General features: G+C 40.0%; 2 protein-coding genes across 5 annotated transcripts; both read left to right on the top strand.

Moving 5' to 3' along the window:
* The first annotated feature begins 1,860 nt into the window (after nucleotides 1-1,860).
* SKIL (SKI like proto-oncogene) lies at nucleotides 1,861-35,630 on the top strand. 4 transcript variants are annotated; one of them, XM_079921293.1, is made up of 7 exons: nucleotides 1,861-2,279; nucleotides 3,873-5,635; nucleotides 17,358-17,451; nucleotides 26,286-26,518; nucleotides 29,567-29,808; nucleotides 30,103-30,327; nucleotides 30,990-35,630. In XM_079921293.1, exons 2-7 carry the CDS (start codon nucleotides 4,534-4,536, stop codon nucleotides 31,146-31,148), a joined length of 2,055 nt encoding a protein of 684 aa, XP_079777419.1. In that variant the 5' UTR covers nucleotides 1,861-2,279; nucleotides 3,873-4,533; the 3' UTR covers nucleotides 31,149-35,630. The 4 variants fall into 4 exon arrangements, with proteins under 4 accessions (XP_079777419.1, XP_079777420.1, XP_079777418.1 ...); XM_079921294.1 differs by lacking the exon at nucleotides 1,861-2,279 and adding an exon at nucleotides 2,990-3,468; XM_079921292.1 differs by lacking the exon at nucleotides 1,861-2,279 and adding an exon at nucleotides 2,990-3,464.
* Nucleotides 35,631-50,072: 14,442 nt separating this feature from the next.
* Nucleotides 50,073-64,003, top strand: CLDN11 (claudin 11). Its single transcript, XM_079923149.1, has 3 exons — nucleotides 50,073-50,488; nucleotides 54,041-54,205; nucleotides 63,421-64,003. Exons 1-3 carry the CDS (start codon nucleotides 50,263-50,265, stop codon nucleotides 63,651-63,653), a joined length of 624 nt encoding a protein of 207 aa, XP_079779275.1. The 5' UTR covers nucleotides 50,073-50,262; the 3' UTR covers nucleotides 63,654-64,003.
* The last annotated feature ends 4,240 nt before the right edge of the window (nucleotides 64,004-68,243 follow it).

The raw sequence follows: 68,243 nt of genomic DNA on the forward strand, positions 1-68,243 counted from the left end.
CTTCGATGAATAGTGAAAAAAAAAATCCTCAAAGCTTGATTGGTTCTAGTCACATTTGCCTGTCACTATTTCTCAAACCATTGTACATAAAGTCACCAGCACAAAAGATCCTTCACTAAAAAAACATATACCAGGGGAAAGCAAATCAAAAGAACAGGGGAGAGGATAATGTGTTTGATTTCTCAAAAGTCTATTTACTGTCCAATTGATTTTGGCCCTTAGGCCTTTGGATGTGCTAGCAAGTAATTATTTTTATGGTTGATAAAATGAGTACTGAATATTTATCATTAATTGCAATTTGAAATCACTTAAAAAAAATCTGTCATTTTGGTTTCTAAAAATTGTTTCTTCTGGCTAGACACGAGCCAAGTGCCGAGAGCTGACCAGATGCCAAGTCTCAGGACTGTCCAGTCTTCCACATCAGACCTTCAGCCGGGCCTTCTGACTCTTCTTGAGGTTAGAAAATCTATCCCCCAGTCTCGCAGATGCTGTTCTCCCCCAACTGGCTCTACAGAGAACATCATTATCTTTGCTGAGCTTCTGTCTCTATGGCAATAACAGATGGGAAGTGCTGCGGAATTATTCATGTTCTGGAAAGGAGGCAGTCAAGGAGGGGAAGATGGGGGGTGGGAGAAGGGGGTACGACCCGGGAGCACGGCGATCGTGGTGTAAAGAACGGAACGTGTGTGTGGAGCGAAAGAGAGGCTCGTGAGCCTTTAGTAGGCCCGTTGGGAGGAAAAAAATCTATGAGCACAGGGGTATTCCCAGTCGTCTGGCTCCAAATGTGGACCCCATACGAGTGACCTCGAAGCAGTAAAACCAGGAGAAATGGGGCGAAAACTGGCAAAAAGAAAAAAAAAAGGAGGGGGACGAAGCTCGAGTCTTCTGAATTTGGTGCACTGAGACCTGGGGGTCAGTCTCCTGATTTTGCGGTGGGGCGGGAAAAAGGGTTTTTTCTTGATGTTTCGAAATATGACGGAGCAGCTCGGCAGAGTTCAATATGCTAACTAGCCACCCCGGAACACAGACCAGGGAGACCACTGTCCAGCCCCGAGGGTCACAGCCGAAAGCTCTTCAGTCGTCTCTTTCCTCGTCTCATCTCCTGATCGCTTCCAAAACAAAACCCCAAAGCCCTCAGGAAACACTGCAGAAACATGTAATTTCTAGCTCCCTTTTGGAACCGAGAGAGCAGTCTGGTGAGGGGGTGGGAGGAGGGAGTCCGAGAAGCAGAGACAAAAATGTTTTCTCTCTGTTTTGCCGGAACTTCGGCCAGCCCTCCGGCCCGGCCGGATGGCGGAGAAGGTCAGCCCCGGCAAGACGCCTGGGCGGAGGCCGCCCGGGCAAGGCGGGGGCCGCCGGTGTGGGGCGGAGCGCAGCGCCAGCAGCTGGCGGGGCGGCCCTCGGGCGGGGGGGCCCCGCAGGGGCGGGGGGCAGCCCCAGCGCGCAGGGCCCACACTGTGGGGGGTGCGAAACTGGGAGGCCGCTCCTCGGCTGCCTCCGGGGCGGGGCGGCCCAGCTGCGCCCCGCGGGGGGAGGGTCGCCCGTGCCTGACCTCGGGCGGCGGCGCTCGGCCGGGTGGGCCCTGCCTCCGCCCTGCCGGCTGCTGGGGTCGCGCACAGTGCACCGCGCGGCCGCCCTGCCCCCTCTCTCCGTGTCGTGCGGCGGCCGAGCGACCAGGGCGCCCCCGGGTCTGGCCCGTCTCCACCGAGCAGCGGGTGGGGCGGGGGCGGGGCGGTGGCGGCCCCAGACAGCCGGCTGGGCGACTCGAGGAAGGAAGGAGGGAGGGCGGCGGTGGGGGTGGGGCGGGGAGGGAACATCCTGTCTGCGCCGGGTGCACCGCAGACAGCGCCGCGCGCCAGCCGCCCAGACGGCGCGCTGGGCTGGGAACGCCGGGCGCGCGCCTGGGGGGAGGGGCGCGCGCGCCAGGCGACGGGCCGGGGTAGCCCTCGGGAGCCACAATAGTCCAGACGGCGCGCGCGTCCCCGAGGGGCTAGGAGCCGCGAGGCGGCGGCCGGCCCGCGGGCACGGTGCCGCTGCTGGCTCCGTTCCCCTCCCCCCCGTCCCTCCGCCCCTCCGCCCTCCCTCTGCCCCGGGCGGCCGGAGACGGCGGCGGCGTCTGCGGGAAGCCGTGTGTCTCCGCAGTGACGTGGGCGGGCCGAGGACTCGGTGACGTCAGAGGGCTGTGTGTAGCGATGTGTGTGGGGTTCGGAGCGGCGCCGGCACAGCCGAGGGGAGCGGGCGAGCGGCGGCGGCGGCGGCGGCGGCGGCGGCTGGCACAGGTGCGGCCTCGGCTCGCTCGGGGGACGCGGCGGGAGGCAAGGGGCGCGCGGCCCCCGGGGCGCCCGACGGCAGCGCCGGGGGTAGTGGGGAGTTAACAAAGCTCATCGGGCTTCCTGGGGCGCGGAGGCCGGAGTCGGGGGTGCGGATGCGCGGGTCACGGGTGGGGTCGGAGCCCCGGGGCGTGGGGGCGCGGGGCGGGTGTCTCACGGCGTATCTTGTCTCGCTGATGCCGGGCGGTGGGCAGGGGCAGGGCGCTGCACTTGACCGGAGCCGTCGGGACCCCGGAGACCTGGGCGCCAGTCCCCGCCCCCCCGCCGCCTGTCTGTGCTGCGCGGGGATGCCCCGGGCTCGACCCGGTTGGTCGGCGCCCAGCGGCTGGGGGATCCCGGCTGTGCTCCCCACCCGCCCCTCTCTCTTCTGGTCCCGGGCGGGCGAGGGAGGTGCAGCCTTAGGGGTGCTGAGGTAACACCCGAGAACTTCCCGGGGAGAGGGTGCACGGGGGATTTCCAGTCTTCTCAGCGGCCCACTCAGCGGGGTGGTGTGGGGAGGGCCCTGGGGGTGTTCCGAGACCGCGGTGGGGTGCTCCTTTTCCTCCACTTCCCACGACCCCCTGGCACGCCCCGAGGCGTCCCGGGTCCCTTCCTCCCCACCGCCCCGCCGCCTCCTCGGGTTTGAGATGGGTGGGTGGCTTTGCGTGGGCCGAGGATTTCAGGGTTGGGGGCTCCCCCATTCTAGGTCTCGCCTCCTCCCCTCTTCCTTGGCCAGCGTTGGCTGAGGTGTTCCTGTGGTGGGCGAAATCAGTACGTTGGCTAGTGGCCTTGGTCCTTAACCCTTTGGGTCTGTTTTAAGGTAAATTCCTCGCAGTTTGGGAGGCAAAAATTTCTATTTATTGGGATTCCTTTTGGAATTTCTCTCAAGAAGGAAGTGGAAGAAGAATCTTTTCTTTTTTTCCCTCTTCCTCCATTTGCATTCTTTGTGAGGTCTGTCTGCCTTGTGCTTTTTGTCCCGGATTAGTCTTGTTCAAGGATGGAGATTCCCAGGAGTGGAGTCTGTAGCTTTTGGCTTCCATTAAGCAAATTCTCTAACCCTTTAAAGGGAAAGTTAATTTTTGCTTACAGTCATTCCAGAAAAATAGCCTACGCTGACTAGATGGATTATGCACTTAAGATTGTAACTTACATATGGTAGGTATGTTAACTAGTATCTGATTTTTTTGGATGAAACTGGTGGGTTTTTTTTTTTTAATTGAGAGATGAAGTAATAGGTGATTTTAGCTAAAATGGCATAACTGAGAAAACCTTTAGTATTGAGTTTTGGGTGAGATGATCTCTTTAAGGTTCTTCCTGTTCTGAGTAGGAGTAACCCTCTCCCTTTTGAGGGATATTATTGCAACCTTTACCCATTCTCCGAATTGCTTTCCTATTTAAATGAAGGTACTTCTAGTTAACTGGTATTAGATTTAAAGGAATCACTCAAGTGTCACCTTTGGTAAAGTGAACTCAGTTTAAGATTAAGAAACTATTTTCAAACTGACCCTTCGGGCTCTGGAGCAAATTCAAATGTAACTCTCCCCTAACCCCCTTCTCTTCCAGATTAATTAAAAGAAGAATGAACAGTAATCCTGAAGATAACTGGGCAGTTTTTCTTTAGGTTTCATTTTTAATTGTAGAAGTTCAAGTGGAGTCAGAGACTCTTCTTAACTGGTGTGAGGATTTATACAAGCCTTCATTTTGTCCACACAGACCAACAGATCATCATTTTTAGAGAAGATACTTTTTTCCCTCCTTTTTTGGTGTCCTTGGTGCCAAATACTAAATTTGGGTGCATAATTTTGACTCAAGTAATTGCATAAACTTTTTGCGTGTTGTGCTTAAAACCAAACCAAACTATTGCGTTGAACTTGGACATCTTGAATTGAGAGAACTGGTAACTTTATTTTAATACGTATATCTGAAGAACTTAAGAAAACAAAGGCTTCCTTGGAAGTGTGCCTCTTAAAATTATTTTCTGTGTTATTAGACAATAAGAAATTTTATAGCACTTGAAGTGAAATTATACTTGGAGTATAAGCAGAACCAAAACAAAGTTGCAAAATCTATTGAGTAGTTTAGGGAGATCTCTTTGGAAATTTAAATTTTCTGTTTGAATAAGTTACCATAAGTATTGGTATACATTGTGTTTCTCTCTTCAAATAAGCAACTAGTTAACAATGCAAATCTCAGACTTACTTATTTAACACAATAGTTTTTAGCAATGGAAAACCTACAGACAAATTTTTCCTTGGTTCAGGGCTCAAATAAAAAACTGAACGGGATGGGAGATGATGGCAGCCCTCCAGTGAAAAAAATGATGACAGACATTCATGCAAATGGAAAAATGATGGTAAACAAGATGCCAACTGTAAAGAAGGAACACTTGGACGACTATGAAGCGCCAATGGAAACTGATGAAGAGCATGTCAAGAGAACCTGTGCCTCTGTGCCTGAACCTTTACATTTAAATCCCAGTTTGAAACACACTTTGGCACAATTCCATTTAAGTAGCCAGAGCTCTCTGGGTGGACCAGCAGCATTTTCCGCTCGGTATTCCCAAGAAAGCATGTCACCTACTGTGTTTCTGCCTCTTCCATCTCCTCAAGTTCTTCCTGGTCCACTGCTCATCCCTTCTGATAGCTCGACAGAACTCACCCAGACTGTGTTGGAAGGGGAGTCTATTTCTTGTTTTCAGGTTGGAGGAGAAAAGAGACTCTGTTTGCCCCAAGTCCTAAATTCTGTTCTCAGAGAATTTTCACTCCAACAGATAAATACAGTATGTGATGAATTGTACATCTATTGTTCAAGGTGTACATCAGACCAGCTTCATATCTTAAAGGTCCTGGGAATACTTCCATTCAATGCCCCGTCCTGTGGGCTGATCACATTAACTGATGCACAAAGACTGTGTAATGCTTTATTGCGGCCACGCACTTTTCCTCAAAATGGTAGTATACTTCCTGCTAAGAACTCATTGGCCCAGTTGAAGGAAACTGGCAGTGCCTTTGAAGTGGAACATGAATGCTTAGGCAAATGTCAGGGTTTATTTGCACCCCAATTTTATGTTCAGCCAGATGCCCCGTGTATTCAGTGTCTGGAGTGCTGTGGAATGTTTGCGCCTCAGACATTTGTGATGCATTCTCACAGATCACCCGACAAAAGGACTTGCCACTGGGGCTTTGAATCAGCCAAATGGCATTGCTATCTTCACGTGAACCAAAAATACTTAGGGACACCTGAAGAAAAGAAACTGAAGGTAATTTTAGAAGAAATGAAGGAGAAATTTAGCATGAGAAATGGGAAGAGGACTCAATCCAAGGCAAGTTTTTTTTTTTTAATAGCAATTTTGAATAACGGTAATGGTTTACTTTGAAATTAAAAGTCTATTTAGAATATAACTGTTAAACTATTACTGCTCATGCAACAACAGGAAAAACTCATCTAAATAATATGTTATGTTTGTATTACACGTTTTAGGCTATAAAGTGCTTTCCTGTATGTGTTCTCATTTGATCTTCCAAACAACCTACTGAGAGAAGTGGGATTATTCCCATTTTACAGATAAAGAGAATGAGGCTCAGAGAGATCAAGTGGCTTTCCCAAGATTATATAGCCAGGGAGTGGAGGATCTGGGGCTTCTTTTTCAAGCCATGTCCTTGTTTTCACACATCTTGCTTTTTGATGACTAAATCAGTTGTTTTCCTAGGACTCAAGATAATTTACACTTTGGTGTTATCTCTATTTGCAAATGATATAATAGGTAGCCCATACAACTCTGGTGGTGGGCTCCAAACAGCGTTTTTTCAAAGGTGTATTTAGGATTTCTGACATTGTTTCTGTAATTGAATATTCAGACTTGATCAGTACTGGAGACAAATGCAAATGACAGATTTATCTGAAAATTTCGTGATTCTAGTCACCAAGAATTTTTTTTAAAGAGAGGAATAATTAAAAAAATTATGGCAGCTAGAATAAAGATGATTTTATTTTTTCAATTAAAAAAAATTATTTTATTTATTTATTTTTGGCTGCATTGGGTCTTCATTGCTGCACTCAGGCTTTCTCTAGTTGCAGCGAGCGGAGGCTACTCTTCCTTGCGGTGCACAGGCTTATCATTGCAGTTGATTCTCTTGTTGCAGAGTGCGGGCTCTAGGTGCCCGGACTTCAGTAGTTGTGGTGCGCGGGCTCAGTAGTTGCGGTTCATGGGCTCTAGAGCGCAGGCTCAGTAGTTGTGGCGCACGGGCTTAGCTGCTCGGCGGCATGTAGGATCTTTCCGGACCAGGGCTCGAATCTGTATCCCTGCATTGGCAGGCGGATTCTTAACCACTGCACCACCAGGGAAGCCCAACATTATTTTAGATTAAATAAACATTAATATAAAAACGTCTCAGCAAAGAGATTTTAAACTTATTTTCCCACTGCATTATCTGGTAGGCTACACTAGTTCATTCTAAGAGTTTGAATGGCTGGCTAATAGATAAGATTTAGGCTATTAAATATTCAGTTTGTTGATCTGGTTTTTAAATATTTGCCTACTCGATTAAAATCAGTATAATAGCTAACACTAAGTGTTTAAAATGTGACAAGCATTGCTTTTGAACAGTTTTACACGTACAATTTTATTTGATTGGTACCACAAAAGATTGGCCGTGTTTCATCTTAAGAATCTAATATTTCCACTATTAATTAGTTTTTATTCCTTGAAATATCTCTGCCCTTTCTGCTTCACAGAAGTATTAAATGACTGAAGTTTATTTACAGCAAGATTAGAGCTTGGGCAAGAAACTTAAGGTTTCATGGCCTGTGCTTTAAACCTTTCAGGTTTTGAGGGAAATTTAGTTACAGTGTAGTTTTAAGACAGTGATTTGCTTCAGAAGCCCAATGAAGATAATTTCAGACTTGAATTCAGGGTAGTTTGCTACTTGCTGATTCCAAACCGGTCAGTACTTCTTGGAAATTCCTTGCCTGTGGCTACTAGGTAAGTTTATATTGTTTAACTGATTTTAAAGCAGAATTGACTTCAAGCCAGTTCTCACATTGTTGGACACGCTTACAGCTGGCTTGGTCCCACGCTGAAAATAGTGTTTAGAATTGTCTGTATTCTCAAAATGTGGAATGCCCCTTTTGACATTTATGATATCTTGCCCTAACGTAACTAGGACTCTCACATGTCCATAGGTGGCCACATTATTTGCCAGATATTCTTGGTCCAATCTTGGTTGCTCTGACGTAAGCATTTTGGGGATAAATTACTTTGCCTAATATTCCTGCTCTGTGTTTGTGAGAAAAAATATCTGAGAACCATGATAAAGGTTAAAAAAAAAAAAGGTGATGAATTTACTTAACTGAAACTGAATGTGCTAGGGTTTGGTTAAAATTGAAACTGTCCTTCATCAGGATGTAGTCATTTATTGTCTCAGAATTTATTAATTTGAATTCAGTTTTTATTTGGGGAAGCCGTGAGATTTTTTCCCCATATTTTTACTATGTTATGTTTTGCAGTATTTGCCAGTGTTTCTGGTGTGTTCTGTTATTTTTTCCAATTTTATGTGAATTTTAAGCAATTTAAGGGAATTTGAAAATTTCCAGTAATCAAACCTTTAAGAAAGAAGTGTTTGGGGAGTTCATGTGTAGTAATACATGCTTGCCACTTCACATTTTGAAAATTTACTCCTCAAAACTTGGCGAAGTAGTTCTCTTTTGAAGTTGAGATGAGAAACCGGTGGGTTCAGATGGGTCACATGCTTCTGGTTGTATAACTGGTAAGTGGTAGAATCAGGAGTTGAATGCAGTTCTTCTGACTTCAAGTCTAGTAATTTTCACTACTTTTCCCAGAAGCAAACTCAGTAGCAGAAACTGAATTTTGAGAAACATTAACTTTTCTTATCAACTTACCTTAGTATAATGGTTCCTAAGCTCTCTGTTAACTTGTATGTAGACTAAGGTATTTTACTGGGAAGGGGGCACGGAGACAGTCCTTGGCTGGGGAACATTTTTCATTATCTTCTGTGAGTCACTGAATTGGTTGCCCAACAAACCAAATACATCCAGAGGAAGCTCATTTAAAAAAGTCAAAACAGGATTTTTTAAAAAAAATTAAAGCATATGCTAAATATATTAACCTCTTATCTAAAGGTCCTTATGTTTAGTGTGAACACTGATGTAATTGGGTATGTTTAGTTAATGTAGTCAGAGTAGGTTTTTGAATTTTAAAAATCCCCTCAAACTCAGTAGGCAATTGTTTGAAATGTAGCAACTGTTGAATTATTTCTAAGGATGGAAATTATATTAGTGATGGTCACCAAACTATTTGCATAACTAAAAAGTATATTTACTTTGCATAGTTAGGAGCTATATTTAGATGGGAGAAATAAGTGGTAGAAGGTCAGTGTTCTAAGTGAAGAGCTGACTATTCTTTGCAGACACCAGAGGTATAGTATTTTGAACTCTTTCTCACTCAGGTCACCACAAGAAATAATACTCGATTTTTAGATTTGCCTAGGTTGCTTTGCAAAATGGTGTTATCAAAACTGTCTCTTCATATCATTTGAGTTTTTTATGTTTTTATTAGAAAAATGATTATTGTATTTTATAGTGCACAAACATATGGAAGAATATCATATTCTTGATTCTTTTCCGTATCTCCAGTGGGTATTGTTTATTTGATCTAATTCTGATTTTGTTGAATCTTAGTTTCTATCTGTGGAAAAAAGGTTTGCCAAGCAAACTGATCATTTGTAAGTAAAATTTGAAGGGTGATGTTTCCTTGAGATTATTTTCAAGCACATTAGAAAAACCTATTTGTAGTCAACTGATAAGATCATTATAGGTGATTCTTTGCTGTTACAGCATGTGGCTGACATTCTCCAGTTCACTAAGTAAAGATGGTTTATGCCTTTATAAATTTTTAGGGGTTAAAATTTAGATTTCTAACATTTAGACTTGAGTACTGTTAGGTAAGTAAAATAATACAGTTCTTACTTTGCTTAGGGAAAAAATCCTATGGATTATCTGTGATGCAAATAGATTACCTAAAGATATCAACTTAAAAGTTTTCCTCTTAAAGCCTATTAATTAAACATTTCACTTTTTTTAGTTTTGCATTTTTCTTACAGTTCATTTCTGCGAGGTCATTGGCAATAATGATAATCCTCCAAAAAATTTCTCCCCTCTTGTAAGCTATTATACTTCTGTTTAGGAAGTGTGTTTCTTAGTACCAACCTAAGTGAGGTAAAGAAATACACTAGAGAGGATGGGTAACTTGCAGAGTAGTGTTGGGACAAAATGTGTACCAGTAATAATTGTGATAGATTTGATGGTAATTTGTTACATCAGAGGCAGAGTTTGCATTTTATGATTAGCATAAATTTTTATTAAGTGGCTATAAGGTCAGAATCAAATGAAGTATTGGTGCTCATATAAGGGACGAGTATGAATATTTTTTTCTAACTTTATAAAATTAACAACTGTCTTAATGAGTTTTGAGACGATCTTTTTCCTGGTTTCCCAGAATTTAGTTTACTGCTTGGCAGGTCAAAGTTACTCAGTGAAAAAGAAAAAATTTTTTAAACTGAATAAATTTTGGGGAGACAATGCTCCATTGTATTTTAGAATATTGGGGATTTTTGGGGAAAAATTATGATTTAACCCTTAATAAACTTATATAATTTGCAAATAAACTGTTGAATAAGACAACTGGTCAAATGAGAGAATGGATTTAAAAGTACTTTGGAAGTTGAGTCTAGAAATATCAGATGGTACTTCAAACTATTATTGAAATATTTACTAATATGTATTTCGGGATTTTTCCTTTCCCCAAACATTTTCTTGATTTATCTAGAATTATCTGAAGATATTTCAAAGTAAGATAACTGAGTGTTGGGCTCAGCTGTATCTCACTTTTAGTTGTTTGTACACAGTAATTATACTAGTTGGATATTTGTTTATTTATCAGAATGAAGTATGCAAGAAGAAAGTACAAAACACGTTTGTTATAAAATATAAGAAGGAAATTTCAGTGAAAACACATTTGTTATAAAAAAATAAGGAAATTTCAGTGAAATCTTTAGAATGGCTTTGGGAATAGTGCCCCCTTATGGTTTAGGAAATATAGAGTCTATATTCATTTTATCATTAAAAAATTTTAATTTTTTAAACATTTTAAAATGTTAATATTTTAAAAAAGGCTTCTGATAAAACGCTTTATCCTTTTGGTCTGAGAAATGGGAAAAAATTAAGAAACTTCAAGGAAGAAAAGAAAAAGGATAGGCCTGAATCGGTACATAGTTAGCCAGTAGTGTTCTCATACCTATGCATATGTTATAATTTATACCACTTGGAGAACAAGGAAGAAAGCAAGAATTGGATTAATTTCAATGCCTTTAGAATTCTGGTAGTAGAGAGTGTGGAGCCAGAACTCAATTTGTTCAAGTAAAGAGGTAGAACTAGTTTGGGAATAGTTTTAGTAATGGCTTGAACCTTTATTTTGTCAATGCATAAAATTTGGTCTGTTGAGGTTTCATATACGTTACATGTACCTTAAAATAATGTAAGGATTTTATTTGACTAAAAAGGCATGAAGAATATATAATTTAAGGTGTGGTTTGGTTCCATCACTAAATAAAGTATTACAGCACCATGCTAGGCAGAAAGAGAAATGAATAGGAAAGATTTAAAGTTAGTTTAAAACTCATTTTGATTCCTAGACTTAGAAATGGGTCACAGAAATATGTATGTAAAGACTAGTTGGAGGCTCCCTAGGGCAGGAATTCATCTCGTAGTTTCTAAACCTAGAATGTGATGTATGCTTAACAAAAGTTTGGATGCAACTGAATGAAAAGTCTTAGTAGCCCTAGAAAGCTACCAGTGATTTTCAAGGAGGAAAAGAGTTTCGTTTTAAAGCGAAACAGCATTTTGTTTTTATTTGTGGTATTGAATTTATTTTGAGATTTCTAATAGCCTTAAAAGTGCCTATTTTGTTTATCTTATGGGGACAAGGAATACAAAAGTTAAAATTACTAAAGACCATTTTGGTACATAATACTACGGCTTTCCATTTTGAAAAAAAAAAATTTTTTTTTTTGAAAGCAATATAGGCCCATTAGAGTAAATCCTAAAAAAAGTACAAAGAAGAAAACAGAATTTCCTCATAATTTCACCATGGAGTGATAACCACCATTGGAATTTATTCCTTTACCGACATAATGCTTTGTAAATCTGTGCAAAAGCATCTGTAGAGTGCACAGGTTATTAACTTAAGACCTAATTGTTGAAATAATACATTTGGACAAACTTTAGGACATGTACTTAGAGCAGTGTTTATCAAAGTGCAATTTGTCACCCATGCAGCCTTTCTCATCTGGGGTTCTATGAGGGGAGAATTAAGCCATAGAAAGGATGGTGTATAGTACCTTTCTAAGTCCTTTGGAGAGAAGTTAATTTAATGCATACAGTGGAAGCTTTGCAGAGTTTGGGCTTAATTTTCTTGAGAACCTCAGTTGAGAAGGGTGAGGGGGATATCAAAAAAGTCAATTTACTGGGTCACCAGCATTTTAAAAATACATGAAATAGAGTAAAATTTTAAAAAATGCAATATATTGCACATAGTAAAATTAACTAATTTACATTTTGATATTGTCAATTGACATTATTTGAAGGCCAGAATCTGAGATAATTTTTAAAAAGCATCTATGCTGAAATGGGATAGAAAAGCAAAGCCTAACATGTATATAGATTAAAACTTTTTAAAAAAATTAATTTATTTTTGGCTGCGTTGGATCTTTGTTGCTGGGCACAGGCATTCTCTAGTTGCGGTGAGCGTGGGCTACTCTTCGTTGCAGTGCGCGGGCTTCTCATTGTGGTGGCTTCTCTTGTTGCAGAGGACGGGCTCTAGGCGTGCAGGCTTCAGTAGCTGTGGCTCGTGGGCTCTAGAGCACAGGCTCAGTAGTTGTGGCGCACGGGCTTAGTTGCTCCACGGCACATGGGATCCTCCTGGACCAGGGCTTGAACCCGTGTGTCCTGCGTTGGCAGGCGGATCCTTAACCACTGCACCACCAGGGAAGCCCTAGATTAAAACTTTTTATAACATATTTTAGTGAAAAGATGTATATGACATGGAAATTTTCAAATAATTGCAATATTAAGTGGATTGGACACCATAGAATTCCAGTGTAAAGAAATTATTTTTCAAGTTCCAGAAATTAACAGGATTTTTATCAGTTTGTTTCCTTTAAGTTTTTTTTAAAATAAATTTATTTATTTTTGGCTTCATTGGGTCTTCGTTGCTGCACACGGGCTTTCTCTAGTTGCGGCGAGTTCACAGTGTGCGGGCTTCTCATTGCAGTGCCTTGTCCTTGCGGAGCACGGGCTCTAGGCATGCGGGCTTCAGTAGTTGTGGCACACGGGCTCAGTAGTTGTGGCTTGCGGGCTCTAGAGTGCAGACTCAGTAGTTGTGGCTCATGGGCTTAGTTGCTCTACAGCATATGGGATCTTCCCGGACCAGGGCTCCAACCCTTGTCCCCTACATTGGCAGACGGATTCCTAACCACTGTGCCACCAGGGAAGCCCTGTTTCCTTTAAGTTTAAGGGAGGAATATCGTACTACTGACTTTTACATGGCTTTGTTTCCATGAAGGATTTAAGAAGAGAGTTGCACATTATAAGAATGTGACCTTGCTTTTCCTTTGAGAGTTTTTAAGCACTTTAAACCTAAAATTGGCTTTATGAGGTAGATATGATTCTGTAGTGTGGAGGAGCAACAGACATTGTGATTTCTGCAGATCCATCTTTGATAAGTTAGTGGAAGTGCTTAGACCTTATTGTTCCGGTTTTGCATTAGGTTGATTAATTCTAATAATTACAATGAAATGAGGCACAAAACTAAGCCTTAAAATCTCTTAAGTAGCTATTTGCTACCTTGTAACACTATTCCTGTTTCAGTTGTTGAAACACTCATTCACAGCCTGTTGGAAGTATTGAGAAAACCTGATCCTATTCTGAGAGATTCAGTTTCTTTCAGTAGGAGTTGTTGGCAGCTGTCTGGTAGGGTGTCTTTTGTGTCCTTCTGAAATCATTTATGGACCACTTGAATGTCTTAGTATTATACACAGTAAAAGGAACCTGGCAGGTATATTGGCTTTATAGCTAAGGAGTTGTTGCTTAACTATGTGTTTGGTCATGTGTTTACTAAGGTTGCTAACGATTTATGTTTGGCTTGTACAAAGTAATGTGTATTTAACATGCATTATACTTTACTTTTTATGTAAGCACACCATTATAGGAGGATAGACTATGAAATTTATCAGTCTCCTAGTCCTTCATGTGCTTACTGGCTTATAAATACCAAAATGTAAACATTAATCTTTGTCTTTCTAAATTCTATTTTAAAAAATATTTTCCACATATTTTAAAAAGATTTAATTCTGATTTTTTGAGGGGAATTTTTGAAATCCCATCAATACTTTGAGATACTGTCTTGATTTCTTTAGTTCATCAATGTTTGTCATTAGGACTTAAAGATCATAATATTAATCTGACACTGTAATTAGAAACTAAAGTGCCACCTCAAATCAAAGTTTATTATTGAAGATAAATCTGGGAATTTTAAAGCATTTTGATTTTTGTTTTTTGGGGTTTTTTTTTAGTGCAAATTGGAATGTTAGTATACAAAGGGTGCTGAGTGGGTGGAATTGCTTTTGTAACTAGAAAGTGGTGACAAATGCTTATTGGTCTTTTTGTAAATGAAATCAAGTTCTCTAAACTATTTGTCATTGTGAGGCTAATAAGCATGGTACCAAAATACAATGATTCTTTATTAGGAAACCTGATTATTAAAGGGTCATGTGTACATAACACAGTAAGTTGAAATTTAGAGAAACTTGCATAAAGCATTTCCTAATTTTTACTTATTTAAAGTTAACTTCTGTACATTTTGGGCTTATTTAAATTTTGCTTTCATAGACGTTATTTGTTGTTTTACGACTTAGAGAAAGAACTTTTGGAATGAAATCATATGTCTGAAATTTTTCTTATATGTTTCAGATGAGGATGCCATCTGTTCATTTTGTGGTAGATAATTATGGGGAAGTTGGGCAATAGAAGTATTTTAAAATCTTAAGGCTCTAACTTAAGCTACTAAGTGATCTACTTCTCTTCTTTGCCAAGTAATGTAATGTATTCTATTTTAATGTTTAAGTACACGAAGGGAATGAAATTATTCTCATATTGAAAGGTAAAAGGAAAGGCAATAGATGTGCGTATCTTGGTGTCTCATTTTTATTCCTGATCAGTAGTAGCATTATTGCTGTGCCATTTAATTATATTGTTATTTTTTTTGAAGACCTAATTTGTATGTTGCCACAAATGCATAATAGATGAGAAAATCTGGCATGCCCGTGAATGTTCTGTTGTGTAATATGTGCTTTTCATAATTGTTTTTAACATGCAGTTAGGATAATTTGTTATAAATGTGTTTATGGCTTACCACAGCATATTAGGTAAAATTAACTCCCAATATTTTATCATGGTTAGTGTTGTGCATTTCCCCATCATTTATATTATTTAATTTGTAGATCTGATCTCTCAAAATACAACCCAGAGACTTAGGATTGTTGGTACTTCATTGAACAGAAGGGTATTAAATGTGAAAGAGACTATCTTGTGAGTTTCCTGGTAGCAGATTAACCTTAAAAAAGGCTACCCTGGGAATTAATGAGCTACACTGTCATTCAGAATTCATTCAACAAATATTTATTGAGTCCCTACTACATGCCATGCATGGTGCTAGGTACTGAAAATACAAAAGTGATTAAGACAGTACTTGACCTCAAGCTGCTGTTTAAGCAGAGGCGGAATAGCCACTCGTCAGGGATTTTGTATAGGGAGTTCAGACATTACCTAGAGGACTGCACTAGGTGATCTTTAAGGAAGGTTTTTTTTTAATAACCCCTCCTCTGTGAATCTCTTCATGTGTTGGTGCAAGAATAGGAAACAAAATAAAGGTCAGAAACTAGAGAGGGATGGATGTTTAAATAGAAAGAATGTGCTAGCAGTTATTTAAGGTGGCATTTGAAGTTTAGAGACATCATGGAAACAAAGCTATCCTGAGTTTGGATCATGAATAAAGGTAAAACTTATACAAATCAAGCTGTAGAGTTTAAAAATGAACTTGATCAAAATTGAATCAGATTTGAAGTCAAGATCTCTGGCTGAAGAAGTTTAGAATTTGTTATTCTGAAGATTTGACATTCCAGTTATCTGTAATAGGGAAAACTTTAAAATATATAAATCAATTTTAGTAATTTTAATTTAAAACATCTGGAAACAGTTGATTTCTTGGGCAGTACATCCAGAATTGTCTCAGATATAAAACTGATTTAAAGTGGAGCTTTCCATATTTTCTAAATAATGAGTTTAACAGATAACTTCTAAAAATGAAATTCTCATTTAATTTGAGCCAATCTTGTACGTCACTGATTTGTTAGAGTGAGCTTACCCCGGCTCATTAACACCTTTTTTTATCACAGTGTTGGGGTGAAAAATGTTCTGCCTAAGTGAGTTTTCTAGATGATGAAACTACTCTTCTCAGCACTGTGTCTTTTTAAAAACTTTAACCTTTTTTTAAATGAATTCTAAAATGTCTTAAATAGTTTTCAGTCTTTCTAAATGGTATGTGTATGGTATATATATATGTATATGGTATACTATAAATATAAGTATAAATATCGACTATAAGTATGTCATGTTGACTCAAGACTTCTTAAACATCAGTTACTCTGTTGTGATAAGGGTAGGGAACAATTGAGATATATTAAATTATTTGCCCTGGCCTATGTGTGATAAAGCCCTCAGATTGTGTTGCTTTTTGAATCAGTTTTTGTGTTTGTGTCTTGTAATTCTCCTCTCTCCCTAGGCTGTCAGCTGGCACCTGGTATCTATCATTTAGTATTTCTGTTGCCAGCAGTCAGTTCCCTTTCTAATTTATGGTAGAACTAAGCTATAGGCTGAGAAACTGTGTAAACAAATGCTTGATTTATCTTATAAATAAGCAGTTGCTTTTGCCCCAGATTCTGAACTTTAGAATACTTGATCAGGATTGTGAGGTTTAGAAACAAATTCTACTCTTACAGAGTCTAGAGGCCCTCACTGAATACTCACCTCTTAAATCCTTTCAAAATGCTCTTCTTTTCGCTATAACCTTGTGCTCTTGTTAGTCTTTCAAATTCCTTGCCCAGTAATTCTTAACAAAACATTGATCTCCTACCAATATGTGTGTGTGTCGGGGGAGGGGAGACAAACTATAAAACAAACCAAATGAGGAAGTTAGTAACCACAGGTTATTTATTCTTTTCTATCTCAGTTTCTGAATCTCAGTTTTCTTAGCTGTAAAATGGAGATAATTATACCTACTTAATCAGGTATTCGTTAGAAATAAGCAGGATATAAAGTTCTTATCGTGAACTTTGAGGTGGCCAGTTACCTTCTCCTCTTACTTTATTTACAGGTAGAGTTCATCCTTCAGGGCTAAAAAGAACTTTTCATATTTATGAGAAAATGTGGTTTACTGATAAGTGTTAGCAGACACAGTGGTTTTAAAGTTTGGCAAAATATTGCTGTAGAATGTTATCTAATATAATATGCTAAGAAATACTATAGGAATGGGGGGGTATATTCTAGGTAATTGTAACAATGAGAAGAATCAGAACTTAGCAATGCTGCACATTTGCAGAGTACTATTATTTAAATGGATTTTTAAAATAGATTCCATAAGTATGACATTTGATGAAATCATTCTGGTAGTCCATGTTAACATACATGCTAAAACTGTTCTTGTGATGGGACAGTTCATGTCTCTTTCGGTTTTAAGTGACTACACATGGTACTTTAAGGAAAGACTGCCTTATTAGAAGATGATTCTTAAATAACATAATTCCTTACTAGTCAGTGTTCTCCGGAGGCAGCCTATGGCTCTGTCAAGTAGATACATAAAATTACCCATCACATCCTCTTTCAATAAACTTTTCCCCTTCCACATTTTTCTACAGATAGATACACCACCAGGAATGGAATTACAGTCATGGTATCCAGTTATAAAGCAGGAAGGTGACCATGTTTCTCAGACACATTCATTTCTACACCCCAGGTGAGTGGGTATTGGCTCATTCATTCATTCATTCAACATCTATACATCAGGTACTATTCTAGGCCCTGGGAATTCATTTTATAGTTTCAGGGTTTTTTGCTAATCAATGAAATGAATTATAAATAGTGTTGAATATTTGAATTAACCTTTCCTGTGTGTTTCTATGTTTTTTTTTTCCCCTAGAAATAGGTCATTTCTTTTTTGCCGTAAAGTGAAAAAAATGGAAGTTTTCTTTTTATTTCCTTACTTCCCTTCAACAAGTAAACAAACTCTTCAAGAGTGTGGTGTGCAACTTTGATATTTTATTTTTATTTATTATTATTATTTTTTTACATCTTTATTGGAGTGTAATTGCTTTACAATGGTGTGTTAGTTTCTGCTTTATAACAAAGTGAATCAGTTATACATATACATATGTTCCCATATCTCTTCCCTCTTGCGTCTCCCTCCCTCCCACCCTCCCTATCCCACCCCTCCAGGCGGTCACAAAGCACCAAGCTGATCTCCCTGTGCTATGTGGCTGCTTCCCACTAGCTATCTACCTTACATTTGGTAGTGTATATATGTCCATGCCTCTCTCTCGCTTTGTCACAGCTCACCCTTCCTCCTCCCCATATCCTCAAGTCCGTTCTCTAGTATGTCTGTGTCTTTATTCCTGTCTTACCCCTAGGTTCTTCATGACATTTTTAAATTTTTCTTAAATTCCATATATATGTGTTAGCATATGGTATTTGTCTTTCTCTTTCTGACTTCTTCACTCTGTATGACAGACTTTAGGTCTATCCACCTCATTACAAGTAGCTCAATTTCGTTTCTTTTTATGGCTGAGTAATATCCCATTGTATATATGTGCCACATCTTCTTTATCCATTCATCCAATGATGGACACTTAGGTTGTTTCCACCTCTGGGCTATTGTAAATAGAGCTGCAATGAACATTTTGGTACATGACTCTTTTTGAATTAGGGTTTTCTCAGGGTATATGCCCAGTAGTGGGATTGCTGGGTCATATGGTAGTTCTGTTTGTAGTTTTTTAAGGAACCTCCATACTGTTCTCCATAGTGGCTGTACCAATTCACATTCCCACCAGCAGTGCAAGAGTGTTCCCTTTTCTCCACACCCTCTCCAGCATTTACTGTTTCTAGATTTTTTGATGATGGCCATTCTGACTGGTGTGAGATGATATCTCATTGTAGTTTTGATTTGCATTTCTCTAATGATTAATGATGTTGAGCATTCTTTCATGTGTTTGTTGGCAGTCTGTATATCTTCTTTGGAGAAATGTCTATGTAGGTCTTCTGCCCATTTTTTGTTTGGGTTGTTTCTTTTTTTGTTATTGAGCTCCATGAGCTGCTTGTAAATTTTGGAAATTAATCCTTTGTCAGTTGCTTCATTTGCAAATATTTTCTCCCATTCTGAGGGTTGTCTTTGGTCTTGTTTATGGTTTCCTTTGCTGTGCAAAAGCTTTTAAGTTTCATTAGGTCCCATTTGTTTATTTTTATTTCCATTTCTCTAGGAGGTGGGTCAAAAAGGATCTTGCTGTGATTTATGTCATAGAGTGTTCTGCCTATGTTTTCCTCTAAGAGTTTTATAGTTTCTGGCCTTAGATTTAGGTCTTTAATCCATTTTGAGCTTATTTTTGTATATGGTGTTAGGGAGTGATCTACTTTTACATGTAGCTGTCCAGTTTCCCCAGCACCACTTATTGAAGAGGCTGTCCTTTCTCCACTGTACATTCCTGCCTCCTTTATCAAAGATAAGGTGACCATATGTGCGTGGGTTTATCTCTGGGCTTTCTATCCTGTTCCATTGACCTATATTTCTGTTTTGGTGCCAGTACCATACTGTCTTGATTACTGTAGCTTTGTAGTATAGTCTGAAGTCAGGGAGCCTGATTCCTCCAGCTCTGTTTTTTGTTCTCAAGATTGCTTTGGCTATTCAGAGTCTTTTGTGTTTCCATACAAATTGTGAAATTTTTTGTTCTAGTTCTGTGAAAAATGCCAGTGGTAGTTGGATAGGGATTGCATTGAATCTGTAGATTGCTTTGGGCAGTAGAGTCATTTTCACAATGTTGATTCTTCCAATCCAAGAACATGGTATATCTGTCCATCTATCTGTATCATCCTTAATTTCTTTCATCAGTGTCTTATAATTTTCTGCATACAGGTCTTTTGTCTCCTTAGGTAGGTTTATTCCTAGGTATTTTATTCTTTTTGTTGCAATGGTAAATGGGAGTGTTTTCTTCATTTCACTTTCAGATTTTTCATCATTAGTGTATAGGAATGCCAGAGATTTCTGTGCATTAATTTTGTATCCTGCTACTTTACCAAATTCATTGATTAGCTCTAGTAGTTTTCTGGTAGCATCTTTAGGATTCTCTATGTATAGTATCATGTCATCTGCAAACAGTGACAGCTTTACTTGTTCTTTTCCGATTTGGATTTCTTTTATTTTCCTTTTCTTCTCTGATTGCTGTGGCTAAAACTTCCAAAACTATGTTGAATAAGAGTGGTGAGAGTGGGCAACCTTGTCTTGTTCCTGATCTTAGTGGAAATGCTTTCAGTTTTTCACCATTGAGGATGATGTTGGCTGTGTCATATATGGCCTTTATTATGTTGAGGAAAGTTCCCTCTATGCCTACTTTTTGGAGGGTTTTTATCATAAATGGGTGTTGAATTTGTTTTTGTTTTTGCGGTACACGGGCCTCTCACTGTTGTGGCCTCTCCCGTTGTGGAGCACAGGCTCCGGATGCACAGGCTCAGTGGCCATGGCTCATGGGCCCAGCCTCTACGCGGCACGTGGGATCCTCCCGGATCGGGGCACAAACCCATGTCCCCTGTGTCGGCAGGTGGACTCTCAACCACTGTGCCACCAGGGAAGCCCATGGGTGTTGTATTTTGTCGAAAGCTTTCTCTGCTTCTATTGAGATGACCATATGGTTTTTTCCTTCAGTTTGTTAATAAGGTGTATCACACTGATTGATTTGTGTGTATTGAAGAATCCTTGCATTCCTGGAATAAACCCCACTTGGTCATGGTGAATGATCCTTTTAATGTGCTGTTGGATTCTGTTTGCTAGTATTTTGTTAAGGATTTTTGCATCTATGTTCATCAGTGATACTGGCCTGTAGTTTTCTTTCTTTGTGACATCCTTGTCTGGTTTTGGTATCAGGGTGATGGTGGCCTTGTAGAATGAGTTTGGGAGTGTTCCTCCCTCTGCTATATTTTGGAAGAGTTTGAGAAGGATAGGTGTTAGCTCTCTCTAAATGTTTGATAGAATTCGCCTGTGAAGCCAACTGGTCCTGGGCTTTTGTTTGTTGGAAGATTTTTAATCAGTTTCAATTTCAGTGCTTGTGATTGGTCTGTTCATATTTTCTATTTCTTCCTGATTCAGTCTTGGCAGGTTGTGCATTTCTAAGAATTTGTCCATTTCTTCCATGTTGTCCATTTTATTGGCATAGAGTTGCTTGTAGTAATCTCTCATGATCTGTGTATTTCTGCAGTGTCAGTTGTTACTTCTCCTTTTTCATTTCTAATTCCATTCATTTGAGTCTTCTCGCTTTTTTTCTTGATGAGTCTGGCTAGTGGTTTATCAATTTTGTTTATCTTCTCAAAGAACCAGTTTTTAGTTTTATTGATCTTTGCTCTCATTTCTTTCACTTCTTTTTCATTTATTTATGATTTCTTTCCTTCTGCTAACTTTGGGGTGTTTTTGTTCTTCTTTCTCTAATTGCTTTAGGTGCAAGTTTAGGTTGTTTATTCGAAATGTTTCCTGTTTTTTAAGGTAGGATTGTATTGCTATAAACGTCCATCTTAGAACTGCTTTTGCTGCATCCCATAGGTATTGGGTTGTCGTGTCTCCATTGTCATTAGTTTCTAGGTATTTTTTGATTTCCTCTTTGATTTCTTCAGTGATCGCTTTGTTATTAAGTACTGTATTGTTTAGCCTCCATGTGTTTGTATTTTTTACAGATCTTTTCCTGTAATTGATATCTAGTCTCATAGTGTTGTGGTTGGAAAAGATACTTGATACAATTTCAATTTTCTTAAATTTACCAAGGCTTGATTTGTGACCCAAGATATGATCTATCCTGGAGAATGTCCCATGAGCACTTGAGAAAAATGTGTATTCTGTTGTTTCTGGATGGAATGTCCTATAAATATCAATTAAGTCCATCTTGTTTAATGTATCATTTAAAGCTTGTGTTTCCTTATTTATTTACATTTTGGATGATCTGTCCATTGATGAAAGTGGGGTGTTAAAGTCCCCTACTATGAATGTGTTACTGTCAATTTCCCCTTTTACGGCTGTTAGTATTTGCCTTATGTATTGAGGTGCTCCTATGTTGGGTGCATAAATATTTACAATTGTTATATCTTCTTGGATCGATCCCTTGATCATTATGTAATGTCCTTCTTTGTCTCTTCTAATAGTCTTTATTTTAAAGTCTATTTTGTCTGATATGAGAATTGCTACTCCAGCTTTCTTTTGGTTTCCATTTGCATGGAATATCTTTTTCCATCCCCTCACTTTCAGTCTGTATGTGTCTCTCGGTCTGAAGTGGGTCTCTTGTAGACAGCATATATATGGGTCTTGTTTTGGTATCCATTCAGCCAGTCTGTGTCTTTTGTTGGGAGCATTTAATCTATTTACATTTAAGGTAGTTATCGATATGTATGTTCCTATTCCCATTTTCTTAATTGTCTTTGGTTTGTTATTATAGGTCTTTTCCTTCTCTTGTGTTTCTTGCCTAGAGAAGATCCTTTAGCATTTGTTGTAAAGCTGGTTTGGTGGTGCTGAACTCTCTCACCTTTTGCTTGTCTGTAAAGGTTTTAATTTCTCCATCGAATCTGAATGAGATCCTTGCTGGGTAGAGTAATCTTGGTTGTAGGTTTTTCTCCTTCATCACTTTAAATATGTCCTGCCAGTCCCTTCTGGCTTGCAGAGTTTCTGCTGAAAGATCAGCTGTTAACCTTATGGGGATTTCCTTGTGTGTTATTTTTCCCTTGCTGCTTTTAATATGTTTTCTTTGTATTTAATTTTTGGCAGTTTGATTAATTTGTGTCTTGGCGTGTTTCTTCTTGGATTTATCCTGTATGGGACTCTCTGTGCTTCCTGGACTTGCTTAACTATTTCCTTTCCCATATTAGGGAAGTTTTCAACTATAATCTCTTCAAATATTTTCTCAGTCCCTTTTTTTTCTTCTCTTCTTCTGGAACCCCTATAATTCGAACGTTGGTGCGTTTAATGTTGTCCGACAGGTCTCTGAGACTTTCCTCAGTTCTTCTCATTCTTTTTTCTTTATTCCGCTCTGCAGTAGTTATTTCCACCATTTTATCTTCCAGGTCACTTATCTGTTCTTCTGCCTCAGTTATTCTGCTATTGATCCCTTCTAGAGTATTTTTCATTTCATTTATTGTGTTGTTCATCATTGCTTGTTTCATCTTTAGTTCTTCTAGGTCCTTGTTAAATGTTTCTTGCATTTTCTCTATTCTATTTCCAAGATTTTGGATCATGTTTACTATCATTATTCTGAATTCTTTTTCAGGTAGACTGCCTATTTCCTCTTCATTCGTTAGGTCTGTTGGGTTTTTATGTTGCTCCTTCATCTGCTGTGTGTTTTTCTGTCTTCTCATTTTGCTTATCTAACTGTGTTTGGGGTCTCCTTTTTGCACGCTGCAGGTTTGTAGTTCCTGTTGTTTTTGGTGTCTGTCCCCAGTGACTAAGGTTGGTTTAGTGGGTTGTGTAGGCTTCCTGGTGGAGGGGACTAATGCCTGTGTTCTGGTGTATGAGGCTGGATCTTGTCTTTCTGGTGGGCAGGTCCGCCTGGTGGTGTGTTTTGGGGTGTCTGTGGACTTGTTATGATTTTAGGCAGCCTCTCTGCTAATGGGTGGGGTTGTGTTCCTGTCTTGCTAGTTGTTTGGCATAGGGTGTCCAGCACTGTAGCTTGCTGGTCGTTGAGTGAAGCTGGGTGTTGGTTTTGAGATGGAGATCTCTGGGAGATTTTCTCCGTTTGATATTATGTGGAGCTGGGAGGTCTCTTGTGGACCAGTGTCCTGAAGTTGGCTCTCCCACCTCAGAGGCACAGCAATGACTGCTGGCCGCAGCACCAAGAGCCTTTCATCCACACGGCTCAGAATAAAAAGGAGAAAAAGTAAAAAGAAAGAGGATAAGAGAAAATAAAATAAAGTAAGGTAAAATAAAATAAAAGTATTAAAATAAAAAAATAATTATTAAGAAAAGAAAAAGATTTTAAAGTAAAAAGCAAAAGCAACAACAAAAAAAAACGGACGGATAGAACCCTAGGGCAGATGGTGAAAGCAAAGCTTTACAGACAAAATTCACACAGAACCATACACACTCACAAAAAGGAAAAGCGGAAAAAATCATAAATCTTGCTCGCAAAGTCCACCTCCTCAATTTAGGATCATTCTCTGTCTATTCAGGTATTCCACAGACGCAGGGTACATCAAGTTGATTGTGGAGCTTTAATCCGCTGCTTCTGAGGCTGCTAGGAGAGATTTCCCTTTCTCTTCTTTGCTCTCATCCGTCCCAGGGGTTCAGCTTTGGATTTGGCCCCGCCTCTGCGTGTAGGTCACCGGAGGGCGTCTGTTCTTCGCTCAGACAGGACGGGGTTAAAGGAGCCGCTGATTCGGGGGCACTGGCTCCCTCAGGCCGGGGGGAGGGAGGGGCACTGTGTGCGAGGCGGGCCTGCGGCGGCAGAGGCCGGCGTGACGTTGCACCAGCCTGAGGCGCGCCATGCGTTCTCCCGGGGAAGTTGTCCCTGGATCCTGGGACCCTGGCAGTGGCGGGCTGCACAGGCTCCCCGGAAGGGAGGTGTGGATAGTGACCTGTGTTCACACACAGGCTTCTTGGTGGCGGCAGCAGCAGCCTTAGTGTCTCATGCCCATCTCTGTGGTCCGCGCTTTTAGCCACGGCTCGTGCCCGTCTCTGGAGCTCCTTTAAGCAGCGCTCTTAATCCCCTCTCCTAGCGCATCAGGAAACAAAGAGGGAAGAAAAAGTCTCTTGCCTCTTCGGCAGGTGCAGACTTTTCCCCGGACTCCCTCCCGGCTACCCGTGGCGCACTGGCCCCCTTTAGGCTGTGTTCACACCGCCAGTCCTCTCCCTGCGATCCCACAGAAGCCCGAGCCTCCGCTCCCAGCCCCTGCCCGCCCCGGCGGGTGAGCAGACAAGCCTCTCGGGCTGGTGAGTGCCGGTCGGCACCAATCCTCTGTGGGGGAACCTCTCCACTTTGCCCTCCTCACCCCTGTTTGCTGTGCTCTCCTCCGTGTCTCCGAAGCTCCCCGCCTCGCCACCCGCGGTCTCTGCCCGCGAAGGAAGGGGCTTCTAGTGTGTAGAAACCTTTCCTCAACACGGCTCCCTCCCACTGGTGCAGGTCCCGTCCCTATTCTTTTGTCTCTGTTTCTTCTTTTTTCTTTTGCCCTACCCAGGTACATGGGGAGTTTCTTGTCTTTTGGGAGGTCTGAGGTCTTCTGCCAGCGTTCAGTGGCTGTTCTGTAGGAGTTGTTCCACGTGTAGATGTATTTCTGACGTATCTGTGGGGAGGAAGGTGATCTCTGCGTCTTACTCTTCCTCCATCTTCCCCTCTCTGTCAACTTTGATATTTTAAAACGAAACTTTTTTGAAAGTTAGAGGATTTCATAGTAGCCACACCCTCAAAATCAATTTTCATATTTTCAATAAAAATGCACCTTAGATTACAGTTTATATTTATAAAACCTAGATTTTTATCTGCTACTGTACATATTTATCTCCCCAAGCACAGTGATAAAGAATCTCAATCTTACTTACATTTATATAATTCCTTCTATTCCTATTACATTTGAAGTAAGTTTTTGGGCAGTAATAAACCTGTCAGTTTTCTTAGCAGAATACTGAGTTTTCATTCTCAGAATTCATGTGATTGGTAAAGAGGGACTATATAGATGTCCTGTACAAGGAAAATGATATGAGACGAGATTATTTCGAGTTCAGAAGATGAAGTGTTTGGTCAGTTAAATGGTTGCATCTTTTGGCTAGAGGTTAAGCAGATTATAGTTAATCATGTGGCACTTAAATATGTAGCTCAAATTTTGTTCCATGAGTCTCTCAGATAATCTCCTGAACAATTTTATATGAGCTTTGAGTAAAATTGGTAGTTATCCCTTTGATCTTAGTTTTGCACAATTTATTATTGCTGTTTTATCAAATAAGTAAGAAATGCTAAAGTATTTTCAGAAGATTGCTCTGGGGGGTTTGATCCAAGGAGGACTGCCCAGTAGCTGGGCAGCATTCAGAATGCTGGTTCTCTCCCTGAGAAGGGAGAAGGGCCCTGGGAGCTCTTTGTTGGGGCTGTGATGAGTCAGGCCATAGCCTTGCAGTGTGGGACTGAATCAGTCTCACCACAATAAAGGGCAAGGATTCCTTGCTTTGGAGGGGTGGCAGGAACGGAAATAGTCCTCCAGAGTAGTGTATAGTCTGTTTTCTTTCGGCATAAACCTTACCTACTCAGGGCTGTTGAACTGCTCTGTAAAGTACTTCATGGTTTTAGTTCTCGTGGTTTTGAGGGAAGGAGAAGAGACTGATTTTCCATTATCTTTTTAAGTGCTTAGAAACTACTTTTTGTAAAATAACAAAAATAACCTGATAATTTTACTCTTTCTGCCACAACTACTTATTTTTCAAGAATTCCTTTCTATGACCCTTATTTTCTGAGTTGTTCTGTTATCTGTTTTGATTTAAAGAAAATTGTTTAACCATAGAAATTGATGTAATATATTTTGCTTTTTACCTAAATGTAATATGTATCTTCTTTGGCCATTCTTTGTTTTCAGCTACTACTTATACATGTGTGATAAAGTGGTTGCCCCAAATGTGTCGCTTACTTCGGCTGTATCCCAGCCTAAAGAGGTCACAAAGACAGAGGCAAGTAGATCTATACCAAGACACTCAGAGAAGCCTCACAGTAGTGGGAAACTTCAAAAAATAGTGTCTTATCCAGATGTTTCACTGGAGGAACAGGAGAAAATGGATCTAAAAACAAGTCGAGAATTATATAGCCGCTTAGGTAAGTATTCAGAAATTATCTTTTTAAAATCAAATATCTAATAAACATATTCAGCATTTTCAAAGAGGACTTCTGTTTAAGAGAATTTTCCAGATAATGGAAGCTTTTATCTTAAAAAAAAATACCACCTTTCAAAACTCTTGAGTGACTACATAGACCCTCAGTTGTTCTGCTTATCTAGAATGGTGATATATATAGAGAGGCTAATGAGCTAGAAAATAGACTATATGGCTGCATATTGCAAGTGACTTTTGTCTAATTATTTTTCCTTCTTCCTGCCTTTTCTTTACTGTCAGATTTCTTAAAAGGTCCTTATTTTTCTTTCTAATTTGCTGTGAACTGAGAAACCTTTTAACTAATAATGTGAAAAGTATATGATAATCTATAAAAATATTGAATCAACTTTGTTATACTCCTGAAATTAATATAATATGGTAAATCAACTATAATTTTTAAAAAAAGTGTATGTAAGAGTAGTTAGGTATAGGACTCAGAGACACTTAGTCATGGAATAAGCAAGGTTTGAAAACTCATAGCTGTGGGCGCCAGGCAGATGGCATAAATGCAGAATGCCGGCTGGACATTAAAAAAATACTGCATAGTTACGGTGCCTTTCAAAATACTGTGGACCAGACAAGACATGTCTGCTCACATGCTTCCTGTGTTACCCTCTTCATAGATGCAGAGCTTTGCTAACAGCTTAGGCAAGTGCAACAGTTCTTTTCAGCTTTCTCAGAGCAGTCTAAGAGTCCTCTAGTTACCTGTTTTCATAGATAATTGAGATTCTTCAGGAGTTTTTGTACTTTAATTTTGAGATTTTTAAAACTCAGTTTTCCTTGGATTTAAAGATGGCAAACAATAATTAGTAATGTATTAATACCATTATACCATGTTTGCATTATATTTCCTAAATTATTTAATTCTAGAGACTTTAAAAAAATTGTTGAGATGTAATTCACATTGCTTAAAATTTACCCTTTTAGAGTATACGATTCAGTGGCTTTTAGTAAATTCACAAAGTTGTGCAATGATTACAACTATTCAATTTCAGAACATTTCATCACCCTAAAAAGGAACCCTGTCATCCAGTAGAAGTTACTCTTCCTTCTTCCCTTTCACCAGGCTCTGTCAGCCATAAATCTGTTTTCTGTTTTTATGGATTTGCCTATTCTGGACATTTCATATAAAAGGGATCCTACAGCATATGGCCTTTTGTTGTCTAGTTTCTTCCACCAAGGATATTTTCTCAGTCCATATTATAGCATGTATTAGGACTTCTTCCTTTTTTATGGCTTAATAACATTCTATCATATGGATGAATAATACCCCATTTTATTCATTCATCTGTTGATGGACATTTGGATGTGTCCACTTTTTGGCTATTATGACTAACGCTGTTATGAACGCTTATGCACAAGTTTTAATGTGAACGTACGTTTTCATTTCTCTTGGCTATATATTTTGGAGTGGAATTGCTGGGTCAAATGGTAACTCTATGTTTAATATCTTGAGGGACTGCCGAACTTTTCAAAGCAGCTGCACCATTTTCATTTCCTGCAGCGGCTTCTGAGGACTCCGATTTCTGCACATCTTTGCCAACACTTGTTATTGTTTGTGTTTGTCTTTTGATTATAGCCATCCTAGTGGTTGTGAAATGATATCTCATAGTTTTGATTTGTAATTCTCCAATGACTAATGATACTGAGTATCTTTTCATGTTTTTATTGGACATTGCAAATCTTTGGAGAAGTGCCTGTTGAGATCCTTTGCCTATTTTTAAATTGGGTTGTCTCTTTACAACTGAATTGTAAGAGTTCTTTGTACATTATGGTACTAGAATTTGCCATTCTGTCAGTTGTCTTTTTACTTTCTTGGTAGTGTCCTTTGAAACACAAGTTTCAAATTCTGATGAAGTCCAATTTATTGTTTCTTTCGTTGCTTACTTTAGGTGTCATGTCTAAGAAACCATTGCCTAATCCAGTTAAGAGTTTTAGCTCTTACATTTAAGTCCATGATCCATTTTGAGTTAATTTTTATATAAGGTGTGAAGTTCAACCTCATTCTTTGTATATGGATACAGTTGTCCCAACACTGTTGAAAAGAATACTCTTTCCTGATTGAATTGTTTTGGCACCCTTGTTGAAAACCAGTTGCCCGTAAAAGTACGGGTTTGTTTCTGGGCTCAGTCTTTATGCCAGTACTACACACAATTTTGATTTCTGTAGCTTTGTAATAAGCTTTGAAATTGGGGATTGTGAGTCCTCCAACTTTGTTATTCTTTTTCAAGATTGTTTTGGCTATTTTGGTTTCCTTTTATTTCCACGTGAATTTTAGAATCAGCTTGTCAGTTTCTGCCACAAAGCCAGTTGAAGTTTTGATAGGGGTTGCATTGAAAAAATAGATCATTTGGGGAAGTATTATCATTTATTGTAGTCCATTTGGGCTGCTGTAACAAAAATAACATAGACTGTGTGGCTTATACCACAAACATTTACTTTTCAATGGTCTAGAGGCTGGGAAATCCAAGATCAAGGCACTAGCAGATTTGGTCTGGCAAGGGCTTGCTTGCTTCCTGGTTCATAGATGGCCATCTTCTCACTGTGTACTCAAATGGTGGGAGAGCTCTCCGGAGTCTCTTTTATAGGGGCATAAATCCCATCAATGGGGGCTCTACCGTTATGACCTAATTACCTCCTGAAAGCCCCATTTCCCAATACCATTGCATTGGGGGGCTAGGATTTCAACATATGAATTTTGGAGGTCACTGACATTCAGATCATGATATCATCTTAACAATATTAAGTCTTCCAATCCATAAACATGGGATGGCTTTCCATTTATTTGGGTCTTTTATTTCTTTCAATAATGTTTTGTAGTTTTCATTTTACAAGTTTTATACTATTTTGTTAAGTTTATCCCTAAGTATCTTATTATTTTTTATTTCATTTGTAAATGAAATTGTTTTCTTAATTTCATTTATGGATTGTTCTAGTGACATTTTAACAGAGTGATATTCATACTCTGTTACTTCATTTTTGCCTTTCAAAGATCCATCAGTCTCGAATAATTCTACAAGCAAAAAGAAACCTGAGCCTACCACTTGCAACTTAGCCAGAGACACAGGCAAGGCAGGAACTGACCGTGATGCTGCAGCTTCATCGCCACTTCTTGTCAAAGATGTTATTTGTGAGGATGATAAGGGAAAAATCATGGAAGAAGTAATGAGAACTTATGTAAAACAACAGGAAAAACTGAACTCAATTTTGCAGAAGAAGCAACAACTTCAGATGGTAAAATTGTTATCTAAATGATAGTCCATTGTGAAAAGATACTTTTGCATATTCTTAAGGAAAGTCAAGATGAGATGCTATAAATGTATTTAAGATTATTCAGTTTTACATTTATAAGAAAGATTAATATACTTTAAAATTCTTAGAGAAGATAGTTTTCAAGATAATTACTTATGTATAGAATTGATATGACAGCTGAATTTTAGATATTTTCTGTCCTGTTTTTTCCTGACTTGAAAATTCTAATATGATGGAAATAAAGTAAAAATTATATTGTGATTCTTTAAATTACAGGAAGTTGAAATGTTGAGTAGTTCAAAAGCTATGAAGGAACTCACTGAAGAACAGCAGAATTTACAGAAAGAGCTTGAATCTTTGCAGAATGAACATGCTCAAAGAATGGAAGAATTTTATGTTGAACAGAAAGACTTAGAGAAAAAATTAGAGCAGGTAATGAAGCAAAAATGTACCTGTGACTCAAATTTAGAGAAAGATAAAGAGGCTGAATATGCAGCACAGGTAAGAATTACAGTTTGTATAGTGTTGCCCTTTCAATGTGGAAATTGAAGCCGTTATTTTAATTTCATTAAAGAAATTACTTTATGTTAAGCTCATTTCATTTAGACTAGATTTCAAAATAGACAGTTCTGTTAAACACAACTTTATATCATCCAAGATGATTTTTTGACCTTGATTACTTTATTACTTTAAACTTATCAGGTTTCTGTAGTTTAGTTGTCCAAATTGCTAATCTCTAGCTATCTGAATATCAGAGGTTATGTTATTTTAATGTAGTATATGGGCTTTCAAATCAACGAATTAACAAACATGAACTGTTGCCCACTGTGTTCACAGCACTTGGGCAAAATTGAATAGTAGCTCACAACTTGGGGAAGATGAACAAATAACTCTTAACCTGAGCCAGCTGTGATGAGAGGTATACTGAAGTGTAGGGCATAATGAAAGTGTTCTGGGTGTTCAGTTCTCTTGACCTTTTGTTTCACCCTCATTTTAAGGTCATGTCAAAGTCTGATTAATAGTATTAGGTATTCAAGAGATGCATGCATGAAATAGTTCATTTTTGTAATAAGTAATTTGAAAGTAGGTCTTTGCCATGATGTGAGGAGTAAGTGGAAAAACAACACTGAATGAAAACTGACACAGTCTTCTAAATCACACAGCTGGCAGAACTGAGACAGAGATTGGACCATGCTGAGGCTGATAGGCAAGAACTCCAGGATGAACTCAGACAGGAACGAGAGGCAAGACAGAAGTTAGAGATGATGATAAAAGAGCTAAAGCTGCAAATTTTGAAATCATCGAAGACTGCTAAAGAATAGAAACCTTTAAATAGATTCATCTGTGTGTTCCCAACAGGGTTTATTTTTGTTTGTTTGTTTATTTGCTTTGGTAATTGAATTCTGAACAATTTATCTGCATGAAAATAACTAGGCATTGTATCCATTTGTAGATCAGAGAAAGTGAAGAGATTATATATTAGTATATAAATTTTTACATTTTCCAAATGAATGAAAATGTATGTTTCTTTGTACTTTTTTTTCAACCAGCTTAGTAACAATACTTTACGGTTTCAACTATTACATAATCTGCCTATATTTCTAATGCAATTTAGCAGTTGCATACTTTTTAAAAGCTGCATTGTGTGATGGAAAATAGTTTTGATCAATTTTGTTATCCATATTTTAGATTCAATTTTAGATACAATGGTGGCTTCATATTTCATATATAGAGCTACTCAAGGGGTTGAATCTCCATTTTTTTTCATGAACACAATCTCCTTTCTAAGTTAATACAGTATACTCATTATTATAATCAAAATCTGCTTTTATTTTGTTCATATTGTTGAATTTCCACCAGTTCTCCTCTATTTAATGTCTCCTAAGACATTTTGTCAATAGAGGAATTTCATTGTTGAGGTTATAGCACACCCCATGGGGAAGGATAACATGCTTTCTTATACACTGCTGCTAAACACAAGAAGCGGTTATAATTAGATTTTCTGTTTAAATGTGGTTATGTTTAGAAAAAAAATTTTATGCAGCAACTTTAGAAGAGGGAATAAAATGTAATAATTTTTGAACTTTTGTTTATGTTGTTAATAGTGGTGTGAAAATATTAATGTACTTGAGAAAAATTGATGTACATCAGTTCCCATACAATCCATAATCCTCCTGTACAGTTTTTGTATGTAGTTGTGGGTCTTCCTGAAACTTATATAATGGATTTGTCTTCCTTTAAATTGTAAAATATTAAACACTTTGAAGGTTATTTTGGACTTTTGTATGTTTAAATGTTAAGTCTTACCAAAATGTGCACGAATGGACCATTTTCAGTTACTATTTAATATCAAAATCAGGAATTTACAGTCAACTGGTAGTGTATGATAGGTTAATATAGGGAAGTTTAGTTATCTGCTACTAAAAGGTTTTTAGATAATTTTTAGAAGACAGGAATTCCATAGTTTGGGGGAGGGGCAACTTCTTCTGCACTTTTCTTTTTTTTTTTGCACAGAAAATCCTGTCATTCTTTAATGGCAAATTTCATATTAGTTAATTCTTGGCTTAAAAGATACTAGGTAAAATTCTTAGTATGCATTTTTTAAAGAAAGTTTCCTGAAGCTACCATTAATTGACATTATTATCCCATGAATTTTATGTTTATGTTCTCGTGTAAGGTACTGTATGAAATTAACTTGAGAGCTAAGTTTATTTTTTAAATATATCAGCTAAGGTTAAGATTATTTACTATTCCCATCTTAGTTGATAGATACTTGGTATAGAACTTCAAAAATAAGTAGGTTATCATTTAACCAGTTATTTTCATATTTTGTTTAATGGTACTTATATATCCTAAAAGAATTTTTGTACTTCCCAATACTAGAGTATGGTCTAAATGTGTATTTTCTATTTTCCATTTAACTTCGACTATATTAAACCTGCAATTAATTTGTTGATTCTTGTTCCTCCTTAAGGAGGAACACATGTTAAAATGACATATAGGAACAAATATTAAAAGTGACATATCCTCCTAATACCGTTTCTTTATCTGGAGAAAGAAAAATCACAAATACATTTTATGATACCGTTTCATTTTAGTTGTGTGTTAGTTGTGTCACAGCTAAGCTTTTTGGGACATATAATTCAGGCCCCTATAATTTCATTTATTTTTCTAATTCATTCAAAATCTACTTATGTTACTTAGTTAAATGGTAAGCTTACTTAAGTTTCAACTCAAAACTTCTAAAACAAATTGCTTAATCTTTGAAATATGTTATTTAAAAATTCTAAGCAATGCTTCATCACCTTTAAATTATCATAAACTCTTAATGTAGAGTTGAGTAAAGAACTATTTTTTCTAGTTCTTCACATAAGGGAAACTTGCCACATGAAATTGTAGTCTTCATTTTCCAGAAGATACACTGATGTGCCATCAGTTTCTGTCTAACTTCTTTGAAAATGTTTTTTTAGTCAATTGTAAATAGTATGCCTATTATAGTTAAAAGTAATTTCAAGTTAAACTGTACAACGTAGCTTGAAAATATAGAGACTTTGTAATACTCTACAAGTGGCCTCTGCTAAAATATCCATATAATTATTCTATTTTTGCATGCTCATTTTGTGTGTTGGTTGCTAGCTTAAAGTTTGTTTCAGTGTTAGTTTTTGTGTGCCAATTCATCAGGCAAGCGGATTTTCCCTCAGACGTCATAATATTTTTCTTTTTAGGAAAAATATAAAAATATTTACTTTAAAAAGCTGCATTAAAGGAACAGCCTATCAAAAGTGCTAGAGCATCTTTAAAAGGAAGAAAAGATAGAATGTTAGTTTACTGGGTGATGAGTAATGTTTAATTTGGGTGATGATGGTTTCTATACTCTAAACTTTATGAGAAAAAGGTACCAAATCTATAGTAAATGTAAAACCTGCTGTCATTGAGGAAGCTCTAAACAACCCTTATTTCACAAATGCAACTTTTAACACTAGGAAAGGCTTTGACCAACAATGTAAGTTTGGCTTGTGCTTTAGTTTTGTAAAGCATATTCTTTTGCTTGAATTTCTGTGTCCAGGAGTCAGGATGTTTTATGGTTCTTGAACTAATTTTATAACATATTTAATATATTACCAGTTGAGCTATAAAATCATTTGTACATATTGAATTGAAAACCAGTTACTAAAGTAGGTGTAATAGACTGAGTACAATGATACTTGCAGGTTATCCATATATTTTAGAAGACATGACAGAACAACCATTTTATTTGCACATCTATGGCTTCTGTTTGAAGGAAAGTAAAATGATAAAGAAACTTGAGTAATATGAAACATGCTCAAGGTTATTTCCCTAAATGTAATAGGAAAGCTGGTGCTGAAGGTTTTTGATCAGTTTCTAAAATTTTCTTCTCAATGACTTACTTTTGATTGCTTAGGGAAGAATCCTCATTTTTATTTGCTCTTACACATTTAAGCTGCACGACAGGATATTAAAAATTAATGGAATGAAAAGTTGTGCTCACACTGTACATCTGTTTCTGTGCTTGAAACTACTTGTTAGTTTTTATTGAGCTGCCAGCAATAAGGGACACATTACTGCTGTATTATACATTGTGGGGTTGAATAACTTAAACAGCTTAAAATTTTTTTCTATGTAAGACACTTAAGAATTTCCATTATTGGAAGAAATTTGTATGGGTATTCAATATTGCGTCTTGTTTAAAAGGACAGTCTTTTTTTTTTATTTTGTAAAATCTTTCCATTTTAATTGGCTTCTAAACTATAATACATAATGCAATTTTGAGCCTGTTTTTTAGTGATAGAATTAAATGTCTTATATAGTGCTACTGTGTTTGAATTAAAGTGAACAAATGTAAAAACCGAAATTTTAAAAATTAAGCCCAGAAAACAAAATAGTGTATTAAGTTAGTTGAATGTAAGAGAAATTCGTAAGATTTTTTTTTCTTCAATATAAATACCTCACTTGAAAATAAAGCACAGCATACTTAAAGTAGTTCTAGTAAAAAAAAAAAAAAATCCTACTAAAAGAATTGCTAAATCTTGAACAACTCTTGGGGAATTATAGTTTGGGAGAAATAAAATATACTTGCTTTTAACCACCCTGTTAGAAGTATTTATTTGTCCTGATAATTTTAAGCCAACACAGTAGTCTTAAAGTATTTCTGAAGTTCTAATCTGTGAAGGCAGTAAATGAAAGATCTGTTGTGCAACTGTTGAAACAAATTGTTGACTACATTGACCATAATTCAATTTAAAATCTTGCCAATGATGTACAGTTTTATGGTTAAAATTGCTGTGGTTGGTTGTATTACGTGACACACAAAACTGTCCTCTACCTCACGTGAAATAAATATTTTATATGGTTTTACTATAAAACAAGACTCATCTATCTGGTCACTTAGTTTACAAATTTTGAATTATATTTATTGAAACATGACATACTGTGCTCTTAGCTTATACCTCAACTGTATTTTGTGCTGTTCTCCATTTTCATGCCTTGTAAATAACTTGTATAGATTGTGGATTAAATTCCAAATAAAAACTTTTAATGCCAATGAAATTGATTCAAGCTTTCTTGGTATCCTGTGTGAGTTCAATGTTCTTGTTTCTTAAAATTGACATTTTCTCCTTTTGTTTCTTTAAAGTCTATTCATTACATAGCAAATAACTAACTTGAGAAACTTTTTTTTTTTAATTGTAAAATGTGAAATTTTATGTAATATGTGATGAACATAGCATTTTGTGATTATTCTCTTTCAAGATACTTGGACTCTTGCTTTAACATCTTTTCCTCACCTCCACTTCTGGTATTAGTTGTCAATTACTGCATAACAAACTATTCTAAAATCTAGCAGCTTAAAACAACATATCTCACACAGTATCTGAGGGTCAGAAATCCAAGAGCAGTTTAGTTGAATGTGATGGCTCGAGAGCTGTTAGAAAGGTGCTTTTATGATGTTACCTGTGGCTGAAGTCATATGAGAGCTTGACAGCTGTTGGATCTGCTTCCCAGCTCACTCAGGGCTATTGACAGGCAGTCAGTTCCCCACTGTATGGACCTGTTCATGGAGCTCTTCACAGCATGGTGGATGGCTTCCCCCAAATGAGTGATCCAAAGGAGAGAGTGATGCCACAATTTGTTTGATGACCTGGACTCTTAAGTCATATACTGTTACTTTTGCCTTGTACTATTTGTTAGAAGTCAGTCACTAAGTCCAGCCCATACTCAGTCGGAGGAGATTATACAAGGGAATGAATCCCAGGAGGCAAGGATTATTGGGGGATATCTTAGAGTCTGGTTACCATATCCTCCAAACTTTTTTTGTGTGTGGCAAAATGTACATATAAAATTTACCATTTTAACCATTTAAGGTGTGTGTATAATTCAGTGGCATTAAGTATATTCAAAATGTTGTGTAATTATCACCACTAGATCCAGAACTTTTTCACTATCCCAAACAGAAGCTCTGTGCCTATTAAACAATAACTCCCTATTCCCCCTCCCTTCCTCCCTCCCTCCCTCCAGCCTTTGGTATCTTCTATTCTACTTCCTATCTCTATGAATTTGCCTATTCTAGGTACCTCATATAAGTGGAATCAAAATATTTGTCCTTCTGTGTCTGATTTAGCATTGTATTTCAATTAGCGTAATGTTTTCAAGGTACGTCCATGTTGTAGCACGTATCAATTTCATTCCTTTTTATGGCTGAATAATATGCCATTTTGTACATATACAACTGGAGAAATGCCTATCCAAGTTCTTTGCCCATTTTTAAGTTGGGTTGTTTGTTTTTTGTTGTTGAGTGGTAGCACTTCTTTATATGTTCTAGATATTAATCCCTTATCAGATATATGATTTGCAAATATTTTCTCCCATTCTTTAGGTTGTCTTTACACTCTTAATAATGTCCTTTGATACACAAAAGTTTTAAGTTTTGATCAAGTCCAGCTTTTCTATTTTTTCTTTTGTTGTCTGTACTTTTAGTGCTATATCCAAGAAATCATTGCCAAATCCAATGTCATGAAGATTTCCCCCTGTATTTTCTTCTACGAGTTTTATAGTTTTAGCTCTTACTGGAATTGTTTTCTTAGTTTCTATTTCAGATTGTTCATTGCCAGTGTGTAGAAAATGCAGTTGATTTTTGGTGTTGATTTTGTATCCTGGGACTTTGCTAAATTTATTTATTAGCTCTAACAGTTTTTGTGTGTGGAATCTAGGGTTTTCTGTGTATAAGATCACATCACTTGTGAATAGAGATAATTTTACTTCTTCCTTTCCAATTTGGATGCGTTTGTTTCTTTTTCTTGCCTAATTGCTCTAGCTAGAACCTCCAATGCTATGCTGAATAGAAGTGGTTAAAGCAGGCATCCTTGTTTTGTTCTCAGAGGGAAAGCTTTCAGTCTTTTATCTTTGAGTATGATATTAGCTGTGGTTTTTTCATATATGGCCTATTTATTATGTTTAAGAAGTTCCCTTTTATACCTAGTTTACTGAGTGTTTTTTTCTTTTATCATGAAAGGGTGTTGAATTTTGTCAAATGCCTTTTCTGTATCAGTTGAGATGATAATGTAGTTTTTTCCCTTCATTTCATTGCTGTGATATATTACATTGCTTAGTTTTCATAAGTTGAAATTTCTTTTGCATTCCAAGAATAAATCTCACTTGCTCATGGTGTATAATCCTTTTCATATGCTGTTATTTATTTATTTGAAATAATTTGACATATAACATTCTATAAATTTAAGGTGTACATGTTCATTTCATACATTTATATATAGTCTAATATGCTGAATTTGATTTGCTAGGGTTTTGTTGAGGATGTTTGCAGCAATATTCATAAGGGATACTGGTCTGTAGTTTTTTGTTTTTTGTTATTTTGTAGTGTCTTTGTTGTTGTTATTAGGTTAATCCTGCTTCTTAGAATGAACTAGAAAGTGTTCTTTCTTGGTTTGATTGTTTTGGAAGAGTTTGAGAAGGATCGATGTTAATTCTTTCAACATTTGGTAGAATTCACCACTGAAACCATCTGGTTCTGGGCTTTGCTCTGTTGGGAGGTTTTTGATTGCCGATTTAATCTCCGTACTAGTTATATAGGTTTACCTATTCCCTATTTCTTCATGAGTTGCTTTTCGTAGATTGTATATTTCTAGGAATTTATCAATTTCATCTAGGTTATCTAATTTGATGGCATACAATTGTTCACAGTATTCTCAAAATCCTTTTTATTTCTTTTTTTTTTTTTTTTTTTTTTTTTTGCTGTACATGGGCGCTCCGCGGCATGTGGGATCCTCCCGGACTGGGACACGAACCTGTGTCCCCTGCATCGGCAGGCAGACCCTCAACCACTGCGCCACCAGGGAAGCCCGAGATCTTTTTTAATGGATGCCTTTAAAGCTATAAATTTCCATCTTAGAAAATAAAAAGTAGTTACAAACCAAAACTGCAATAATTCTGGCTTTTATATTTGCCTATGTATTCACCTTTACTGGAGATCTTTATTTCTTCTTACTTCTTCAAGTTATTGTCTAGTGTCCTTTTGTTTCAATCTAAAGGATTCCTTTTAACATTTCTTGTAGGGCTGGTCTAGCGGTAGTCAGCTTTTGTTGATCTGGGAATGTCCTAACTTCTCCCTCATTTTGGAAGGACAGATTTGCCAGATAAAAATTTGTTGGTTGAAAGTTTTTTCTTCTGACATTTTACATCATTCCACTGACTTCTAGTGTCCAAGGTTTCTTCTGAGTAGTCAGCTAGTAAATCTTATTGAGGATTCCTTATTTGTGATGTCACTTTTCTCTTGCTGCTTTCAAGATTCTCTCTTTGATTTTGTCTCTCAACAGTTTGATTATAATGTGTCAGTTTATCTTATGTGCAATATATTAAGCTTCTTAGATTTGTAGATTTAAGCATTTCATCATATCTGCAAGGTTTTCAGACATTATTTCTTCAAATAATCTCTTTGCCCCTTTCTTTCTTCTTCTAGGACACCCCCATAATGCTTCAGAATTTCTTTGGTTTATTTTTATAATTTCTATCTCTTTATTAATGTTCTTATTTTGTTCATAAAATGTTTTCCTGATTTCTTTGTCCAGATTTTCCTTTAGCTTTTTGAGTATATTTAATACAGTTGTTTTGAAGTTTTTCTCTCGCTAGTCCAATGTCTGTGCTTTTTCAACGGTGGTTTCTATCAATTTGATCCTTGGATGGATTATATTTTTCACTTTTTTTTGTATGCCTTGTGATTTTTTTGTTGTTGAAAGTTGAGCATCTGGCAATTATAATGCGGTAATTCTGGAAATCAGATTTTCCTTCTTCCCCAAGGTTTGCTTTTTCTTTTTTTAAATTATTACTGCTGTAGGCTGTGGTAGTGCACGTGCTTTGAGATTTTTCCACACTATTTTGCAAAGACTATTCCTTATTGTGTGTGGTCATGGACGTGTCCCTTTAGCTCATGTTCAGCTAATGTTTTGACATTTCCTTGAATGTCAGGAGTTAAAAAACAAGACAACAACAAAAACTCACAAAAAATTTTAAAAAGAAGCAGAAAAACAAAGAAATCCAACTACTTCTCACAGTCTCTGCATCTTGGCTCTATGTTAAAACACTCCTTCAAATACTCCAGTAGGCTTTCTCTGATCCTAGGAATCAGCCCAAAGTGAAAACTTAAGGCCTTTTCAGGTCTTCCTGGGTATGCAGCTTGCCTGGGCATGTGTGTAGCTTTCTAAATTCCCCCTATAGACAGCTGCTTTTGAATGTCCTAATTTCCCAAAGAATCTCATCCTAACTCATCCTCCAGTTCTTAGACAATCTATCAGTTGTTTACACCTGTAATCTTTTTTTTTCTTCTTCTATTTTTTTGGCCGTGTGGCATGTGGGATCTTAGTTCCCTGACCAGGGATGAACCCACACTCCCCGCAATGGAAGTGCATTGTCTTAACCACTGGACCGCCAGGAAAGTTCCTATACCTGTAATCTTTTGTCCCAGGCATCTGTGAGTCTGTAGTCCACCTTGCATCTTTTACAAGCAGTGCCCACTGCTTTTTCCAAGTTCCAAGTTAGGCAAATTGAAGATGAGAGTCTTGTGTCGGTAGTTCATGTATACTCCAGAGATGTCAGAATAGATGTACATGATGCTTTTCAAATAAAGTCTCCTCTGTTCCCTGTTCAAGGGAGGGAACTGGGAACTGGGCTGCTGCTGCTTCAAGATCAAGACTGCTGCTGCACTGGGGTGGGAAGGTGAAAGGGTGAATAAAAATGCCCCCAAACTTCCCTATCATTTTGAAGATGGCTTTTTCTTGATTGGGTATTTGTTTTGTTGCTATAAACCTTTGACTATTTTTCAGAGCATCAACAAAGTTGGTCCTGACATTTTCTTCTCTCTCTCTCTCTCTTTTTGGATGTTTCTGTGGAAACATTATCAGTGTTTATCCAATATCAAACATAATGGAGTTTCCTAGTTCATCATTTGTCTTACCACTCTTTTATTTAGCCCCAGTCTTTTTATAACCTGATCTTGCAAGTGATATACCATCACTTCTGTCATGTGCTATTGCTCATTCACTTCTGTCATGTGCTATTGCTGGAACAATGTGGGAGGAACTACACAAGAGTGTGAATACCAGGAGGTGGGGATCACTGGGAGTCATCTTAGAGATTGCTTACCACAGCATAGGACAAGAACTTTCCTCTAAAGTGATGTTGGTTGAAACCACAGCGTTTATTTTATTTATTTTTTCCCTTTTTTTTTTGGCCATGCAGCTTGTGGGATCTTAGTTCCCCGACCAGAGATTGAACCCAGGACCCGGCAGTGAAAATTCAGAGTCCTAACCACTGAACTGATAGGGAATTCCCTACCACAGCATTTTAGACATTAAGCTAGAACTTTAGTTTGGAAAGCATTAAGAGAAGGTGTTTAGCTCAGATAACAATGATTACTGTTTGCCCTGGCCTGACACTGATACTCTACTAGATATTGGACTTAGGGGAATGAGTCAGACACAGCTTCTGCCTTTGAGGAACTCCCAGACAGCTGAACAGCTAATTTGAAAGCAGCATGACTCAGTCCTATACAGAGGGCTAGGGGAACCTGAGGGGTAGACTTCGCTCACCCTGGAGGGTGAGGGATGTTCCTGTTCCAAATGACACCTGGATGGAACTTAGAGAGATGTGAGCTGTGGCTGTGCTGGAAGGCATTCTAGGTAGAAGGATCTGCATGAGGATAAGTTGGAGGCTAGTAATGAATGCAATATTATTCTTGCTAAGAAAACAATCCACATGGTTAAATTAGAAACTAGACAGCATAGTGTGGGTAATTTATGTTTTGATAAAAGCATGCACAAGGTCTTATGGGACCCTTCAGAACTTCATAGGAAGAGGTAGGAAAGTCCTGTCGTAGGAGGTTCTTGGGCTAATTTTGGGTGACTGCTAAGTAGCTGGGTGGAGAGGTCACTTCTTGCAGAATGAAGGTGTAAAGCATAGGGGACCAGAAGGTGTGGTGTTCCGCTACGAGGTAAGTCCAAGGAGTTCATTATGATTGGTGTGGACATAGTGTGGGGTAGGGAGCTGCACGGTGGAGGGGATTTCACTTAATTGAAATGTAAGGGTTGTTGAGGGGTTTGTGTCATAAAGGGCCTTTGTGAGCCTATATCCTAAAGGGCTTGAACTACGTTCTGAAGGTAAAGAGGACTGCTGATGAGGTAGTCACATAATTATCAGGAGGGTCACATAGTGTATAGGGACTTGAGTACTCTTCGTAGACCCTTATAATAATGAATATTTAAAATTTTAAAAAATATTTTATTTTATTTATTTATTTTTTGGCTATGCTGTGTGGCTTGCGGGATCTTAGTTCCCAGACCAGGGATTGAACCCGTGCCCTGCTGCAGTGCAATGTGGAGTCCTAATCACTGGACCACCAGGGAATTCTCCCAAAATATTTTAAATTAAAAAATTAAACATTTTTTTCTCATCATAAAATCAACTCATGTTCATTATGGAAAATTGGAAAATGCCTAAAGAATAAAAGAGAGTAAAACCCCTCAATCTCACTACTCCAAGGAACGCTTGTTAATATTTCAGTGTATATTTTCCAAATATATTTATTTATATTTAAAAACTAGTCTCCAACTGTACAGGTATTTTGAAATAAAATTTAGCCATTTCCATTTTGAAATTAATATTTTATAACGTTATCATCTAGTTCTTAGTTGAACACTTCATTGAAATGTAAATTGAAAAAGTTAATTGAACACTTTCATAATAATTATTTTATTTTTTGTAGGTAACTAATACTGAATTTTATTTTTTAAAATTTTATTGAAGTATAGTTGATTTACAGTGTTGTGTTAGTTTCTGCTGTATAGCAAAGTGACTCAGTTAATACATGTATATATTCTTTTTCATATTCTTTTCCATTATGGTTTATCACAGGATATTGAATACAGTTCCCTGTGCCATACAGTAGGACCTTGTTGTTAATTCATCCTATATATACTAGTTTGCATCTGCTAATCCCAAACTCCCAATCCGTTCCTCTCCTAATACCCTCCCCCTTGGCAACCACAAGTCTGTTCTCTATGTCTGAGAGTCTGTTTCTCTTTTGTAGACAGGTTCATTTGTGTTGTATTTTAGATTCCACGTATAAGTGATATCATCATCATAATTTTTTAGATAGACTTTTAGAAGCTGGATCAAAGAACATGCATATTTTATTCTATTTGATATATATTGCTGAATTACTTTTGAAACGGGATTTATCAGTTGTGTTATTGGTATTTGGTGATGTTCATTCTTTGTGTTAGTTATTTTTATTGAATCACTTTTAAATAGCATTAATGAGAGCCTGTGAGAGCCCCCCAGTGGCCAAGCTAATTTCTGCAAAAATATTATCAGTTGATTAAAAAGGAATTGTATCTAGTTGTTAAATCTTAATGGCAAAAAGAGGGGAGTGGCTAGAAATATCTTAGCTGTTTTAAAAGCCTTATCCTATAGTTAGAGAAGAGGTGCAATTTGCTTTCCTTTCAAATTCTTGTTCATCAGACTACGAAATGTTTTGAATTTCACTGCTGTGTAATATGAAGGTTAATTTCAGGGTTTCCCTGGTAGTGCAGTGGTTAAGAATCCGCCTGCCAATGCAGGGGACACGGGCTTGAGCCCCAGTCTGGGAAGATCCCATATGTCGTGGAGCAACAACTTAGCGCCACAGTTACTAAGCCTGTGATCTAGAGCCCATGAGCCACAACTACTGAACCTGAGTGCCACAACTACTGAAGCCCGCACCCCTAGAGCCTGTGCTCCACAACAAGAGAAGCCGCCACAATGAGAAGCTCGCGCACCTCAACGAAGAGTGGCCCCCCTCTCTGCAACTAGAGAAAAGTCCGTGAGCAGCAATGAAGACCCAATGCAGCAAAAAATAAAATAAAAAATTTAAAGAAGATTATGCAATTTCAAACAGGTTTAATATCAACTGATTATTTTTGGTGTTAAAGCTAATATTTATTGAGTACTTACTATGTGTTAGTGCTCCAAGCATTTTACATGTAGCAATGCATTTAATTCTCATGGCTATTATGAAATAATTACTATTTTAAATACCATTTTACTGGCAGGAAATAGAATATTAGTTTCTAACCAGAGTTACTTATCAGAAAGTTTAAATAACTTGCCCAAGGCCACACAGCTAGTAAGTATTGGAGCCAAGATTCCAACCAGGGCCCTTAACCTCCCTGCTCTAATGTCTCCCTGGGACTTTGGTGTCCAAGAATGTTCCCATTCAGAATAATTTCATAAAATAGGATCTTTATTTATGTAAGAAACAAACAACAAAAACTATTAGTAAGATTGAGACATAAGCTTCTCTTCTAGCCATTTTTTTAATTGGAACAGTATAGTATTGATAACATAATCGATGACTTTATATTATATATTAAATGAGTAATGACACATGATAGTTTTCATCACTTTATAGTTCATATATTTTCAGTAAAAGACAAAGTTTGACAAATTGCTCTGTACTTTGTTGCCTTAGGTAGCTAAATGCAAACACCTGCTCTTTTTTTTTTCTTTTCTTTTTTTCTTTTTTTTTTTTTTTTGCAGTACGCAGGCCTCTCACTGTTGTGGCCTCTCCTGTTGCGGAGCACAGGTCGGACACGCAGGCTCAGTGGCCATGGCTCACGGGCCCAGCCACTCCGCGGCATGTGGGATCTTCGCAGACCGGGGCACAAACCCGTGTACCCTGCATCGGCAGGCGGACTCTCAACCACTGCACCACCAGGGAAGTCCCCTGCTCTTAATTTCTAAGCAAATTTAATAGTGTGGCTTTCTAGTTAATTTTCTTATTTTCCCTTTCCATACTTCCATACTTTATTACTATTATATTTTAGTAAGTGTGATCCCCAGTTAGAGCTAAAACAAAGGACTTTTACTGCTCTTCAGGAAGTATGATCTCATTGGTTGAATTAGAAGTGATTTCATCCAATGTATTCTGAAACTTCTGGTAGAGAAGCAGATAAATAGAATTGGCTGTTAGAAAGCAGAAGAGAGAAAACATTTTGGAAAGGACTCAAACCTTATACTCCAGGTACAAGCTTTTCATTATTTTGCTTTATCTCCAAGTGGACAAAGGGGAAATTTGGAATAAAATGGCTTCTGAAGGAACAGTATTTTAATTGCACCACGAAGGCCAAGAAATGGGACCGTGAAAATGCAAATTTTTCCTTAGTTGAATTTGAAATTCTAGATGGAAGTAATTTGTGAAGGTGCTGCTCTTCTCTTGATGGAGAAACCTTGACTGAGGCCAGCATCTCTTGATAATCAGAGATTTTCCTGCTTGAGACCCGAGTAGCACACATCCCGTCCTCCTACTGGAGAGAGTTCCACTTTAGGCCTTCACTCTGCCTCTTGCCCACTCCCTAGACCAGTTATAATCCCCATCTCCTGATTTCTTCTGCGCTGTCTTCAGATTCCCATCTGTCATGGACTGCATATTTGTGTCCTACCAAAATTCATATGTTGAAACCTAATCTCCAATGTGATGATGTTTGGAGTTGGGGTCTTTGGGAGGTGATTAAGTCATGAGGATGGAGCCTTCATTAATGGGATTAGTGCCCTTATAAAAAGAGACCCCAGAGAACTCTCTTGTGCCTTCCACCTTAAGAGGACACAGTGAGAAGACTGCTATCGGTGAACCAGGAGGAGGACTCTCACCTGACACGAATCTGCTAGTTGGTGTCCTGATCTTGGATTTATATAAGTTTCATGTGTATGACATCATATTTCTATTTCTGTATACCCTACAGCATGCTCCCCACCAAAAATTTAGTTTCTATCCATCACTACACAGTTGATTCCCTTTACCCATTTTGCCTTCCTTCTGCTTCTTCCCCTCTGATAATCACTACTCTATTCTCTACATGTTTGTTTTTGTTTGGTTTGTTCATTTATTTTGTTTGTTTGTTATATTCCACATATGAGGGAAATAATACAGTATTTGTCTCTCTGTCTGACGTATTTCGCTTAGCATAATACCCTCAAGGTCCATTCATGTTGTCACAAATGGCAAGGTGTCATCTTCTTTTATGGCTGAGTAGTATTTCACTGTATATATACCACATCTTTATCCATTCACCTGCTGATGGACACTTAGCTTGTTTCCATATCTTAGCTATTGTAAATGGCATTTCATTTTTTAAAGCTTATGTCTGACACATTATTTTACACTATGAATTGGTACTACAGTGTTTCTAAAAATGTGTGTGTATGTGGAATTTTTGCATTACCAAATAGCGAAATCCACCAGAGAAATTTCTCCTTTTAAAAAGGGGTCTTATTAAAAGTATTTTTAAATGAATAATCTCACTTAAGTAATTTCATATATGTCCTATGTTTTCATGTTTGGTTTCCTAAAGAGATACATTTTAATATATGAGGAAAGCTTTCACAAATAAGTGTACATTCCACTTGGATCTAATGATCACACATTTGGAATTTGCGGTTAATCATGTTTCCCTACGAGTCATAGGCTCCTTTACACAGAAAATGTTTTTACCAGCTATGCAATGATAAAAGACAACCACTAGTAGGCGCCGCGAGCCCACTCCTTTGGCCCAAGCTTTGCTTTCAATGTGGGCTTTCGATGCTTGTCAACAAATACATTTGCCAGTACGATATGCATTTGTACTCTAACTGAATCACACTTAGTTTGATTAACTACTTTTAGGTATAAATGACAGAAGAACAGTTAACCAGGCTGCTTCCTTTGTTCAGTACACATCTGGGGTTTAGGGCACTGACCATCTCTTCAATCCTCCCCTTTAAATATCTTCGAATAAGTTGAGGAACTTATGCTCAGACCATAGGAAAGACTCTTACATTTTTCATAATGGATAGAATATTGGACTTAGGGTCAGAAGACCTGGAATCAGATTTCAGCTATACCTTACCAGTTCTGTTACATACTATAGAAATGTGAAGAGATGGCATGGCAAAATTTTCTGGGAGAAAATTAACTGGAAAAACCTCCATCTGGGAGGTCTGGGGATCCATTGTTCTCACTTATCTGGGGTGACTGGACCCTGAGAGACTGCTTCTCACAACTGAAAGGGTACCTGGGACTGTGGTAGACCTGGAATGTCAGTTTATTAAGTTATGCTATGTAGGAAGGCAGATTCTAATGAAGAGGAGGGCTTGGGGAGTAGAGTCACAGCCAAAGAATGCAGATGATTTTAGGAAAAGTACGTTGGCCAAGATAGCTTGAGGGACTTCCCCACTTTACAGAGAGCCTTGCCAAAGGGACCGCACCCTCGGATTCTGCGGCCACCATGCCATTTCCATCTCCTGTGGATAGTGGAGGATTCTCACGGCCCTCTCTCTGCCTCTTGGTTCCCAGGTCTCTATTCTTCCATGGCTGCCCAACTTTCTTTTCAAGGGACACACTCTTTATTTATGGCTAATTCGTTCAAATAGGTTATATTTTGCTGGCCTCCCTTGAGTGGCCTTTTGTACATCTGTGCTGTGATCATTTAAACATTCATTTTAAGATTTTTTTCTCCCATTAATAGATAACAATAGCAATAACCTAATTATTTTAGTTTTAGTCTTTATCAAAGGCAACTCATATTTCCAATCGATCAATATTGCCTGTGAATAATACCAAAAGTAGCTAACATTTATGAGTGCCCATCAGTGCCGGGCACTGTGCTATGTACTTCGTAAAAGTTATCTCACTTAATCCTCACAATAACTGTATCGGGGCATCTGCTAGTCTCACTTTATAGATGAAAAACCTGAGAGTCGCATAGGATAAGGGACAGCTCAAGTAATCAAGTTGGAATATGAACTCAGGAAGTTCCATTCCAAGATCTTAACTTCACAACTCCGTCTACCAGTTAGAGCCTGAGTTCTGAAATCTGCCTTTACAGGTGCCTCTGTGTGTCTGTGAGAACTTTGGGTGATCTGGGCATTGTTGAATTATGATTGGTTGAATTTTTATTGTTAGAATGTCAAATGCTCATGGAGTCGCAAGAGTGCAGATTGCATAACTTCTCTTTAATGAATTGATGTTGCTTTGGGTTTTATGTTTTACTTCTTACAAAAGCTCTTTTTTATGTTATAAGGAAATATCTGAAAACATCCAGGTCAGTAGACCCTGGTGATGAAATGCCCCAAACACAATGACTCACTCAAAAAACGGACATATTCCTATAATATAGTATTTCTTACAAACAAAACTTGTATGAGTTCAAGGAGAACACAGAAGAGTACAAAAGCAAGGGTTCTGAATTATATATAAATATATGTGTATGCATGTATATATATATAAAATCATATTATATATATCATATATAATAGCAGCCCAGGTTCCCTGAGGCCTTACCTTGTACCAGACATTGGTTAAAGCTCAGTATGTATATTAACTCACATAATCATCAAGAAACCTATGAGTTAGGCACTATTTTAACCCTCATTTTACACATGAGAAAACTGAGGCCCGGAGAAGTGAGGTAACTTGAATCCACAGCTAGGAAATGGTGGAGACAGGATTCGAGGCCAGGCAGCCTGCATTCTTACCCACTGTGCTCTCCTGGGTGGTTATTGCAGCTTTTTAATTGACACTCATCTCTTACAGAGCCTTTTCTGTCTTGCAGTTGACTCCTTTGGGGTCTCCTTGAGGCAAGTCTTCTCTAGAAGACATGGTGATTTGCCCAGCAGAGATATGGGAAAGCTCACTACCTGTGACTTATGATCTATATCTTGGAGTGTTGAGTAGGAAGTCTTGTGCTTACTGAAATCCTTCTCATCTTTAAATCTCATGATTGTTGATAGAGGAATATAATAAGCCAAATGTATCAAAGGGAGTTAAAACTGTTTAATGTAAATATAGCCCAAGGACAACTTCTCTACATGATAGAAAAGTACATATAATAGGTCTTACTTGAATGCATGGAGAGAAGGTGGCTTGATGATGTTGATGACGGTGGTGATGATGATGATGATGATGATGACAGCTTACACTTGCAGAACACTCACTCTAGGCTAGGCAGTGTTCTCAGTGGAGTGCAGATACTAACTTATCTACAGTGAGCAGGAGCTGTCAGCCTAGCTTTTAATGTCAAAAATGAGACACGAGGGCTTCCCTGGTGGCGCAGTGGTTGAGAGTCCGCCTGCCGATGCAGGGGACACGGGTTCGTGCCCCGGTCTGGGAGGATCCCACATGCCGCGGAGCGGCTGGGCCCGTGAGCCATGGCCGCTGAGCCTGCGTGTCCGGAGCCTGTGCTCCGCAATGGGAGAGGCCACAACAGTGAGACGCCTGCGTACCGCAAAAAAAAAAAAAAAGAGAGAGAGAGACACGAGCCTTTTAGGAATTTTCAGAAAGTGACAATCAGGACAGGTTCCCAGGAATGGTTAGTGAGGTGGGATGCAGGCTACCCCTTCCTTGTTATGTGAACTTGGGCAACTTAGCCTCTCTCATGCTGTTTCTTCGTGAGTATTATGTGTAAAGAATCATTCCTACCATAAAGGGCTGCTAAGAGAATTAAATGAGATAATTTATAAAATATAAACGCATGCACATGGTACATGACAGCTGCATAAATGTGAGTTGCTACTGGTGTTGTTATCATTACTCTGGCCATGGCCACCTCTGATGATTTTTGACCACTGGCAAAGGATCATTTTCTTTCTACCAGTAACTATGGTATGCTGAATGCTTCAAGTCTGTTTCTTAGGGCAATTCTCAGCTCATCAGTTGCCATCCTGGGCTGACAATGGAATATTACTCAGCCATAGAAAGAAACGAAATTGAGTTATTTGTAGTGAGGTAGATGGACCTAGAGTCTGTCATACAGAGTGAAGTAAGTCCGAAAGAGAAAAACAAATACCGTATGCTAACACATATATATGGAATCTAAAAAAAAAAAAAAAAGGTACTGATGAACCTAGTGGCAGGGCAGGAATAAAGACACAGACATAGAGAATGGACTTGGGGGGGGAGGGGGAAGCTGGGGTGAAGTGAGAGTAGCATCGACACACACACACACACACACACACACACACACACACATATATATATATATAGCTAGTGGGAAGCAGCCGCATAGCACAGGGAGATCAGCTCCGTGCTTTGGGAAACCTAGAGGGGTGGGATAGGGAGGGCGGAGGGAGGCTAAAGAGGGAGGGGATATGGGGATTTATGTATGCGTGTGGCTGATTCACTTTGTTGTACAACAGAAACTAACACAGTACTGTGAAGCAGTTATACTCCAATAAAGATGTATTAAAACACAAAAACAAAAAACAATCCTGGGCCAAGGAGGAACTGTACTGGGCGCTCTTGGGAGTACCACGGTCCTTGCTCTCAGCTGGGAAGGAACAGGGAGAAGCTGAGGAGGGATGGAGCGAGAGACCCAGAGATAGGATGAGAGAGGGGCAGCAAGAAGAGAAAGAATTCGCAGCAAAATAGAACTCGCGCCTGACGCAGGCCCTCTTGTCACTGTCCATTACTTGGACCTGGATCGAATTATTTTCTTTCGAAATTTTATTATTTCCAACACTAACCGTGCGACGCTCGCCGGCGGGGCGGCGGGATCACCCCCTCCCTAACTCTGCTTCCCTCCACATCCCACTCCTGACCCCGCCCGGCGATTGGTCTGCTGGACCCGGGGCCGTCGCGGATTGGAGCTCGCCGGCCGGGTCTGCGGGGTTTAAAGAGGGGGGCGGGGGCGCGCTGCCCAGCCGCGCTGCTGTCCTCGCCGCGCGCCCGTCGTGCAGCTGGGCTCGCTGCGTCTCGTGGCTTCCCGCCTCCTCCAGCATCCCGCATCTCGCCGTCGCAGGCCAACGGCTTGCCAGCGCGGGAGAAGGAGGGCCGGGTCAGGCGCCGTCGAGCCCGGGCGCAGCTAGTGAGGGGAGAGGCGCAGGGACTCCAGGGCGGCCACGATGGTGGCCACATTCCTGCAGATAGTGGGTTTCGTCACGAGCTTCGTGGGTTGGATCGGCATCATCGTCACCACGTCCACCAATGACTGGGTGGTGACCTGCGGCTACACTATCCCCACCTGCCGCAAGCTGGACGAGCTGGGCTCCAAGGGGCTGTGGGCCGACTGCGTCCTGGCCACGGGGCTGTACCACTGCAAGCCCCTGGTGGACATCCTCATCCTGCCGGGTAAGGACCCTGCCTTGCAAGTGGCTGTCCTAAATAAACCCTTTCCTTCCGGGCAGACGGGGGAGGGGAGCATTAGGCAGCGTTCACAGAATCGTCTGGGGGCTTGAAGACTTTGGGGCATCTTTTGACACCTTCAGTCCTACTTTGTTGAGGAGGAATTAGGTAGCCCTGAACTTAACCTCTCTCAGCCTCAGTTTTCTTATCTGGAATTTGGGATGACAGTGGTGGCCACTGGCCGAGTCACCCTGAGAAGGTAATGAACTGAGACATAGACACATAGTTGGAACTCCCTACATATTAATTACCGTAGCCTCACCTGCCGCGTGCTCCCACTGTGGGTGGATCAGAAGTACTTCATCCCCTGGCCTCCTCCTTCAGGCGCCCCGCTTTCCCTGTTAGAATCCACCCGCAGAGGCTGGAGGAGGAAAGAGAGAAACAAAAGCATTCCAGCTATCCGAACAGGCGCAGGCTGAGTTTCCCAGTCCTTGTGGGACGGCCGAGGTGTCCTGGCCAAGTTAGGGCCCTCCTACCTGCGCCCAGTCGGTTCCCACAGGCCCCGGGGCCTGTCCCATTTCCCCTACCCCTTGCCCCCGCAGTGAAGGGCGTCGGTCCTCGGGCCTGCCGAGATTCCCCTCCCAGTCTCCGCACCCTGGGGTCAGAGAGGGAAGAACGGGCGCCCCTGGGAGGGCCCACTCACCTTGGGAAAAGAAGCAACTCCGCGGGTCGCCCCCTCCCCTACGGCTGTGCCTCAGAGTGGGGAGGGGAGGGAAGAGTTGCCTAGTTTCCACCTTCCCCGATGCCAGCCGGTGCTGAATCTTAACTTGCTGCCCTGTTGAAAAATTCTGGGCAAGTTTCAATTCAGATTTAAACCTCGAGCCAGTTGGATGATTGACAAGGTCTTCGGAGCCCCTTCAGGTTTTCTGCTCGGAATCTTGGCTTATCCCGGCCCAGGCCTAAGCACGACTGTCTCGCTAGCCTTTGAGGATGGTGCGCCTTTAAAGGCCTATCCCGGTTTCCTTAACAAGTGGAGTAACTGGGCGGTAGGCCGGAGTAACTGGCCCCCGAGGCCGCCAGTCTGGGAGACTTTGGCTTTGGCCTTCTCCTGGATGAGCTTTTCTCTCCCGAAGACTGTCCCTCTTTAAGCCTCACCTCAAGTGCTTCCTATTTCCAGGTCCTTGTAGTCGGAATCTATCGCCCTTCCTCCTTGCCACCCTGGTATTTGACCCCTATCCCCGTCAGTGCACGTTTTGACTTTTCTGTTCCTTGTTTGTGAGTCAAGTTCTCCTAGCACATTTTAAATTCCTCAGAGATATAGATAGCATCCTACCCTCTTTGCATCTTCCCCTGCACCTGGCACTGCCCCTGACACACAGCAGGTACGCACAGTGTGTGCCGGTCCTGCCCTCCATTTTGGACTTTCAGAATGACAGAGGTCTGGGGAACCCAGATGTGGACCCACCTCCAGTTAAAGCTGCCGTTGGTCGACCTGGATCAGACTCTGGGATGCAGTGCTTACAATCCGAGTGCTTTGCGACAAGTTCCTAACCTCTATGAACCCCGGTCATCTTCTTTTAAAAATTAAAATGAAACCAACCCCCTATCTTTCAGAGTTGTTTTGGGGATTAAATGAGATGACAAACGTAAGCCTCCTTAGATGGAGTAGAGGCTCCGTAAATGGTAGCTATATTTTTTATTAAAAGCCGGGCATGGTATTTTTAAGAATCTGACTTGAAGCATAAAATTACTCTCTGCTTCCTTCCTCCTGAAATTAAATTTGCTGAGCATTCGGTGACAAGTGGTTTATTTTTAGAGAACATAGACCATCCTACAGACGGAGTACACTTTAGGGAGGGCCTAATCCTTCCTGCGGTCCCCTCCCTCACACTGTAGGTGGGGACGGGGACAGATCTCAGTCTCCATCTTTAGATTCTCAAATGTGGCCTTGACACCTAGCATGTTCACAGACCGTGCCATGAATTTCAGAATCCGGGTGGCTAGCTGACTCTCCTTTATGTCAGCCCTGGTTCTCTGACCAGTCGCAGGGGCTTAGGGCTGAGGTCAGAGGTCTTGCCTCAGACCTCCTGTGGCTCCTATCTGGGGGTCTTCAAGTCAACAGATACTTGATTGATTTATTACCCTTAATTCAGAAGAAACTGAGTTGGGCAATTGTTGGGAGCGTGCCCTTGTGGAGTCTGAATTCTCGCAAAACACAACTTGCTAAGAGGCAATCTTGCAGTCGGGTCTTGGTGCACGGGTAGGCTGGCCACATTTGGTGTGAGGGTCCTGCCACAGGAGGCAGAAGCTGGGGCTTGTTTTTGGGTTTGCCATTAACTCTGCTTCCCCCAGGTCATTAGCTCTACTTTCCTCTGAGTCAAGAGGGAGAGTTACAACTCCCCGACCCCCTTTTTTGAAGGAGGGAGAGTGTTTTAGTGAGAAACGATACATTTAAGTGTGTCATATTCTCCCAGCATCTTGTCAGATTTATTTTACATAAATATTGCACATATTATCATCTGTTTCTTAATAAAGTAGCTACCTGGCATTTTATTTGACAGTATAAAGTTCAGGTAGCTTTGCTCCACTCTTATTATTCAACTCGTTAATTCCTTCATTCATAATTGTATGTTTACATCATCTGTTGTGGGCACTGTGTTAACTCCATGAAGACCAAGGCAGGTGTCTGTCTTCTAGGAATCCATGGGGCTGGAGAGATGCCTTTATGGAAAATGGACCATTGTGGAAGCATGCCCAGGGCACAGTCGGGGAGGCAGGAGATGGAGCCTGACCATCTATAGGGGACAGGATTCATGAGCAAGCAGTATCTGGGGAGATATCAAGAGAGGAAGCCTGAGTCTTAGTTTAGTCTAGTTAGGGCCACATACTGTTTATATACAATGTGAATTAAAAGCACATGATTAAGGGACAAAATCACCTAGTACACCTGGAGATAAAAGTACTGCCTTGACACAGAGTAAAATTAGGAATACCAGTAATAATAGCTGACCCTTTTTGCAGTACTTAGCATACGCTAGGCACTGTTCTGAGCACTTCATGAATTAACGAATTTAATCTTAGTTGAGTTCCATTGGAGAGATGTAGGTACTATTATTATTTTTACTCTGTAGGTGAGGAAAGTGTCAAGACACTTGCCCAAGGTCACACAGGTAGAACATATCAACAGCAGGCTGGGATCAACACAGACCATCACAGAAGAATTCTTCAAAGATTTGAATTTTAATCTGAATTTTTCACAAGGTGATGTAACAGTGTAATTGTACTCTTGGCCTCTTCATCTCGGAAGCTTGGATGAGTGGTCTAAACCAGGGATCCCCATTCAGTCTCTCCAGCCCCCAACCTTCCTTTTTTTTTGTCACTGAGTCACGTTAAAAATTGAACATGCAAAGTGATCTTGGACAATATTTAACATATTATAAGTCCTGGAGTGGGACAAGAGGGAGGGAGAGGTAGATGGTGCTGGATTCCCGTGAGGCAGGATTGAGGATCCACGGGGACCCATGGCCTAACCCACCCTGTCTGCACTCTTGTTCCCAGGCTACGTGCAGGCTTGCCGAGCCCTGATGATCGCTGCCTCAGTCCTGGGTCTGCCGGCCATTCTCCTGCTGCTGACCGTTCTCCCCTGCATCCGAACGGGCCATGAGCCTGGCGTGGCCAAGTACAGGCGGGCCCAGCTGGCTGGCGTTATGCTCATTCTTGTGGGTAAGACAGCTTTCTGTAGAGCACCCCAACTCCCAGCGAACCTGAAGAATCTCGGGTCTTGCTGCTGCTTCATCGAGTTCAAGAGACGTGTGCAAGGAAGGCATGTGAATCCACTGGGGGAAGAGCCCCCCACAATGTGTATCCCTTTATGTTTCTTGGGCGGTTGATGCAGAGGGATAAGTAATGTCTGTGGGAATCACTGAACATAAAAGTAAGTTAAGGGACTTCCCTGGCTTTCCAGTGGTTAGGGCTCTGCACGTCCACTGCAGCGGGTGCAGGTTCGATCCCTGGTCCGGGAACTGAGATCCCACAGGCCGTTCGGCGCTGCCAAGGAAAAAAAAAAGTTAAAGAAAACAAACAAAAAGGATTTTGAGGGTGTGCCTAAGAGAGAGAACAGAAGGCAGAAGAGAGTTACAGGAAAGCTCTCCACTCAGGCCTCATGATAAAAATCCCTTTTTGGAAGCACCTGTGTCCAGGTCCCACTGCAGGTCCATTGAGTCAGAATTTCTGGGCATTAGACCAGGCAAAGATATTTTTTGAAAGCTTCCCAGGTGACTCTTGAGTGCAACCAGGATTGAGAACTTCAGTTAACATATAAAGAAAGACCAGAGAAAGAGGAGGGCAAGATAAAAGTAAGATGCTGAGGGTGGTAGATGACCAGGTGATGATTCCATCTTTCATTCAGCAAGCATTCACTGAGCACCCGCTGAGTGCTGGGCAGTATGGTAGGCACTGGGGATACTGGAGAAAAGAAGGTAGTCTGTGCTTTGAGTGTACTTGGACATCTTGATGTACTTGGTATACTTGCTCATCTAAAAAAGGTACACAGGCTGTGCACACACATAGGAAGGCACCTGATCCAGACTGGAGGAGTTTTCCAGAGCAGAGGACGCTGGCGATGAATTTTGAGAGCTGGATAGAAGGTGATTAGGTCATGGATTGGAGAGAGGGGCAGCTCAGGCCAAGGACATGCCATGTGCTTGTTCGGTGTTCCTGATTACACCTGCACACGGGGGTCTTGATTTAACAGCCTAGGGAGGGTCCTTCTAGCTCTACTCTCTGACATGCATTTTAAGAACAGCAGCTCTTATTGCCAAGTGTCCCGAGACATTGTGAGGAGACATTGGTTTGCATATGAGTTAGATATAAATCATGTTCTCCTGGGACAGGACATTTCCATCCCCAAACTGGTATCAGACCATGTGTTTGAGGGGGAAAGGTAAGGAGCCAGGGTTCTGTGTGGATCAGTGCCACTTAGTGATGGTCACCCACAGTGACACTGGTGAGGTGAGGAGCCATGAGGCATAGGGGTGAGGTTTCCCTTGATTGCAAAGGGTTGGAGGTTTTTAGAGGCTTGTGAAACCATGGAGAATTCAGAGGAGGGGCTCGCGTGTGCATGTGCATGTGCGTATGTGTGTGTGTGTGTGTGTGTGTGTGTGTGCGTGTGTGTGTGTTAATAGGAGTGAAAAGACCAGAAAACCTCTGTAATTTCCAGAGAAGAATTTGGGCGTGGCCATTTTGGTTCCCGCCACAAAGAATTTGTGTGGGAGTGCCCCACGGAACACAAAATCAGCATCATGTGCTTCAGTCAACTCACAGGGTCCTTCCTTGTAGTGCTTTTCGATGGCCAGATCTTTGCATCTGAACTCCCTTTCCAGTAGGTTGACAAAAGCTCTACAATTAAACTGGTTTGCAGCATCCAGGTGAAACCCTTCTCATCCCAGATATTTGCGGTTGTTTGTAACTTTCCTCACATTCTTACAGAAGCCCCAGAAGGCTTTCTCGTTAGCTCTGAGGATCCCAAAACCAAAGGATGGGTCCGTTGTGTTGAGTGTTCATCTTTAGAAATCCTAGCCTTCCATATGAGAGTCACAGAATATCCACAAGTAAGAGAATACATGAGAAACCCCAAACCCAAACCTGTAGAAAATAAAGATATAAAAGCAAAGTCACAGAGACAAATTGGTATTTAAAAAACCCCTGAAAACAACTTAATTGTCCAGTTGAATATAATGATTATTAAAAAAATAACAACCCGTCGTTTGAAACTTCCTAGACGAATTAAATACTGTTTTTCTTCATCTTTTTCAAGTGGGTTGGTGGATGCAGACAGAATCATAGAGAGGAGAGTGAGAGTGGTGGGCAGGTATGGGTGTGAGCTCCTCAGTCTTTGTTTGCTGCCCAGAGGGAGACGATGGACGGGGCATTGAGTGATCTGACACCCCTTCCCCCAGGGAGGCTGCCCCTTGCCCTCTTGTAGCCTTGCATCTCCAGTGGTACTTGCGTCCTCTTTGATGGCTCCTGTCCGGATTTGTTTCTCAGTGGGTCGCGGCTTGCCTTTGGGTTGGATGTTGTTTAGACTGGAACAAGCTCCCTTGCTTGCTAGATCTGGAAATGTAAAGCTCATTGTCTCAAGTGTGGCACCTGCTGGCCTCCCCTAGGTCTTCTCGGCAGGGAGCCCGTGTGCCTTGTTTCCCCTGCCTTGTTTCCCCTGCTGGGCAGTGGGTGGGAGGAACAAGAGAGAGTGAAGCCTCCCTTTGTGTGGCTCAGGATGGGCTTCTGTCCTAGGGGTCACCAGAGGTGCTCCAGTTGAGGTGTGGTCCCCTTCCAACGGGGGCCAGGCACACTGGGGTGTGGGAGCCTGGGAACCGGAAACAGTGTCAAAGCTAATCTTGGGATGAAAACTGTAAGCACTTTTAATGAAAATCAGTTCTTCCTGACTCTGAAAACCTTTATTTTTCAGAAAGCTTAAAATAAATTATGTCTGTGGTACAACAGCTTATCTTCTCAGGAGTCTGAGTTCAGTGTTGTGAGGATTTGGTTCCTGCTGTGGGGGAAGGAATGGGAGCCCGAAACTGCCGACTTCTTAAGCTAGATGAGTAGTTCAAGGCGCAGTGGGCGCCTCAGATCCAGGATGGAGCAGAGGCAAATCTAATTCTAACCTATGGCTTTTCAAGAACCCCCGCTGAGGCAGGAGGTATCTATGCCCTGAGATGCTTCATCCTATCATGTGGAGTCAGACCAACTGTACTAAATCTTGGACCTACCGCTTTCTAGCTGTGTGAATGGGGCCAGTTACTTAATGTCTCTGAGGCTTTATATAAAATGGGGACAATACTGCCTACTTCTGAGGTTGGTAAGAATAGTGAAATGATGTATGCAAGTTATTTAACGTTCATGGTGTCTGGCGCCCAGTAGGTGCTCAACAACTGGTTGCTACCTTATAGATGTTGTTGTTTAGAGGAAATAGAGAGCTAACCTAGAAGGTAACTGGGTATTCCTTCCATCACATCTAATTTCTGCAGGGTCATCTCCACACGTGAAACTGGTAAGGAGAGATGACGAGCTGTTCCTGGAAACACCAGGTCACATCCTGGTCTAATGGAAATATTTTCTTTGCTTACTTTGTAAAAACCAGAGTGTAGGGATCAATAGTTTGAGTTTTGGACTTATTCCATTATGAAAAGTCATGATAAGCTACCCAACTGAAAATGCTCAAGCTTAGTTCTGATTCAGTCTACTTCTCATCTCACTGTAAGTTACAAAGTCCTTGATTTGGGTGTTTCTTGGGGAGATGGGGTAGGGAATGGAAGGAAAGGAAATGTATTTTCCTTCCTAAGTGGAATCCTTCGTCTTCTCTCCTCCTTTTCAAAAGTATGGCCTCAGGAATCCAATATTTGTATTGGAAAAAAGGTTTCAAAAGTATGGCCTCAGGAATCCAATATTTGTATTGGAAAAAAGTTTGCAACTTGGAACTTATAGGCTAATAATGAAAGTGCCGTAAAATAAAGGGTATATGCAAATGTGGGAAAAATTGAGCTTGTCACACACAGAGAATCGGATGTCCTAGGGGGATTGGGAATCCTTGGGTGTGAAATAAACAGTGATGCCCTTAATCCCGGAGTACTGAGATAATAGAAAAAGTCTTCTTTCAAACTCATTGACTTTACACAAAGTTCCTAATCTAAATCAAATTTCATGTGGGTAGAAGAAAGGATGTAGCATCTTAGTATGGTTGTGGCTTAAAATGACCTTATTAGTAAAATTGGAGGAATTAACTGCTTTATGGGGTCTTTCCTGTCTCTAACTTCAGTGTTTTTTAAAAACTTAACAAATAACCACGAAGCTGGCTTTTAAAAAAGGTTGTAGGAAAAAAGAGATAACGATGTGTGGAATAGAAATAAAGGGGAAAAAGGGCTGAAAGCAGGCCAGGAAAATAATGTACTCAGATATTCCATTGACTTGATGATTGTTGTAAACATTAGATCTTCATAAAAGTCATTGCATAGAGGCCTGTGTCCTCTGGCGGCTGTTTTCTTAAGTCAAACTTTAGACAGTGACAAATGGAAAAAGGAAAGACGAAACATTTTGTGGTTTCAAATTATAAGGAAACAACAAATACGTACGACTCCAACCAACAGCTGGTTAGAAATCTGATTACTTGCTGTCTTGAGTTAACCGGATTCTTTGTGAAAAGCTAAAGTGAATTGCTAGTTAGATCATATGAGATAATAGCATCAATTGCGGAAGATGGCGTTCGGTGCACTGTAAAATGTTAAATGGAAGGGGATTTTAAAAAAAGGTGTTGTGGAAAATTTGAAGCATACGCAAAAGTAGAGGCTAGTGTAATGAACCCAAACTCATTCCCAATAATGATCAACTCACCTTCAATCTGCTTCGTCTCTGTACGTCTACTTTTCTCCCAGTCCCCAGATTTTTTTGAAGCAAATCTCAGATATCAGATCAAGGGAGATTTTTTCCAGTATTACTAATGTAAGTCAGAGTAATTTAAGTTATTTTAATGAAAATATTGCTTTGTGCTGGAAACGATGCATTTAAAAGTTGTTTCAATGCTTAGTACTGAAGGTGACGAAGCCTGAAAACAGAGGTGCTCATTGGAGGAAGGAAGAAATGTCAGGGTCTGCTGCTCTTCTGTCTTTCTGGGCTTCTTTGTCTGTCTGTCCTTCTCTCTCTGTCTCTAAGTTGTTACCTCCAAAGCCAAACACACCTGTACCAATTTTATTTAACTTCATCACATTTATTTAACTCCATGTATTACCCTGTGTCATCTAATCCCTAAATAGATGAAAAGCTACACTTACATTTCATGTTTGCTCTTAAACTGCCTTCCCAAGTATTTTCTGTGTTTGGCTACATCAAGATCATTGCTAACTTTTAATAAGGGTATTTCCTATCAACTAAAGAACTGATTGTATTAAATTATTTGAAATTTATCCAGAAGGGCAAACAATTTTATTCTATGAGGAGCAAGGAATTCTGCTTGTGAGAGGACCAAGTCCAGATGAATCTATATCTACACTGTGAAGCTTTCTTCTCCCCTTCTCCTTCTTTTGTTTTTTCAGATGAAGATATCCCTAATTTTCACTTGCTAGTCCCCCACAAGTGGCAGAATTTTTTCCTCTTGTGCAGTTAATTATTGCATCTTCTGAAGTTAGAAGAGGAGGAACAAATTGAAAAATCTAAGTGTTAAAATTCCCCGTCCTGGGCTTCCCTGGTGGCGCAGTGGTTGAGAGTCCGCCTGCCGATGCAGGGGACGCGGGCTCGTGCCTGGTCCGGGAGGATCCCACATGCCACGGAGCGTCTGGGCCTGTGAGCCATGGCCGCTGAGCCTGCGCGTCCGGAGCCTGTGCTCCGCAACGGGAGAGGCCACAACAGTGAGAGGCCCGCGTACCGCAAAAAAAAAAAAAAAAAAAAAAAAAAATTCCCCCGTCCTATTTTTAAGACTTAATTTAAAAATGAATTCTGATGACATAAAAAGAAATGAAAATTCCCTTTACCTTCCTTCAATGTTCTTTACCTTATGGGTAACTGTGACTTTTTAAGAAAAACATTTTCTTTATTTTCCCCAAATATGGAGAGAATCATTACAAACTCTTTGTATGTGTGTGTGTGTGTCTGCAAATAGCAATAATTCTAGCAGGCCTCCTATGTCTTTAAGAAAGCCAAAAATTACTGCCAGTTCTATTAATGTGTCACATCTTTCAGCTGAGTATGATATGACTTGCATTTTTAACTTTACTGATTAAAACTAGTAAATCAGTAAATCTCCTTTCCCTTCAAACCATGCTGAAATTGAGTAAACTTCTTTTTTTAGTTTTTAAACATTCTTCGTTGTGAGTTCAGTTGAAGGTCACAGTGAACCTCTCATTCCCTTTATGTTGTGTGGCAGTCTGTCATCTTCTAGTGGTTTTTGATGTGGTCCATCTTTGAGAGCCACAGGAATTCCACCCAGCGTTCAATTATCTACTAGGAAATAAAGAGCCTGCTGGTGCTCATTTGCTTTGTTTTGCATGGACTGTAAAAGAAGGACATCTTTAATGAGGTAAATCATGAGCTTGTAGCTTTGAGTGTGTTAAAGTCACATTCAAGTTTTATAATTTTGGAAGTCAGTTTTGGTGTGGATGAGGTGGAGAATAGACTGGAAATGAATCTACCTCTCATCTCTCCATCTGTCTGTCCATCCATCCACCCATTCACTCACTCAGTCCTATAAGTTCATTATTTAAATGTTCAGACATTTTAATGATTTTTCCTTTTTCTGGTAAATTATATAGGAATGAAATCTAACAAAATCTCTAAAACATTCAAAATCAAGAGTGATAATTACTTTTGAATAGCGAGCCTGATTCTTTCCCTACGTGAAGATAACCTTTGCTTAGGAAAAGGGAAAGAATTCAGTGAAATTAGAGGCAAACTTTAAATCTTATTCTATAAAATCTAAACCAACCTGCAAGTTAAGTGAGGTTTAAATGAAATGTGGAGAATGCTTTTGTTTGTGTGTGTGTGTGTGTGTGTGTGTGTGGTATATATAAATACAAAGTAATTGAAAAACATAAAACTTAATTTGAACCATAACCTGTTTTGAATCCAGTTAATAGTTTATAGGAAAGATCAATTGGATTGAACCAAGTCAACTGGGAATCAAATCTTTTTTTTTTTCCCTATGGAATTCGGCTTTTCCCTCCCCACCTTTCCCTCTAATCAAGCTTGGGTGTTTGGAAGCCCTTGCTAGGTTGCTGTTTTTGCCCGTATCAGAACGTATGCCCCTTTTGGGCATCTAGGGGTGTGTAGCTGGATTGTATCTTGATATGAAGAATCTAGAGCAATTCTTTCTGGCTCAAACACTCTAGAAAAAGGTTGTACCCCTTTCACGATAGAGAAAAGGCTTTTCTCTGTGCCTCACTGAGAGTATAACTATGACAATAGCCAAGCAGTTCTCCAAGAGTGCCAGATTTGGAATCTGTGGCCAGAGGAAGAGAAAGAAAAAAATTGTATCTTAAGTATTCAAAGCCCTGCATTGGAAAGGGAAGGTTCCATCAACCAGATCAACTGGTGTTCTTGAGAATACTCTATTCACAGAAGGAAAATACATCTTCTTATGGTATCGCATATAAAACTATTACAGAAGCTGGCATGATGGTGCTTTACTCTTTAAGTGAAGCTATTAACATATGGACAGATTTTAGCTTCTTAGATAATCTATCAATATATAAACTGCTTAAATATATGAATAGTTCACAGTTAACGGAATGAATTTAGGCTGTTAGAAAGCCAGTTGGAGCAATTCAAAGCCCCCAAGTTCACTTTCTTACTTCTGACTTCCACTTGGGATCTATACTTTTTTAGGACAGGAATCACATCTATTTATATATATCTATACACATCTTGTGGGGATGGGCTTAGTGTGTTGTCAACAAAACCTTATGTTACAATCTACACAAGTGCAATGAGATAGTCTAAAAGGTCTTTCAAAATGCGTAAGACTTAAATCTTTTCTTCAGTTTAGAACTAATGTACAGGGCTGTTAGATTTGAGTGCTATGTTAAAGAAAAATTACATTGTTTTCTCTGTGGGCATAGAAGTAAGTTAGAAAATTACTCTGTATGAGCAGAAAAAAGCTTGCTGAGTTGAAAGTGACAAGGGTACCCCTTGTAGCAAACAGTGCAATGCCCTGCCGTGAACGTATCAAAGGTTTTATGACTAACAATTAGAAACATTATTATTATTATTACTTTTTGGTCTGTCAACTTTCATGGGCCATCCCAACCTACATCTTTAACTAAAATTTCTGTCCTGCTGTAGTTGTGAGAGATCAGATGATACCAAAAGAAGAATGGAGTTACTTTGCCTAGAGCATTGTTATGTAGTACATTAGCCACTAGCTACACGTGTTCATTTAAATTTAAACTAATTAAAATTCAAAATTTGGTTTTCAGTCTCACTACCCTCATAAGAAATGTTCAATAGCCCATGTAGCTTGTAGCTACCCTATTTGACTTGCTAGTGTAGAGGTTTAAAATGTTTTTTCAAGTCTTTATAGGCTCCTGCCTGCCCTGTTTTGTTACTTTGCTTGGGAGGAGGGGAAGCACTAAATGATGTAGAGGCTATTTCTTATGGTGATGACATTTGTTGTGATGGGTCACAACCCTTGAATGGGTAGCTTCTTTTACTCTGAGAAGTGTTCATGTGTGTATGGAGATTTTGTGACTGTGAAACAGCACAATACAAACTCAGACTCTTAGCCGATACTCCACCGAGGTCTGGCAGTATTCACCACAGCAAGAGAATTTTCATAGCTTCTTCTGGTCTTTGTACTATGAATTGACCAAACTGAAAGAATAGAGTGGAAATTGGAGTGGGCACTGTCTTGTTTCTCATTTTTGAATAGCTCAGGTCATCCAGTCATTCAACTGGTATACACTGAGCACATACTCTGTGCTTTGTACTGAGCTAAACTCTGACTTTACAAACGTAAGACATGGGCCCTGCCTTCAAGGAACTCAGAACTTGGAATGGGAAGTAGACATATAAAGAGATAATTATAATGCAATTAGGTAAGTGTAAGAGTAGAATTATAATTATAGGTATATAAAGTCAAGATATATAAATAAATACAAATACATATTTTTTGGACTTAAATGATTTATTTCTAGGTTTTTACATCAGAGTTCTTTTGTCTCCACCACCTGTTGAAAAAATTAGGACCTAGCAGTTTGGTACAAGCTTTTGATCAGCTTATTCCATAGATTCAAACCTTTAAGTTCTGATTGCCCCTGCGGGAACAGAGCTGAGTGTATTGAGTTTTTGGAGTTGGTTGGAAGCCAGGGGGGTGTGTATGTGGAGTGAAGGGGAGCCTGCCCGCTGCTGGTGTGTGATGGGGATGCCCAGTCACAGCCCTCTCCATGTCTCCCCAGCTCTCTGTGCCATGGTCGCCACCATCTGGTTTCCTGTGTGCGCCCACCGTGAGACCACCATCGTGAGCTTTGGCTACTCCCTGTACGCGGGCTGGATCGGTGCTGTGCTGTGCCTTGTGGGTGGCTGTGTCATCATCTGCTGCGCCGGAGATGCCCAGTCGTTTGGTGAAAACCGTTTCTACTACTCTTCGGGCTCCAGTTCCCCCACTCATGCCAAGAGCGCCCATGTATAAGAGAGCTACCAGCCTGCCCATGGAGGTGCTATAGATGCTGGGCCCATGGCCCTAGGTTTGCTTGCCACAGTGAGGGGGTGGGAAGCCCACTCCTCTGCCAGGCTCCAAAGCCAACGGTCTAGAAAAGCATCCTGTCTGGCATTTTGTAGTCTTAACACCTCCTCTCCTTTTGTTGCCTTAAGAGAAATCTTTAGCTCAGATGCCACACATTTTTTCCATGGTTTTGCCCACTATTAGCTCTTTTCTGGGCATTCCTTTGTCATATATATATATATATATATATATATATATACACACACACACACACACACACACACACACACACACACACACACACACACACATATATATGGGAAAAAAAATTTCCCCCTCTCTTTAACTTTTAAATATCTTGCAAACATTGCTGAGTTGGGTGTGGGGAGAGAAATAAAAGACACTTTCAAACTGTTACAGATGACAATGGGAGCCTCATAAACATGCCTCTCTGTTCCCTCCCTCCTCTCTCAGCTCCAAGGTCACTTAGTTATAACCAATAGAAAAAGATAGAATTGGGAACACGGGGTGGGGAAGGGAGGGGAATTGTGGCACTTTCCCTCCATGGGAAAGTTTCCCTTTTGTAAGTTGAGGGCAAGGGGTGGAGATATTTTTTAGTTTGTGATTTTACATTTATCTGTACATACTTTTTCAAGATTGCTCATTTTTATAACCATGGTTTTCCTGAAATTCTCAATTCATCAGTATGAAGGAAATGAACCAGGTAGACTTTAATGATACCATAAATAACAGTACAAGTGAGTATAACTCGAACTGACATTCCACAAAACGTTTTTGATTTCCAGGTTTGTATGATGTAGTTTTGAATCCTACACCTGCATGTGCTTCCATTTAACACATTTTAGAAGCTTTTCCCCATTTCTCTCTATTTTCATTCTGTTAGCTGCCTTGAAGCAATATTGTTTAACATAAATTGTACTGTTGAATTTGGCTTTATGGGTGCAAATACTGATGGTGTATCAGTATCTGGACCCCAAACTCTCCAAACATTGATGGTGCATTTTATTCTTTAAATGAAATCTGTGCAATAAAATAACGGACTGTCTGCAAAACTGGCCTTTAATATTCTGTTGTATCCAGAGGTATTCATCCATCAATTGAAAAATTTTTCATTCATCTCTGCTAGTAGTTTATAGGGAACCTGGTCAGGGATTCAAGAACCAGTCATTCTGCACTGCCATGAATAATTGAAAAGTTATATTTTATTCACTGTATCGTGGTGGTAATGTGTGGTAGTAAAAATGTAACCTAGATGATCTCTAGGTCTCTTAAGTGGGGATGTTATGGCTTCTTTAAGTCATATATAAATAGGCAGCCATCAGATATCAAGTGCCAAGTATCACACAGTTAAACTCCTTTATCTACGTTGAGTGCTTAGTAAAGGAATAGGCTAGGTATAAAGGGAACTATAAAACAATCCCATTTTATTGGATCTCTAGGTCATAATATCTAAATGTATTTCATTCAAACATATGAATGTATATATTTGGTAATTTCGAACAAAGACAAATACATTGAATTGATTTATGTGTGTTTTCTATACCAGAAACTCTGTCAAGTTACAAGTCTGCTCTAAAAAAACAGATTGCAGTCTATTTTGGCCGTATTTTTCCAAAAATACTAATTTCATTAGCTGATAGTATAATGATTGGCAAACATTTCCTCTTTGGAAATATCCACTTGGGCTATTCATTTTTGTAGAGATCTGTGTACATCAGATTATAACCTGGTGGAAACTATTTCTAAATTACCTATGGAGAAAAGATTATCTTCTTGCTGACCAAAATATTTGCTTAGTTATGATACAGTCTTTTTTTTTTTTTGCGGTACGCGGGCTTCTCACTGTTGTGGCCTCTCCCGTTGCGGAGCACAGGCTCCAGACTCAGAGGCCATGGCTCAGAGGCCATGGCTCACGGGCCAGGCTCAGAGGCCATGGCTCACGGGCCCAGCCGCTCCGCGGCATGTGGGATCTTCCCGGACTGGGGCACGAACCCGTGTCCCCTGCATCGGCAGGCGGACTCTCAACCACTGCACCACCAGGGAAGCCCTATGATACAGTCTCGTAAGGACACAAGTGGTGTGATTGTATTGGAGGACGCTCCCTACCTCATGAAAACTTGCCAGGGAGTAATGATTGGGAACGTGGATAGAGCAGGATGCTCTCAGGGGGCGTGGACAAGGAAGGCCCTTTTCCCCCTCGTCACAACCACCGGCTTGAATCAGAAGTGTCCTCTTCTGGGTGCATGCGCTCACTGACCCACACCCCTCCCTGAGACTGCTGCTGCTTTCTCTCGTGAGGGGGTATGCTTCAGGAGCCCCACTTTTCCCTACAGCAGGAGAAGAGATACCCCAGTCTCTCCAAGGTGATCGTTGCCCGCCTAGTTAGGGAATCCCATATTGTAGGTCATAACTCCGGTGTTGGGTTTTATTATCAGTGTGAGGGAGGGAGGGGGGGTATAGCTGTTCCTCCAGAACAACACTGTCCAGTAGAAATGTAATATGAGCCACGTGTGTAATTTAAAATTTTCTAGGGGCCACATTAAAAAGCTAAAAGTAAACAAGCAAAATTAATTTTAATATATTCTATTTTAATCCAATGCCTCAAAAATATTATCATTTCATTATGTAATCCATTATTATTATTATTATCTGTGGCTGTGCCACACGGCTGGTGGGATCTTAGTTCCCCGATAAGGGATTGAACCCGGGCCCTCGGCAGTGTGAGAGCACGGAGTCCTAACTACTGGACCACCAGGGGATTCCCTGTAATCAGTTATTAATGGGATATCTTATGCTCTTCTTTTTGTATTAAGTCTTGGATTCCAGTGTGGCTTTTACACTTACAGCACCTCTCCATTTGTCCCGGCCATACTGCAAGTGCTAATTATGGCTAATGGCTATTGGATTGGACAGCACAGCTAGAGAACAGCAGTTCTCCCTTAGCAACAAAAGGGGATTCAGTCTTGATGATTTTAGCTGCCTTCGTTAGAGCTCTGTTAGAACCTGGCACATATAGTAATTGTCACTCAGGGGAAGACAGTGACCCCTGTTCACAGGTAAAAAGGCAGACCCAAAGAGCTCTACCTGAATAACAGGGAAAAGGGGAGTCCTGCTCCTGAGACCTGTTTGTGCCAGGAACTTCACACACTCAATCCTTCCCTGTTGTATAGATGAGGAAAAGAACATGTAGAGAGTTTAGGTTATTTGTCAAGGTCAGATCGCCCCTGTAGAGCACTGAAATTGGATTAAGTCTAGCTCTAAAGCCCTTGTTCTCCAAGATAAGGATCACTACAGGAGGTCAGGTAAATTGCACTCACCTTGGACACCGACTCAATAGATATGGGTTGTTTCCCAAGAAGCTGCATTTTTATTGTACATCCCCAGTGATTCTGAAGAGGTGGTTCCCACGCCACACTTTGTTAACAGTGAAGGGAAGGACCTGTTCCTCATGCCTTTTTGTAGTGCAGCTAATCCCATCCTTCATCCCTCTTAGATGGTCCTTGGAGGCAAGATTACTCTAACAGTTATATGCAGCTTCCCTCCAACTCTTTGGCCTGTTCTGAAGGGACCACATGCAGGGGACCTTTGGTTTGAAATGAACCAGTTCTGCTCAAGCTTTCCAAGAATTTGATAGAAACCACATTAGAGAAAGAATGTTTCAAGGAAATCTCTGAATCTACAGATGCTAGTTACAATGACAGAAAAAAAAAGAAAAGAGAGAGAGAGAGAGAGAGAAGATTGTCTACTTTAAGAATACAAGTTACATATTTGTGCTGAACTGGTGGTTAGGGATAACAATAGAACAAGGTTTGGTTGTATCTTGCCCTGTAGTTTTGTTTTTGTTTAATTTCAAATCTGCGTTTCAGTGTTTCTCTATACAATGTACACAATGTGAACTGCAACATCTTAAATGTTTGGCAGGACATTCATGCTCATGACATCACATGCTGGGAGGACAGGGAGGCCACTGTAGGGCTGGCTTTGGGCAAAGGCAGCATCAGTGCTGCCATTGAGATGTCCCCACAAAAGAGTGTGTGACAGCCAGATGTGCAGCTTAAAGGAGACTAAACGAGAATTGTGGGTGGAACATTGGCACATGCTGCTTATGGCTTGAATAGCAGCTCTTGAGGAATCTATATTTCTTTACCTCACGCAGAATCTCAGAGCTCAGGCTTTGTGGCCCTGGGGCTGGGGGAGGGTGTGGAGATGGAGGGACTTGTCACTGCTCCATGCCACATTGTTGAAATGAAAAACATGGAAACCGTAAGCCATTTCTAGAGGATTGTGGAAGGTAAGAATTGCTTCTGCTTTATAGCAAAATTACCTTCCAAATGGCAAAGAGCACCTAGTTGTCACAGTCTCGGGCTTTCTTTAATTAAAACGTTATGTCAAGTTACGTTCAACTTTGCTTTTCAAACTGTGGTGTTCATACCTATCACCTAGGGGTCTGGTTAAAATGCAGCTTCTGATTCAGCAGGTCTGGGGTGGGGCCTGGGACTCTGCATCTCTAACCAGCTCTCAGGGGATGCTGATGCT

This window comes from Stenella coeruleoalba (assembly GCF_951394435.1).
Source record: "Stenella coeruleoalba genome assembly, chromosome: 5".
Classification (NCBI taxonomy): Eukaryota; Metazoa; Chordata; class Mammalia; order Artiodactyla; family Delphinidae; genus Stenella; species Stenella coeruleoalba.

Excerpts from the sequence above, each read along its gene's own strand:
- SKIL (XM_079921293.1), top strand. The coding sequence starts at position 4,534 with ATGGAAAACCTACAGACAAATTTTTCCTTGGTTCAGGGCTCAAATAAA. Across the intron at positions 5,636-17,357 it reads GAGGACTCAATCCAAGGCAA|ATACACCACCAGGAATGGAA; the intron begins GTTTTTTTTTTT and ends TTCTACAGATAG. Across the intron at positions 30,328-30,989 it reads AGGCTGAATATGCAGCACAG|CTGGCAGAACTGAGACAGAG; the intron begins GTAAGAATTACA and ends TAAATCACACAG.
- CLDN11 (XM_079923149.1), top strand. The coding sequence starts at position 50,263 with ATGGTGGCCACATTCCTGCAGATAGTGGGTTTCGTCACGAGCTTCGTG. Across the intron at positions 50,489-54,040 it reads GGACATCCTCATCCTGCCGG|GCTACGTGCAGGCTTGCCGA; the intron begins GTAAGGACCCTG and ends TCTTGTTCCCAG. Across the intron at positions 54,206-63,420 it reads CGTTATGCTCATTCTTGTGG|CTCTCTGTGCCATGGTCGCC; the intron begins GTAAGACAGCTT and ends ATGTCTCCCCAG.